Source organism: Dipteris shenzhenensis, chromosome 23, assembly GCF_047967505.1.
Source record: "Dipteris shenzhenensis isolate YYH24624 ecotype China chromosome 23, Dip_SZ_1.0, whole genome shotgun sequence".
NCBI classification, from domain to species: domain Eukaryota; kingdom Viridiplantae; phylum Streptophyta; class Polypodiopsida; order Gleicheniales; family Dipteridaceae; genus Dipteris; species Dipteris shenzhenensis.
This window is the reverse complement of record NC_141618.1, coordinates 23,172,696-23,244,784: the sequence shown is the minus strand read 5'-3', so window position 1 is coordinate 23,244,784 and position 72,089 is coordinate 23,172,696. Positions and strand designations below refer to the sequence as shown.

General features: G+C 42.7%; 1 protein-coding gene across 1 annotated transcript; it reads right to left on the bottom strand.

Moving 5' to 3' along the window:
• Positions 1 to 39,817: 39,817 nt before the first annotated feature.
• On the bottom strand, positions 39,818 to 43,261 carry LOC147887129 (pentatricopeptide repeat-containing protein At5g27110-like). Its single transcript, XM_087394230.1, has 3 exons — positions 42,307 to 43,261; positions 40,738 to 42,210; positions 39,818 to 40,650 (listed from the first exon to the last, which is right to left on the bottom strand). Exons 1-3 carry the CDS (start codon positions 43,259 to 43,261, stop codon positions 39,818 to 39,820), a joined length of 3,261 nt encoding a protein of 1,086 aa, XP_087250356.1.
• Between the last annotated feature and the right edge of the window lie 28,828 nt (positions 43,262 to 72,089).

Genomic DNA, 72,089 nt, shown 5'->3' with positions numbered 1-72,089 from the left:
GAGAAGGCATGGCTCCTCACCAATGCCAAAGCACACTCTGAAATTATCATGAACTGTGGTGATTCACAACTCCAACTCATATACTCCCTCGACATAGCTCAAGAGGTTTGGGATAAATTGACATCCTCATATGATCTTGTGGACATTTCCCCATATGTCAATGCCCATAGAAATGTTCTGTGGGCATTGACCCTTAGGTTGGAGTCATGCTCCTCCAACTTGAGGAGCATGACTTTGTCCCAGATTCCTAGAGCGACGGCAAGGTCTACTCAATGATACGGTTGAAGCAAGCCTTAAAATATCTCCACTGTTGTAGGCTACCATGCTCCTTAATACACTCCCAGCATCATGGCATCCATTTGTAACTACTCAAGGTGGCTTAGCTAAACTCACACCTCCATCTTTACTCGGCAAGATTCTGCAAGAAGACAACAAAGAGGATGGTTCTTCAACCTCATCCATTCCCACCGCCTTGTTTTTCCAGGCCAAGAATAATCATTTCAATAGAAAGCCCTGGCAATACAATAATAACATAAGCACCGTCAACAATCAATATGGATTTCTTCCTCCCCTCTTGCCCACTCCATCTTAAGGGGCCACTCAATTTAACACATGCAGAGGCTCTCGACAAACCTTCAACACCACCAATCATCCCCCATCGTGGCAACCAAGGATCTCATAGCAACATATTAATTTCATGGCAATTATACTAATTTCATCACAATAGACCCTCCTGTTTGCCTATTTTGTGTCACAACAACACCATCCCCATATGAATCAATAGACTACATGGAACGGTACCTAGACATGGGAGCCACTAAACATGTGACCGCTCAAGCAAAATGGCTTGATGATTACACACATTTTCCATCTCTAATCTCTTCGAGATATTGAACATATGATCAAGGAAATTGGCATTGGCTAAGCACAAGTATAACTTTAAATGAGCCCTATTCTAATTCTTAGCGACATCCTCATTTTCCCACAATTGAGCAAACACCTACTTTGGGTGTCAACGCTTATTGCGAAGGGCTATTCCCTTGACTTTAGAGGATCACACTATATTATAACAAATACATTCGAAGATGCACCACTCATCTACCCTATCTAGAATCGACAAGGGTTGTATCCATTTGGATGAGCCACCATGCAAATTGAGCAAGCTCAGCCCTTTTGATGCTCGATACAAAGATATGTTTTTGTGAGATCCACCTATTCCACATGAACTTCTAAGACTCAATATTTTATACACATTATTTAAAATTGTATGAAATATAATGAAGGTGATATGATAGTAAGCATACCAGACAATGCCACTGATCTTGTAGATAGTACTTCTAACATCTTCTCACTGTAATTGGGAGGATAAACTACCCAAGAAACAAAGGAGTTATAACAATGTCTCACAATCATATAAGCTACGTGAAAGCATCACAATCTTAGTTCTACTCTTCTTTCAAGCTAACATGTAGAGTACATATAAGACCTTATGCCAAACAATCATGGCCCATAGGACTTGAGGCCACTAAGCTTATTGTACTTTGTAAATGCTCCTCTCAGGCAATGCATGTGTCCCATGGGTGTCCGAAAGGATGCAATATTTGCCTTGACCCTTGCCTCCTCTACCTTGGAAAGGATCCATGGTGCCTTTGGGAGAACAACTCTAGGAGGATGCTCTTGGGTTCTTGAACCACCCTCCTGAGTTGTAGAGCCATGCTCTTGAGTTCTACACACATGCTCTTAGGGCCACAAGTAAGGCATCCTACCCATCTCATGCAGGTCTTCTCACACTCCCCTTGTGTCTTTGTCACCAACCAGGTGTTCCCAAATAGAATCCCCCACATTATCTAAGATATGCGTGGGATACAAGAGGTGATTGATTTGTAACTCGTCCAAATATGGAAGCTCGTGAAAGATAGGCAGCCGGTCCATACTAGGAGAAGGCTCCTCACTATTAGCTCTCCCGAATCTAGTCACTTGCCTTCCTATGCACCGATGGTGGATCAAGCTAACCTCCACGTGCAGGATGATAAAGTGGAAGATATTGAACATCACCTTCATAAACCATCTTCCTCATATGTTTGGAGTGTTGCACATTCAAACTAGGGCCACAAATAGGACAAGCATGCTACCCTTGTGTTTTAAGTCCTACAAATATGCATAGACACATAGGTCATTAGACAACCATAGATAACACCACAATAAAATCATAAAGGTATCAATAAGCATTTAAAAGAACGTACCTATGCACAGTTCCCCAAGTGTTGGATAGTCATGCATGGTCCACATCAAAATTCCCATGATGCACATGTCTACGGCAGCTCACCTTAGGGCTCTAGAAATATCAAAGACACGTATGCCCCTCCATAGGACCTATAGCTACATGTATGCCATGTATGCACCCGTATTTTTGGCCTTGTACTTATCCGACACAGGTTGGGCAAGCATGAGGTGTCCCTTATTTATTGTTTGCCATGGCAGGATATTGTAGTTCAGACTATGGGCCATGTTGACTAAGATGTGGAGCATAACTTAAAAGGGTTCACACTAGCCACTATTGTGAGCCCGATATGTAAATTGCATGGGTCCCTTGCAAAGTCCGAGAGTGCTCTCAACGAAAGCAAGAACGGAAGAGGGAGAGAGAGAAACAGAGAGACACACAGTGCAGAACCACCCTAATCTTCTTTTCATTCATTTATATATGTGTTTGAGTATTGTATATAATCGGGGTAAAGGCAGAGTGACCTTTAACGCCCACAACCTCTCACTTAAAGGACAATGTGCCTTTAAGGGAGAACAATCAGTGAGCATACTATCCAATGCCCATCAATAAGCTCTATGCGCTTGTCCTCAAGTACCTCCCTGATGAAATGGTACCTGACCTCAATGTGTTTGGTATTTGCATGAAAGAACGGATTCTGTGCTAGCTGAATAGCACTCATGGAATCACTATGCAATGTCGGTACACCTGTATGAATCCCCAAATCTCCCACTAGCTAATCAAGCCATATAGCCTCCTTGCAACCCTCTGTGGCTACAACATACTCAGCCTCTATGGTAGACAAAGCAATGCACTTCTGTGCGCGAGACATCCACGACACTGCACCACCTACAAAGGTGAACACATAACCAGAAGTGGATCTCCTACTATCCACATGCCCTGCATAGTCTGAATCTATGTACCCAAGTACACGCATGTCTCCTTTACCAAAGTAGATGCACATCTCCTTCGTACCCTTCATGTACCTCATGATGCACTTAACTGCCTCCCAATGCCTCTTTCCTGGATTAGCCATATATCGGCTAACAACTCCCACTGCAAATGCAATGTCTGGTCTAGTAGCTATCATAGCATACATAAGACTGCCAACCGCTGATGCATAAGGAACCTTGGCCATCATGGCCCTTTCCTCATCTGATTTGGGAATATCTGTATGACTCAGTTTCACATATGGAGGCAATGGTATACTCACTGCCTTCCCCCCCTCCATATTGAAACGCTGCAATACTTTTGTAACATACTCCTTTTGTGAAAGCCAAAGGAGTTTCCTACTCCGATCATGCGTGATGCGCATACCAAGAATATGACTTGTAAGTCCCAAATCCTTCATATCAAAGGCCTCATGAAACTTGGCCTTTAAGGCATCTAGCTCATAAGTATTCTTGCTAGCCAATAGCATATCATCCACATATGTGCCAGGATTATCAGGCTATTATCCTTAGCCCTTTTACTGTAGAGGCAGTGATCAATTTCACTCCTTCTAAGACCCTGGGACCGAATGAAAGCATCAAACTTCTGATACCATTCTCTAGGCGCTTGCTTAAGACCATAGAGACTCTTCTTCAACTTGCAAACTAAATGCTCTTTGCCCTTTTCTTCAAAGCCTTCCGGCTGCACCATGTAAATTTCCTCATGCAAATCCCCATGCAAGAAAGCTGTCTTGACATCCATCTGCATAAGCTCCATATCCTCTGATGCCACTAGTCCAAGCATGCATCTAAGTGTGGTCATCTTCACAACTGAAGAGAATATCTCATTAAAGTCCACACCCTTCTCTTGCTTGAACCCTTTAGCGACCAAACGGGCCTTGTACCTAGGCACATCATCACCTGTGACCTTCATTTTGTAGACCCATTTACATGGCAATGCTTTCTTTCCATGTGGCAAAGAAACCAAGTCCCAAGTCTTATTCTTCATAAGTGAACTCATCTCTGATTGCATAGCATACTCCCACTTGTGTTGATCCTCACACATCATAGCCTCTCTGTAGCAAGAAGGCTCCCCGCAATCAATAAGAATCACATAGTCTACCCCTGGAACAAACCTATTAGGCAGTCTAGACACTCTAGATGATCTTCTCAAGGGCATTTCAGCTTGCTGTCCCACCTGCATATCAGCCACATTTGGCTCATCATTTCCACCAACAGATGATCCATCATCTACCCTTGATTGTATACTTGTGGGAGTATGTGGTGGTACCATTTCTTGCACATTTGGTGCATGGACAGCTTGCTGTCTATCAACATATGCAGGTGGATTCACATCCTGGAAAGTGATTCTCCTCATTTCCACATCCCTCATGGATGCCTTATGCATCTTCTTCTCATTGAAGACTACATCATGGCTGCGTATGATCTTCTTTGCTTCTGGAGCCCAGAGACGATAGCCCATCTCTCCAGTTTCACCATAACCCAAAAAGATGCATTTCCAAGACTTAGGATCTAGCTTCTTTTGAAGCTCTTTCAGCACATGTGCATATGCCTCACACCTAAATATACGCAAATGAGAGTAAGAGGGCTTCTTGCCACTCCATGCCTCTTCAGGAATACCACCATCCAAACTCTTACTAGGTGATCTATTGATCACATGCACTGCAGTCTTCATTGCCTCAGCCCAAAAAACACCAGAAAGACTTGCATTGGAAAGCATGCATTGCAACCTTTCTTGAATGGTATGGTTCATCTTTTCTGCAACTGGATTTTGCTCTAGAGTATGAGGGGATGTGAGCTCCCTCTTAATCCCACGTGTATCACAGAAATGCTGAAAGTCATGAGAGAGATACTCTCCACCATTGTCAGTCCGTAGGCATTTAAGCATTCTACCTGACTGATTCTCAACCAAGGCCAGCCATTTCTGAAATACCTGGAACACATCACTCTTCCGAGCTATAGCATAAGCTCACACTTTCCTAGTTGCATCATCAATGAATGTCACATAGTATTTAGCCCCGCCTAATGACCGTGTAGGCATGGGACCACATACATCTGAATGCACCAAATCAAGCTTTTCAAACTCTTTCTTTCCCCTTCTTTTATGGGCTGATTTAGTCTGCTTCCCATAGAGACAGTGCTCACAAAATTCAAAATCAGAGAAACTCAAATGCGGTACATAACCCAAACGGCATAAGAGTTTCATCCCATTTTGGCTCATATGGCCCAACCGACAATGCCATAAAGAAGTGCTTGGCTACTCGGTTATTGCAAAAACATGATCAAATACCCCTGATGCATGTAAGGAAAGTCCCACACTTGGCACCCCTAGCCAAAAGCATAGAGCCCTTCTGAATTTCCCAACTCTGAAAGCCAAAAGTGGTGTGAAAACCAGCATCAGCTAGCTGACCCACTGAAATAAGACTCTTGGTCAACTTAGGCACATGTCTCACATGTTTCAAAATAAATGCAGACCCATTTGCAAAAGAAAACTTTATGTCACCTGCTCTGACTATATCACATGCATAGTCATTTCCAAGATGCACACAACCTGTCTTTCCACTGTCATGAGTGGAGAACCATTCCCTATGGGGAGTAACATGGAATGAAGCACTAGAATCCAAAATCCAATCCTGGAAATATGCATCATCTGAAGTGGTAAGCAACTCTGCAGATAAACTAGACATGAAGAGAATGTCATTGTCACTATCGTGTGTGACTGCATTGATCTTCTCAATCTTCACTTTTCCTTTGTCCTCCCTTGGACTCTCTTCCTTCTGATTTGCACCCCAATTTGCATTCTTTTTCTTATCCTTTTGCTCTCTTTTCAGCTTGTAGCAATCCTTTTTCATATGGCCCTTCTTGCCACAGTGGTAACACTCAATGTTCCGTGCCCTAGATTTGCTACGAGACTTCCCTCTTTCTTGGGACTTCCCCCTGAACTGTGATCTGCCCCTTTGCACATTTAAGGCTACATCCTGCTTGTTGCCATCCATAGACTTGCGTCTAATCTCCTCGGCCAACAAGATACCCACAACATCATCAAATTTCAGTACTCCACCAGGTGCAGAGTTACTGACAGCTGTACGGAAGGTATCCCATGAGGATGGCAATGAACATAAGAGAAATATTGCCTTAGTCTCCGCATCAAAATTCATCTTCTGAGCCTGAAGCTGGCTGAAAATAATATTGAATTCATTCAAGTGAGAAGCAATGGAGACCCCTTCCTTCATCTGTAGCTCAAACAACCTCTTCATGAGGTAAACTTTACTAAAGGTAGTTTCCTTTTCATAAGTGGCACACAGTTTCTTCCACAAATCTTCCGTAGTCTGCTCATTTACTACTGTGAAATAAACTAACTCTGCAAGATGAAGTCTAATAGTAGATTTTGCTAATGCATCCAACTCATTCCAATCATCCTCAGACATATTTGCAGGCTTAGCTTCAATCCCTGCCAAGGGTTTAATCTGCTTCTTTTGAATAAGCACATCCCTTATTTGTTCTTTGTACAAAGAAAAGTTTGTTCCATCAAACTTTTTAATGCTAAAAAACTCCTTTTTAGACATGGAAGAGGATGCCATGATGCAAATGAAGCAAAAATCCCAAATGCTAGTGCCTACAAGAGAGAATCACACCAAATACCAGGTGCACCCAAATGTGTATGCCACAATAGAGTGAAATATCATTAAAACTCATGTCTCAAAGCATCTGACTCATGTGCATATACTATGCATCCATATGAGAAAATCTGGCCCAAAAGAAAATGCCAACTGCAATGGCAATCCAAAATGCCAATAAGTGCCAAATGACTCAAGCATAAACACTATCCATGGGCATATGCATCAATAATATCTCATCCAAGAGAGCATAACACTATCAGTGCATCACCTGCAATGTGTGAAAGCTGTCCCTCAGCATAAAATAGCATCCATGTGCAAAGCATCTATAAAAAATAGCATCCCACAAGGCAATTTGGGCCTATCAGCGCATCCAATAAGGACCGCAATGCATCCAAATGGCCTATAAATCATCCACTGCAACCCAATGCACACCACAAATGAGCGCACACACTGCTCAAACTGTAACCAGAGTGATCTGCATAAGGTATACTCAAGAAATCATAGTCCCACAGTAATGACCGCTACTAAAAATAGAACCTGAGATGCCTCAAAACATGGGTGCCATTGCATAATCGGACTCAACAAGAAAATCTGCAAATATCTCTCTTCTGCCAGAACTCCAAAATCCCAACCGATGAGTGAGAAATGGGAGTCAACACTTATCCACTGCCATGTGGCATAAATCTAAGGTTTCAAAACCTTAGAATGAAAAATGCATAATAGAGAGACGAAATCGAATACATAGAGATCTATAACTTTGAAAATACTCCACCGAATCACGCAAGAACTGAAAGGTAGGGGTTTTTGGGCGTCTGGAATGCAATGGGACAGACGGTTTTAGAAACTGTGGTCTCAATCACTGGGTCCAACACATGGGCTGAAAAACGTTTTTGAAAATGGAGCTATTTGTAAACTCCACCGGAGTGCGAATGATGAGCAACATAGAAGTTTTAGGACCTGAGTCCAACCAGAACTGACAAATGGTTGCTCCAAACTTGAGTTCCAAGACCCGGGCAAAAAAACGTAGAAACTGACACAGTGAGTCAGAAATCCAATGAAATGATCCCAGATTCAAGAATGAAGGTGTTTCCAAGCTCCTAAAGTGAAGTGGACACCAAAAGCAAGCAATAGTTGCCTCTACAAGTCAATACAGAGTCTCTGTCATTGAACGGAACATGGAAAAGCTCAAAAAACGACTTTTTCTTTGAAAACACTTAACAGGCTCTCAAAACCACTTTGCAAAACCAAAGTGACTTTTCCAAAGGTTCCTCCAAGGTCTCTACACACTCGGATGCAAGTAAAGTCACCCACAAAGCTTCCCACAGAGCTTCTCCTTCCTCCCACAGAGCTGCTGAGCTTCTAGGCATTCACGCACGCTCAGCTAGATCACCCGAGCTCTGATACTAGTCGAGAGTGCTCTCAACGGAAGCAAGAATGAAAGAGGGAGAGAGAGAAACAGAGAGTCACACAAGTTTTGGTGGGTGCAAAACCACCCTAATCTTCTTTTCATTCATTTATATATGTGTTTGAGTATTGTACATAATCGGGGTAAAGGCACAGTGACCTTTAACCCCCATAAAGATCGGCAGCGAGACACATGTTGTCTATGTGCTTCTAAGTAGCACAATCTATTGGGATCCTCAAAGTGTCAACAGTGGACCGGTGTGTAGCATGCCACATCATCAGTTACACAATGGACTTGCATTTGAACATGTGCTGTATTCTGGGGGTGATGGGAAAATGTCTCAAGACCTTCATTGGCATCGTCTCCCCCAACAAGTCCAATCTATAACGTAGTGGTCCACACTCCGGGAAATTAACTAAATCACCATACTCATGATGAAACAAAATACAATCATTAGGGCGAGCATGGATGGTGTCCTAATCCATCCCAACCATCGTGAACATCTTCTTTTCTTCCTATTTAGAATTTGGCATGGTATTTGGGACATGCAACATCTTCTAGAGCAACCTATTACAATTTTCATATCCAAGAAACCTTGTTAATGAGATACTAATTAATTAAAAGGAACGAGATAATAAGATCAAGGCTCCAAACCTCAGCAAGGCTGAGAGTTATGTCCGACCATCCATACTTTGCTTGCGAATTCAAGATCAAGAGGCAAGATCATAATTTTGATATCATTGCACCATCATACAATAGTGTTGATGCCAAATCTCGCATCACGGTCTCATGCTCAAACATCTCACCCCCATCTCCTGTGTTGCCTCCAAAAAACAAATCCATCATGTCCGCCATACCCTCATCCTCCTCTAACACTTATTTCATTAATTTTTGACTTGTCAATGTACAAATTCATTTTTATAGATACTTTTAAACTAGTTTATGGATAAAATTTAAGGAAAAACTCTCTTCAAAACATAGATAAAAACATAAAAACACGCAATCTTTTAGAGTGTTTTGAAGGAAATAAAATCAAAATTATAAAAACGTGGCACGGATAAGTTACACCAAAAGATAAGAAATAGTAGCAAATAAAACTAAAATTATGAAAATTAACGTAACATGTTACATAGACTGGTGCACGGTCCCCATTCATTTTTATCTTTAAATTTCCATTGAAATAATCTACTTTATGAAAATATCCTTCCAAAGTCAAAAGATGACACTACCCTTTTGATATAAAAAGTTTATCTACTTACATTATCATTTTGTACTAATAATGCAAAAGAAGTATAATTCTTACATTACTATATATTGCAAAATTCTTAATATACATTTTTATTTTTAAGAATCCTCATTTAAAGGTTTTACTTTTCCTTAACTTATTAATAACTTAAATAAACAAAAATCATTTAAATCCATGGATAAACTATATATATATTGTGTGTGTGTGTGTGTATGTATGTACATACATACGTGTATATATATATATATATATATATTTAAGGTCCATGCAGGAGATCAATTTACCATGAGGGTGCTCTAAAATCTCCAAGACTTAATAACAATGTTAATAAATACCTTTCAAAGTTTCAGAACTCTAAAATCTTGAAGAGTTAATAATGGTGCCAATAAACACCTTTCAGAGTTTCAAAAAGCAAAAATGGTATAATCTCAAACAACTTTATAATGGTGTTAAAAAACACCTTGCAATAGTTACAAAGGTTTTTTAAGCACACACCTTCAAATGACGCATCTTGATGGAGGGGGAAAGAGAGGGAAAGAAGTAAAAGGGATGGCAGCAATTCGTTTACTTTCTATCTATTGAGAATTTCCACATGCAATATAGAGACTACATAAAATGATGATTTCATAATGAAAGCAACAATGAAAGAAACTCATACTCCTTTGACAAAAGAACGTGTATAGATATTCTTATTAAGCTCGACCCAATACAAAAGTAGAGAACACAACTATCAGCCTCAGGTTTGTTGGCAATACAAGACTATCTACAAGACTCTAACTATAACTATATGGAGCTACTGCAACACCTATAGGCTATTTGCCTCGACAAAAGGAAGGATTCCTTCATTGCATTTGGTTTTAACATTGCCTCCATCTTCACCGCCACGATCAGAGAGCCCACCAAGAGTCATGGCTTTTGGAGAAGTGTATAGACAAAGACAAGTTCACATGCAAAGCCTTCTCTTTTGTATTGTCCTTCAATAGATCATCCTTCGTCTTTTTGTAACAGTGTTTTTCAATGTGGCCTTCTTGTCCATAGTAATGAAAAACTCTTGAATCCTTCTTTGATGTCTTCTTCTTGTCCTTGATAGCATACGCCATCACCATAGGAGTGTAACAGATCATCACATTTTTCTTGACTTAACAAGAGCCCCACACAATCAAGATAATTTACATCATCATCAAGTCTGAGTATGCGTTTAGTTTCTCCATACCTCAATGGTAGAGTCTTTAGGAGGATAGCCTTCTTGTCTTCTACCTCTACACCAAAGCCAAGTTCATGTAGAAACTCGTACTCCTTTGACGAAAGAATGTGTATATATCTCAAGGGAGTATGAGAAAGAGAGAGTGAGAGAGAGAGAGGGGGGAGGAGAGAAGAGGGGAGGAGGAAGAGAAAGAGAGAGGAGGGGAGACGGAAGGGGAGTGGAGAGGGTGAGAGGGAGAGAGAGAGAGAGAGAGAGAGAGAGAGAGAGAGAGAGAGAGAGAGAGAGGGAGGGGGGGAAGGGGAAGGGGAAGAGAGAGGAGAGAGGACAGGGAAGGGAAAAGGGGATAGGAAAGGGGAAGAGAGAAGGGATGAGAGGTCTCTTGCACTGCTGCGGCAACAATAGTTTTTACATAAAAAAGGAGGAAGGGGGATGGGAGGGGGAAAGGGAAAGGGAGAGGGAGGGGAGAAATAATTTAAAAAAAAATTTAATTAGATAAGAGGGGAGAGGTGGTTGATGAGGAGGAGAGAAAGAGATCCCGCTACCACAATAGTGCAATATATATATATAATTGTTATTATTATTTATTATTGCCATGGCAGCGCAATCCCTTGGGCACACTATGTGGGGAAGAAAGGGATGGAGAGAGGAGAGGAGAAGGAGAAGAGAGAGAGAGAGAGAGAGAGAGAGAGAGAGAGAGAGAGAGAGGGAGAGATAGAGAGAGAGAGAGAGAGAGAGAGAGAGAGAGAGAGAGAGTGATGGGCTTTTTCTGTGCGACTGGTATCTTTAGAAATGCTATGAAAACAATGAATAATAGCATTCACATGTAGGAGGTAGTAGCACTAATAGGCGCACATGTAAATAGTAGGGATAGGATAGAAGATAGTAGCTAGAAAATATCATGACATTGGCCCTCTCTATTTTTTTGGGATGTTTTTTTGTACTGAATATATATTTTAAAAATAATCATGTGCTTGTATGAAGAACCCTAATTGCAGGAGATGATGACAAGAACTTTGCGACCGAATTGATGATGGATGACCCATGGAGCTTGGATGAGGGCCTTGGATTTTGCATTGGTAGATGGAATGGATGATGGGAGAGAGTGGACACTAAGGCACTGGAGAAGGATTAGTGCTTTCCTGAAAGACTACAGATAAGGAGTGCTTTGCATGGCCACAGATGGAAAGAGTGGGCCATAAGGAAAGAAAATTAAAGGGATGGCTCTCAATAGTGGAGATAAAAGGAGTCAATTGATGGCCAAAGTTTTGCATGAAAAAGGAAGGACATGGGTTAAGGAGGGTGGAAATTTTGTTTCATCGAAATCTCCATGCTCATCTCGTGAAGTAGAGGGCAATCGATCTTGGTTTCATGAGCATTTTTCTCAACTTAGTTATCGTGGGGGTTGCCCACATTGTTTGAAGTGTTGGTTCAAGGGTCACGAATCTGACCATCTTGTGTTCCGGTTGATTTCTGTTGTTTTGATGCAAAAGTCTACAAGAGTAACTAATTGCTCCATAGTGAGTTTATCGTTTGCCACTAGATTGTTGAATGGTTCAAAATGGTCGTGGTGATCTCAGATGATTTCTCTAATCAATTTTAATGTTGTGAGGATTTTTTTCCTACCTAAGATTGCAAAAGATTTTCTAGTTGTACAATCAATCTAAGTCCATAGCAAGTAGATGTTCTTGGTTCACTTCTTACTTGGAAAAGTCCCGCTTGGTGTTTGTTGTCTTCGTGCCAACATGGACTTAGGTAGAACATAATGTGTGTGTAGAATAGCAGCAAAGCTCTACTTATACTTGCATAAGGCTAGAAATAATCCCTCTTAGAAATCCAACTTGCATGTTCCACGTGCATGTTCTACATACGATTCCTACATGCAACTCCTACATGCGAGTTCTACATGCAAGTTCTACATACAATTCCGACATGCGACTCCTACATGCGAGTTCTACATGTGAGTTGTACATGCAACTCCTGCATGCGAGTTCTACATGCAACTTCTTCATGCAACTCCTACATGCAAGTTCTACATGCGAGTTCTACATGCAACTCCTACATGCAACTTCCACATGCCAGTTCTACATACAAGTTCTACATACGATTCCTACATGCAACTCCTACATGCAACTCCTACATGCGAGTTCTACATGCGAGTTCTACATGCAACTCCTACATGCGAGTTCTACATGCAAGTTCTACATGTAGAGAGAGAATGTCTTACAATTCCTACATGGAAAGAGAGAAGCTCTCCAACTTGTATAAATACCCCATAATGGAATGAATCCCATACTCTTTGGAGCATTGTATTGAGTTCTACTTGTATTCCAAGCAATTGTCTCAAGTGTCCATGCTTCCTTGCACTCCACGTCCAAAAGCATGTCCTAACCTTGCAACTCCTCCTCCCCTCTCCTCCAACCTTGCAACCCATCCTCTCCCTCTCCTCCTCCCTCCTCCTCCTCCCTTCTCCTCCTCCTTCTCCCTCCTCCTTTCTTCTCCTCCTCCCTCCTCCTCCTCCTCCTTCCTCCTCCTCCTGCCTCCTCCTGCTCCTTCCTCCTTCTCCCTCCTCCTCCTCCTCCTCCCTCCTCCTCCTCCTTCCTCCTTCTCCCTCCTCCTCCTCCTCTTCCCTCCTCTCTCTTCTTTCCCCCATGCTCTTACACCTTCTTCCTCTCCCACTCCTATGCTCCCCCTAAACGCTTAGTTCCTCAACCCTTAACCTCCATGATCTACAAGGGAGACGAGGTGATAGGCATACTTGTCTTTCTTATCCCATTCTGCCTGAGCTCGGGCAATGGCACGATCTGCAACTGGTGTGGAAATTGTTTGTGTAGATGTAGATCCTGATGTAGATCCCATTGCTAGTGTTGTGACAACAGATGGAGTAGAGCTACTTGTGGTTGGATCATCCAATGGTCTAGGTGTAGACCCATCGACATACTCCCATTTGTCCTGAAGTACAAGAATAGTCTCCATTCGGTATTTCCATGTACCATAATTGGAGTTGTCTAACTTAGCAGATGCCTCCAGATTGAGGTTGCTAGTCGACATGGTGCAAGAAATGTACTCAAAAGTGTCGTGAAAATCTCTGTATGAATCAACTGCAAATACACTATCTATGCCAACTAAAATCTATGTACTGTCGGTGAAGATAGAACTGCAATATATAAAATCTGATATGTATTACAAGGCTTGTGGCAATGATGACGGGAATAGCCAAGAGGCTTTACAAGGCTGAAATGATGTGCACAATGCCGTGAGATAGCCGAATAGGCTTTATAATGGTGGCATGTGTGTGAGAAATCAAATGCTATCTGCCCACTGAATGAATCTGCAATGCCTCTGAACTCTGAAGTCTGCTCACTTAACTGATGAACGTAAGGTTTCAGGTAATGTAATGATGTGAAACCGTATGTGAGCGTATGGACTGACTCCAAGTAGGTACTAGTCGGGAATTTTGAGCATGGCTTAGATTGGCAATTTGGGGAAATTCAAAGCGTCCCCTCTATGGCGATCTAGTCTACTCTGATCTAGATCTAAACCAACTATCGATCGATGAAAGAACATCAAATAATTCCTTTTCTTTTGTTCTTTTTAAGTGCTGGGTCAGATGCGTCGATGTAGAGGCAAATGTGCGTGAAGGAAGTGGTTTTGTCGATGAGGCTCAAATGTGAGTGTGACTTGTGCCAAAATGTGCGATGATATGACGAGCGCGTAGAGCACAAAAAAATGAGCGACTTTCCTTTTTGGAACACCCTCAAATTCTTCTTGGATCAAGAGATACGACTTGATCTATGTGGAACTGCAAAAGGAGTGCAAATGGTACTCAATGATGATGTGTCACTATGAGTCACATGCAATGATGATGTGGCACTATGCCTAGCAAGAGGTATGCCTATGAAGCAATGTGTTGAGGTGGCAATTGTGTGCACATGCAGTGTGTGCACAGTGTGCCTGGCAAGGGACTGTGCCTACAGGGGTTAGTGCTGATTGGACAGCTCAGGTGGCACTGCTGAGGTGGACAAATGATGATGTCAGCAAGGTCATGTGGCAATGATGACATGGCTGTGATTACATGGCTACCACCGTGGCAGATGACATGGACTACGGACGTGGCAGATAAGGTGCTGATGTGTGACACGTGTGGATAATATGATGATGTGGTAGTGGTGACGTGGACTGACACGTGGCTGTCGGTGACAGTTGGTAGATAAGATAAGATTGCCACATGGCAAAACTCTAACCACTGACCAAACCAGGTTCCAGTGACCTAAATCCGACAAGACCTATCTGCCACGTGTCAGAATGCGAGGCACCGGAATCTATTGAAGATTCTGACAAAATCTAGTGATTCTGTCGACCGCTTAGGATTTTCGTCGATGGAGCTGGTCATTGCCCATGCATGGGCTTGTTGCTTTGCAAGAGAAGTCTGTCAATGGAGGTTGGCTTTGTGAGCCGCTGGACGATGGAGAGGCTTATGGAGCCTAGTGGGTCGCGTAGGAGCCGTTGCTGGTCATCTTGCACTTGGCTCTACTATAGCCGTGTTGGAGGCATGAGGTTCCGTGAGGTCATTTCATGCGATCGCATTGCTTTGGCTAGGAGGTCGTAGAGCTTATTGAAGCTTGGAGGAGGCGCAGTACTAATGCCTTGCATTGAGGCCTTATTTTCATGGAGCTAAGGCCTTATTTTCTATAACTGAGGAAGTGGACTGAGGCCTTATTTTCTATCACTCCATGGAAGTGAATGGGACACTCAATCTCACAATCTCTCTCACACTCTCAAGAATCGCAATGCCTCAGCGGAAGGAAAGGGAGCTCTAATACCATGACAAAATATGAAGAGGGGAGAGGAGAAGAGTGGAGATGAGGAGAGAGGGCACAGCTAGAGAGCACACCACCAATGACTAACTGTACACTAGATTTAGTTGAAAAAATAGAAAATATATAAACCCTTTTAGGGTTAGGGTTAGGGGATCTAACCCTTTCCTTTATAGCACTCTATAAGGTTAGTGTTATGCACATATGATCACGTGATGGTGCTATGCACACATGATCGCATGATGTTGAGCATGAACTCTCAACATTCCAATACATCAATTACAAGCCGAGGAAGTAGACTCGTCATTTGAGTATGAAACAAAGTACCTAGTGTACTATGTAGAAGGTGCAAAGGGTCTAATACCAGTTTATGCAAAGGGTCCTTTGACATATTCATAGGCATCTACCCAAAGTGTTGACCACCAATAGCCTACGACGAGGAGGACTTTTCTTACTGTGGCTTCCCCTTGGAAGTGTCCTCCTACAATACGTTCATGGACTTCACTCAGGATTGGCATGATCTCATGACGCATTACAAATCTTCTTAAAACTTGGTCCTTGCCCATCTTGTACAGTGGTCCTGCAATGAGTTGATAAGGTGCAACTTTTAAAATTAGTTTTCTGGCATCCACTGATTTCATTTTAAGGGGTGGTGTTCGTGCCATTAAGTACCCAATGATATCTGCACACTAACCTGGAAAAGCATCTATATGTTGAAATACTGTCGCATCTGGCAAGTCATCTTTTACTGCAGTGGCTTCTTCTCCCAACTTGACACAAGACATGTGATCAGCAATGTAGTGTTGGGCACCTTTGCGGACCACTATTTTGAAGTTGAATTTTTGAAGCAAGAGGAGCCATCTGATTATTCTTCCTATTGTACATGGACGGTTCACAAGATGACACTTACTGTGGTGGTGTCGTGATTTTGGGTTGCCAGTCTATCAGTTCCCCAATTATGGAGGACTGATGCTTCACGCAACTAAGGATGTCCCAACAAGATTTGATAGGATTTTTTGGGGAGATCCAAGATTGTGAATTGAAGGGAAAAGTGGACTCCTACAACTTTTGTTGAGATGCCATTCACTATTCTCAAGAGTTTTACTCATGAATCATCGGCAAGGCATATGTTGAAATTAGCCTTTTGCATTGGTGGGAGACCCCATTTCATAGAGCTCCTTGGATAGGACATTTACACTTGACTATGGCTTGGGCTTCATCATATGCCTTATGGATCAAAGGCACACTGTTGTTGCATATGTCATCTCTCTCACCCATCCACACAGGGATATCTTCTATGTCTTCCATAGGTGGAGGGGGATTTGCAAGTTCAATCTAGCCTTTGAAACTCTCCCAAAGATTGGGACAATTTTGTAATAGTATTCCAATGGGAATTGACACATGGAAACTTAGAATGCTAGAGAGTGCGGCTCCTTCAAGTTGGTATGGTGGTACATTATGTTGCAGATTTGGTTGTTGGAACAGAGGCTTGAGTAGAGTATCAATACTCAGTGGGTCCAAGTCAGAGATTGGATCTTGTGCTTGCTTCTTAGCCTCAAATTGAGCTTGTTCCTTTTGTACCCATTGTTAAAGTGCCTGAAATCGAGCCTTCTCCACTTCTGCATTTGGGTATGGAGCTTCTTTTATTTGAGGCTCAGGAGCTAATGTGGATGAGCTTGGCTTCTCATTGCTTGGCGCAAGTAGAGGCACTTATGCTTTCTTTTGAATAATTCATCTTGATTGAATTGGAATATTAGGGTCCTTGGTGACCTCTTTTTGCTGGTGTGTAATTACATTCACAGGTTGTGATATTACACTTGGTGGCCCTAGACTTTGATGGTCCACCCCAATAATGTCAATTGGGACATCATGCTTAGCCTCATTTTGTTGTGGGACCTTATTTTTCATGGGACAATCCATATAGGCATGGCCTATTCCACAATCTCTGCAAAGTGGTTGGAAAGTTGTGGGGCTACCATGATGAGGGCACTCTTCGATTTGGTGATTCTCTCCACAGCCGTAGCACTTGATTGGTGCTTGATATGTATTGAGCCAAACTTGATTTGCATAGAGTGGTATTAAACCTTCTACTCCTTCCACATAGTACACTGGGCACTCAGATTCATACTCGAATGGCTAATCCACTTCCTCGGCTTGAAGTTGCTATATTGGAACTGCCAAAGGAGCTGAATTTGGCACTCTTGGATATGGTTGTGGATTTGGATTCCTGAGTAATTGCGGGACTTGCGCCTGAACAGGAATAGGATTCAGCCTCAAAGCTTGGGGCACTTGTGCAAGTGTCGGTTGCCTGTACATTGGGATGGGTGCCGATTGTGGTATTATTGAGTTGGAGGTGGGTTGTTGCGCATGTTGAAGATGCAACTATTTTCGTCATGGCCATCGACTACGCAGATATGGCACCATAACCTAGGCAGTGAATTTGCTTGTGCAGTGATCCTGGCTCTTAGGACCGGACATTAATTTGTTGTATGATTGGCCATACAATGTGGACACCATACATTTTCTCACCATGGATAGGTCTGAGGTGGTGGCTGAGACATCTGAAGCTTTTGTTCCATGGCCTGCATCATTTCTTCTTTTAGCTTCATGGTCATGGCCTCTAGGTGATCTTTATTAGACGTTTCGGTAGTGGACTTAGATTTTTGCTTTTTAGAGCACTTATGATGTGCACTGTCTCTTCCATCATCACTGCTAGTGTCAGAGTCGGCGGGCATCCATCCTCGATGTCAATGGCTGCCACATGAGCAGCACTAAATGTTTTATAACTGCTTTTCATGTCTTTGTGGATTTTCTTTTGTAGGCCTACAATGAACCAGGCTGTGAGGTACTTAGCATCAGGGCATGGGTCACATTTGGCAATTAATCATTTCATCTTGCCGATGACCTTGTTCGAGCTTGCTTAGTTGGAAAGCGGGATCATCTTGTAGTCTCTCCATTTGAAAGCGCCTCTTGAATTATGTTTGTAGCAAGTCCCATGTGGCTCTTTCTTCCACTAGGATGTCTAGGTACCATTCTGAGGCTTCATTAGCTAAGGCCATGGGGAACCAGGCAACCTTGGTTTCATTGGATTGATCTCCACCTGCTCAACATGCGGCATCAAAATGCTCGAGGAATCAGGCTGGATTTCCCCTACCATTGTATTTGGGAAGTTCGAGTTTGCCCAGGGGGTGCCTACCTTGATTGTTGTTATTCTTGCCAAAATTGTTGCGAGGGTTAAAGAAATTGTTCCCCTTCACTTTGAGTTCAAGATCCCCATCATCATGATGGCACCCGGCCATGTCATTGCATGGAGTCGTCAAAGGGATTTCTTGAATTTCATGGGGGGAATCGGGGTAGAGGGTTGTTGGAGGCATTGGATGAAGCATAGTTGCATGCAGATTTGGCAAGAGGTGGAATGGGTGTCTCTGTCGCAAGTGCAGGTGTTGATGTAGTTGTGTTAGGGGGGTTAGAGATGCATGTGTTGTAGGGACCCTCATGTTAATCATGTGCCTAGGATTGTCCCACATTGTAGGAAAATGTGCCGATGCAGACAGATCGTCAATTGGAGGTCACGGTGGAAATTTATGAGACAATTAGTGCAAAAAGGAGCCCACACAGGGGCACAAATTAGTGAGTGCTAGGTATGCTAAGATGGTGTGCAATAGGCTATAAAAATGCCCCATAGCATGGTGTTTCCATGTGTGAAACCTTGGTTCAAATGGGGTACAATTTCGCTACCAAATGGATGAGTTACGAGGGGTTAAAGTAGGCGTAAAATGGGGCACTTTTTTGGTTTTGGGGGTGGGGTGTCCTTCCTCCTAGTGTGAATGGAATTTAGTGGGAAGTAACTGAACTAGGGAAGTTAGGCTAACTGTCTAGTTATAGTAACTATCCTAGGTGTAGTTAGGTAAACTAACTATAGCTAGGCCACTAACTAGAGTACAGTTAGCCTAACTTAACTAGAACCTAACTACCCCAACCTAAGTTAGCCTAACCTAACTAGAGCCTAGCTCACCCAACCTAGGTTACTCTAAATTAACCCTATATAAACCTAGGTTAGTCCATGGGATAGGGTTAGGGCTAGGGTTAGATACTTTTTTGTATTTGTTTTTTAAAAAAATTACACAGAGAGGGGGATGGGCGGGCGGTAGTCGCCGCGCTAAGAGGGGAGGCGAGGGATGTGGAGGGGAGTTGGGAGGGGAGTGGAGGAGATGGAGGCCAAAAGGATGGAGGAGATGAGGGGAGGAAGGGGGTGTGGAGGGAGGAGATGGAGGGGAGTGGAGAAGATGGAGGCGATGGAGGGGAGGGAGGAGATGGAGGTGATGGAGGAGATGGAGGGGGTGGGGAGTGGAGGAGATGGAGGGGAGGGAGGAGATGGAGGAGGAGGTGGTGAGAGGTGGTGAGAGGAGGAGGAGATGGAGGGGAGGGAGGAGATGGAGGAGGAGGTGGTGAGAGGCGAGTGGCACTGAGGTGCGCATAGCATGGCTGCCCCAAGCGAGGCAGAGCAGCGAGTTGGAGCTGGCGAGGCAGGTGTTGCCCACCGTTATGTGCTTGGGGTGGTGGGCGCCACCTGTCAGGCAGCTTGGCTAGCCTCGCTGGGCCCTAAGGCCCTTAAGATGGGAGGAGGGGCATGGGGTGGTGGTTGGATGGTTGGGTGGGGGCGAGGGGGTGGAGGGAGAGGAGGGGCGCAAATGGAGGGGGGGGGTGGAGAGGGGGGAAATTGAGGTGGGGATGGAGAAGGGGGGGGATGGAGGTGGGGGTGGGGGTGGGGGTGGAGAGGAGGGGGGGGGATGGAGGGGGGGTAGGGATGGGGGAGAGGGGGCAAGGGGGGGGGGAGGGATGGAAGGGTAGAAAGGGGGGGGGGGGCGGGGGGGTCAGTGGGGATGGATGGGGAAGGGGGAGGGGGGGGGGGGGGGATGGAAGGGGGCAGGGGGAGAAAGGGGGACGGAAGGGGGTGGGGGTGGGGGGGAGGGCAGGGGTGGAAGGGGGAGGGGGGGCAGGGATGGAAGGGGGTGGGGGGGGATGGAGGGCAGGGTGGGGGGGGGGGCTTGGGGGGGAGAAGAGGGGGGTTGGTGGTCAAGAGAGGGGGGGGTGGAGAGGGGGGAAGGAGGTGGAGAGGGGGGGGGGGTGAGAGGGGGTGGTGGTGGTGGAAACGTGACGGATGGAAACCTTTGTCACAAATTCAAAGAAAGGAGGATATGGTCACCTGCAAAACTCTCCAAGTCTTTCTTGATGTAACAAGATTGTTGAGGGTGAATGGACGGTGGGTGGATGGCTAGGTTATCACTGCGAGAAGGTCTTGAAATAACTCACCGTGTGAGGATGGGAGTCAGGTGGTGGTTGATGGAGAGGGAGGAGGGTCTTGCATAGGGCTCGGAATGGGTAAGAGTTTGGAGGCTAGATGTGAAAGAAGAAGAATGAGGGGTGGAGTGGGTTGTAATAGAAATGTGTGTAGAGCTAGGGTTAATAAAACCCTAAACCCTTCCCGGGCCATAACTTTTCATGGTTAGCTTGGATCGCTCTTCTGTAAAAAGGTGAAATGTTTAAAATTCTAAGCTCTATGTATTGGTTCTATTATCTAGCCTGATTTGTTCTCAAGGGGCTTATTTTTAAGAAATAAAGAAATTTTCTTAAGGTAGTAACCCAAGGTTGATTCTTGGGGTTGATATGTTTGGCCAGAGTTGGGGACACAAATTTTACTCTCCTTTCCCTTGAGTGTTATGTTTATGAAATTTCATAGTAGTTTTTGTTTTACACATACTTGCGTATGTTTACTTGTTACTTGAGATGCTACTCTCCCCGACAATGGCACCAAATGTTGGCTCTCCCACAGCTTCCACAGGAAGAATAGGGTATTCTCAATATGCAGGGTTCCAAGGCTTTTTGTCACCTATAGATATTTCGGGGTTGTTGTTTGTAGTATAAGTGTAGCTTAGGACCTCGGGTCATATTCCGGTGAGAGACGTACGCTTAAGTGTGGTAAGAAAACATAGTGCATGCATGTGTTAAAGGAACATGCATCATCACAGTTGGGGTAATGAAGGCTTTCGCCTTCATTGAGGGTTTAAGGGTTTAGGAGGAGTTTAAGGGTTAGAGGGATGTTCAGGGTCTAGAAGGAGGTTCCAAGGTTTAGAGAGAGGTTCTAGAGTTTAGAAGAGGTTCCAGGATTCAGAAGGAGGATCCAAGGTTCAGGGTAGAGTACATGGTGGAGAACTCATCTCCCTTGTAGATCATGGAGGTTAAGGGTTGAGGGATTAAGGGTTTAGGGGGAGCATAGGAGTGGGAGAGGAAGAAGGTGTAAGAGCATGGGGGGGAAGGAGAGAGAGGAGAAGGGAGGAGGAGGTGGAGGGAGGAGGAGGAGGGAGGAGGAGGTCGAGGAGGACGGAGGAGGATGTTGAGTAGGAGGGGGGAGGAGGAGAGGGAGAGGATGGGTTGCAAGGTTGGAGGATAGGGGAGGAGGAGTTGCAAGGTTAGGACATGCTTTTGGACGTGGAGTGCAAGGAAGCATGGACACTTGGAGACAATTGCTTGGAATTCCAAAGTAGAACTCAACACAATGCCCCAAAGAGTGTGGACTTAATTCCATTATGGGGTATTTATACAAGTTGGAGAGCTTCTCTCTCTGCATGTAGGAATTGTAAGACATTCTCTCTCTACGTGTAGAACTTACATATAGAAGTTGCATGTAGGAGTGGCAAGTTGCATGTAGGAGTTGCATGTTGCATGTAGGAGTTGCATGTAGAACTCACATGTAGAACATGCATGTAGGAATCGCATGTAGGACTTGCATGTAGGAGTTTCAAGTAGAGCTTCCATGTAGAGGATTCCTAAGAGAGATTAATCCTAGCCTTTTCCAAGTACAAGGAGAGCTTTGCCACTACTCTACACACACATTCTATGCTACCTAAGTCCATGTTGGCACAGAGACAACATCTTTACATGTGTGACATCAAAACACATCACCCTTTTGTTTGCCTGACCTAGTTCCCCAATTAATCCCAAGTAAATCTTCAAGAGCATTTTCCCCATTTCATCCCAAGTCAATGTCCAATAGCATTTTTATCTACACGCTTACAAGACCACATAGCTTTTATTCCATGCATATGTATATTCTGAAACAAAGAAGAAAAAATGTGTAGAGGCATAAACCAAGATAATCTTGCCCATTTGGATCCAAATGTAAACTTTATGGACATGCCCACATCCTTTGCAATCTTGTCCTTATACGATTGCAATGTCCTTGAGTACACAATGCTGCAATCCATGTCTTGAAGTTGTGGTGGTGCAATGGTTTGCAAAAGGCCATAGCTTGATGATGTCGTTGAAGTGATGTATGTTGCATTACCTCTCCCATAGCCATCTCTAAACATATACAGTCCTTTCATAATCTCATCTTTCACTTCAACACATACACATGGTCATCACGGACCAAAGAGGTTGAGGGGTGGGTTTGACACAAGAGATTGGAAGACTGGAGTCGATGACATGCATGAGAGTGACGCCATGCCAGAGGCTCATAAATTTATATAACCATGAAATTTAAACAAAAAGAAAGTAATTTAATTAAAAGTTATAATTAATAAGTACATTATCAAAAACTCCCCATTGCCTTTCTATTTTCCTCTTCCTTGTGCTTTTCTTTATACAATCATGTATTTTACCCTAAAACCTACACGAGTGTATTCAATTTGTAAATCTCATTCGCTGAATTCTAACCGTTTGTTGGAAACCAATATTTAAAACCATGAAATTTTTAAAAAAAGAAAGTAATTAAATAAATATTTATAATTAATAAGCAGATGGTTGAAAAGAGACTAATTTTCTTTGTATTTGTTGCTTCATCTTGCTTGCAAAGGAAGCTCACAAAGGAGATGGCTACAAATTTTATTAGTGGGATGGAGGTGACCTTATGTTAAGAATGAGAAATAGTTCCATTTGCTACAATCCATGATAGTGATACAAATTCTATTTATCACTTTAAAAGACTTGGTGAAGATAAGGTGACAGTTATTATGTCAAAGATTCTTAATGGAGTATGTTGAGCTAAAGTATAAATGTGGAGATAAGGAAATACTTGGACATGTCATTCCCTATAATAATTCCAACAAATCATTTATTGCATGGCATAGAGATGAAAATTTTCCAACACATGTTATCAAGAATACAAAATGCATATCTTTGGATTTCAAAGTGGAATATATTTTAGAAATGATATCATTTACAAATAAGAATGTAGCAGAAGGCCATGTATTGAGATTTGAACAAGTGCAGTAGTGGTCATTTTTGCAGAGGAGGATTCTCAAAGTTACTAAATAATGAGGGTATGGATGACAACACTACCTCATTGGATGGTCCCTACTATATGGTAGGTAAGGATTTGAGATGGATCATGAAATTTTTGAAGAATAGAAAGAGACATCCGGTTTTCAATTATAAATACAAGGTATACTACAATATCGATGGAACTAAAGAATATGCCAATGTGCCAAGCTTTGTTTGTTCAAACATGGATGAGTTCATGGATATTGATAAAGTTGGTGTCAAACAAAGTTGTGGAGCTATGAAAATGCAAAATCTATAAAGGAGTGATGTTCTTTTGGGAGTGGATGAGTTTCAAGGCTCTCGACACTCTCATAGTACAGTTATGAAATGCATGGAAGATGCATCAATGAGTGATGTTCTCTCAAGAGTAGAGGAGTTTCAAGGCTCTTGATACTCTCATAATATATTTACTACAAATGGACCTAGGACTGTATCAAACCCTCCAAGATGTGCAGTTATGAAATCCATGGAAGGTGCATTGATAAGTGATGTTCTCTTAGGAGTAGAGGAGTTTCAAGGATATCAACACTCTCTAGAGTGCATTTACTTCAAATGGTCCAAGATGTGGAGTTATGAAATCCATGGAAGGTGCATCAATGAGTGATGTTCTCTCAGGAGTAGGGGAGTTTCAAGGCTCTCGACAGTCTATGGCCACAATTAATGCAAACTCTCATACAGTCATATTAAAGGAAAGGATGAGATCAACGAAAGACTACTCCATATTTGACTTTGATTCTCATAAGATCAAGGATGAAAAATCCCATGAAAACAAAGTGACAAAAAAAAACTGACAAGGAGAAGTGCTCGGAGACAAATAAGGATGTACTGAAGAAATGAAAATAGACATATAGATGCATGAAGAGGAAGTGAATCTAGGCAAATTCAGAAAAGAACCCAAAGAGAATATGAGTTGAACAAAGATGTTATGCTAAAAGCAATGTGACTTACATGTTGTAAGCGTAGATGTATGCGCTCCATTAACTTACATGACATCAAAGCATGTAGAGAATAGGTGTGGCAAAGGATAGGGAGCAAAAGAAATGAATACCTACTCATGAGATTCTCTTGATTTCTTTTAAATGACACTGTAACAGGTAGAGATTAAATCCTGAAATCTACCTATTAGTAGTATACAGCATCACCGAGAATACATTCAGAACTTTTGAAAGAGAATACATCAACTCAGAATTTAATGCAACATAGATAGTCGATTAAGGCAAACAACTGCATATTCCTTGTATTGCAAATGCTTTTGTCACGACATCATATATAGAATAGGTATAGAGCTGGACAAAATAGAGTCCGATCAAAAATATCATATCCACATTTCGAATACTGCATGACAGGCATATGAACTGAACAACTAACTTCCTACACATGACAGTTTCTTACTAACTTGCATACACGCCTCATCAACGGTTGCACAACTACTTCCTATCAAGGGTTTTCATATGTCCTATATCATTGCTAAAGATAAAGAGTTCATAAATGTGTTTGGGCTAATTCGCCCACATTGGCACACCCAGTGGAACAATCATTTTTGTGCGACAAAATTATTGAGACTCAAACCCACTCATTTATCTGCTATAGTAGATCTAGTACAATGGTCTAGATACTGAGACTGAACTAGTTGGAATCAATTCATGATCAACATCATGATCTTCATGCTGAATTCCCATAAATTACTCTTCAAACTGGTTTGCAACTTGATCTTTAAACTGCTCGTGTTCATTTTGCACCGGTTTGTTTGGAACAATACAAGTTACATCCTCATCTTTCTTTTGCACTATGTTGAACATATCCTCCGAATGGCGATTAAACAAAAATGCATCCTAGTTTCCTCCAGTCAAATCATGAACAACTTTAAAAGTTTGAAGTATTTCTTCTGGTTGTACCAAATCCTCTTGAACGTCTTCTTTTAGCTCCACACAACTGCTAGTTGGTTTCTTGGCCCTGTTGCCATATCTTCAGGTACCTGCATAGACAACAGCTTATAAATTTTTTTGACCGAATTCGTACCCTGAAGTGTTGCTGATGTCACCTAGGACTGTTGCTGGAACTGCAATAGTTGTTGCTATAGTTCTTGAATCTGGTTTTCGTGTTCTTGAACCTTATCTTTCAAGATAGTTGCTATATATTCCTCTGAAGCAAAAGCTTCATAAGGCCTTTGAGCTAAAATAAACAGTCTTTCTTTTAAATTATCCCAAACACCTTGAGATATTACTACCAACTCAGTTTTAAGATTGTCCACTGCATTTGTTGCCGCCATAAATACTCCCTCCACCTCTATTTCATCTGAAATGTCTTTCAACTGCAGCTCCAAATTCTTCAATGCATCGAGTCTTGCTTGTAACCATAAATTATTGGTTTGCAGCTCTATGTTGCATTTAGACACTACCTCCAAAACATTAAAAAATTTATCTTGCATTTCTTTTAACCATTTAGTAACAATAGGTAGACATGCTTGCTTCTTTTCTATCTGTTGCATCTGCTTCTGCTCACTTTCCTTCTACTCTTTATAAGCCTGAAAATTTTTCTATAACTGTGCTAAGTCTTGTTTGATCTTCTGCATCTCAGTACTTTCTTGGACCTGTTGTAGCAATTTATGAATTTCTTCTTGTAGATCAAAAATATCAATTGCAACTTAATGCTGAGCTGCCTGCATCTGACTCCCAAAACTACATTCAATTTCAAGTGCATGATTGAATTGCTCAAATGAAACATTAGACACAAAATTCTTATTGACAACCGGTGTATCCATTTCATCTACATTCTGTTTTTGAGACAAAGCCAGTCTTTTCTTTAAGTCCATAACTGCTCCCTTTCTTACCGAAATCTTTGACTTCATAACTAGCTGATCTTTATGCAACAGCTTTTCCTTGCTAACAATAGGTGTATTCCATAGAGCTGAGGATAGTGATTTACCCATCACCATCTCAACTAATTTTGCTGATAAGTGTATCTAGCATGTACCAGATCATCAAACATATCACTGATAATATCATCTGCATCTCCAAACAACTGCTTGCCCTTCTCCTTGTTGTGAGATAGAGTCCTCTCCTTTTTTGGAGTCACATGACTAAATAAGGCTATCACATAAGGAGCAATTCTTGAAAATGGATTTGGAGTGTGAACCTATTTTCTGGATAATAGCTGGATGACAGCTATCCTTATGTACTCTAGTTCGTGGCTCAGTTAGTATGCCACCTTAGTTAGCTGAGTTTGGTTTGAGACCCACATATAGGGTTCTTCTATTTCTTTGTACTAGAGTTCTTTTGGCTTTCACAACTAAGAAGAGGAAAATTGTTTTCAGCCTCCACCTTTGTGTGTATTCCCCCATTGTGTATGTGAGAAAGCTGCAAGTGAGACTTCTTCCTTCTCTCCCACTATCTTTACAGACAAAGCTTACCAAGAAGGAAGAATTGTTTACATGGGAAGAACCATAACAGTGGGCTTTCATTTTGTTAAAGGAAATTTTGGTTGTAGCACCTATCCTTAAAGCACCTAATTCAAAGTTGCCATTTCACATTTTTGTGGATGCTTCAGATGTGGCTATTGGAGCAGTATTGATGCAACAATATGTTAAAGGCTGGTTTTAGCCTATATACTATGAAAGCAGGAGAATGACAAAAGCAGAACAAAATTATAGTTGGACTCAGAGAGAAGCATGGGGAATGGTGTATGCTCTTTAGAAATTTCAACATTATTTGTTGGGAAATAAAGTGGTACTACATGTGGATCATCAGGCGCTTATTTATTTGGTGAACAAACCACAATTGTTTGGCCGACTAGCTAGATGGATATTATTGCTTCAAGAATATGATTATGACATTGTGCACACACCTAGAAAACATCATGTTGTTGCAGATTATTTAAGTAGATTGCTGAATGGTGAAGAACCTTTAGGGGTTCAAGATGATTTACCTGATGCTCATTTATTTTCTGTTAGTACGAAGGAAAAGTAGGATTGGTATGATCGAATGTTGCTGTTTTTAACAGATGGGGTGGTACCTCAGTCATTGTCTTGAGACCAAAGAAAGAAATTTATACTACAGAGTGAACCATTTCTAGTAATAGCTGGAGTATTTTACATTAGGTGATCTGGAGGTGTGTCCCAGACTATGAGAGAAAATTTGTTTTGATGGAAGCACATGTTGGAAGTTCGGGAGGTCACTATTTGGGAGACATCACGAGGAAAAAGATACTCCAGGCCGGTTTGTGGTGGCCTACAGTCTTAAAGGATGCTCATGAATTTGCCAAGACTTGTTTACCTTGTCAGCGAGATGGAAGACCAACAGATGTAGATAGAATGCCACATCAACTTGTACTACCTCTAGGTCCTTTCCAAAAATGGGGGCTTTATTTTATGGGTCCTATCAAACCTCTTGCTAGGTATACAAGAAGCAAGTATATCCTAGTGGCTACATATTACTGTACAAAGTGGGTGGAAGCAATTTCTTTGAAGGATAATACAGCTGCAAGCACAGCTAAGTTTCTATATTATAATATCATGACTAGATTTGGGTGTCCAATTTGAGATAGTATCTGATCAGGGAGTTCATTTTTTGAATAAAGTGATGAAGAAGCTGACAAGTTTACATATGATTGTGCATAAGAAATCAACTACGTATTATCTCCACAAGCTAATGTTCAAGCTAAAAATTCAAATAAGACATTCAAGAAAATCCTTAGGAGAATGGTTTCAGAGAATAGAACCGATTGGGACTAGAAGTTACATTCGGCGTTGTGGGCATTTCGGACATCATACAAGGTAACTACTAGAATGACACCGTTTTGTCTCGTATATGGGTGTGAAGCTGTAGTTCCGATGGAGTTCATTGTACCAAGTCTTCTAATAGCGGCTGAATGCAGATCATCTCTAGAAGAGTCAGTTAATCATAGGATCCAGCAGTTGTTGAACTTGGAAGAAGATCGGGTTGTTAGTTCATACATTTCGGATGTGATCCAGAGGTAGAGACAACATGGGTTAATAGGAATATCAAATTTAAGGTGTTCCGAAAGGGAGATCTGGTGTTAATGTTCAATTCAAAACCGGGTCCTCATCCCGATAAACTGAAGTTAAGATATAACGGTCCCTACAAGATTGTTGAGCTCTTGGGAGAGGAAACATTCAAATTAGCGAATCTGTATGTAAGAAAATAATACGTTTGTGCTCAACAGGTAACAGGATCTCGTATGCAAGAGAGAAAAGCAGATAGTATGGAGAATCAAAAATTTGATTACTGTAAAACTGATACACTAGATGGCGCTGCCTCCCAGCCGTGCACTCCTGTGTGAGAAGCTTCGATGGTGTGCTAGAAACAGTAGAGGAAGGAGGCTGGACGATAAGGAATCGGGGATGCTATAGCCAGTGATGAATATGGGCTTCACGGCTTGCTCTTATATAGCCACCAGTCATAGTCGGTTAGACTCAATTGGGAGATCGACCAAGTCCGGCCGACTGGAGGGTAGTCCCAAAATAGGCCACTGACCACATGGTAGAACCATGGCGCAAAATAGAGCAATTGACCTAAGGTTCACCATTCGGCCCAAAGCCATCCGAGATCATCTGGGGCTCCAAACGGGCCCCGCAACCCGAGAGTGGCTCGAGAGTGGGCTACCCTAGGAAATGCTCCATCTACTCTCAGTGCAGTCAGTCATGGGATGCCTTCCCGCACTTGCATGTAGCCTAGTTTGCAATGTGCCAACTCTATCTGAAGTCGTCCATCCATCGGGCCACACATGGCCCCCATTTGGTGTCCAAACCAGGACCTACCGGATAATCGAGCTACTCAAATGCCTTCTCCTCATATGGGGGGCTTACAAGTAGAGTTAGCTAGTTCCCGCGTAGTTATACGAGAGTGGAGCATTGATATCTAACACCCCCCCTCAATGTCCACCTGCAAGTGAACTTACTTTTTCGGCCCAATGCCAAGTCGATGAGGATGCCTCTCGAGCAAGTCTCTTCCAAGAGCCTTCGTGAAGATGTCCGCAGCATTCTCTGTAGTCGAACAGTACACCAAGTCGACCTCTCCATCCATGATGAGATCGTGTACAATGTGATATTGAATCTCAATGTGTTTTGTGCGAGCGTGGTACATAGGGTTCTTGGCAATTTCCATGCAACTCTGATTGTCACATGATAACTACGTAGGCTTGTTCTTCACTGCACCCATGTCCCCTAAAATCCTCCTCAACCACACTGCCTCACAAGAAGCAAAACATGTTGATTTGTACTCAGCCTCAGTAGAAGAAAGAGCAACTGTAGGTTGCTTCTTGTTGACCCATGACACAGCTCCAGATCCAAGTGAGAAACAGTAACTTGTCACTGATCTCCTGTTGTCCACGTCTCCTGCCCAAATTCGAGTCACAGAATCTGGTCAAGATGTTGCCCTTGGTATAGGTGATGCCATAATCAAGTGTGCCTTTGATGTATTTCAGCACCTGCATCCCTGCCCTCTAATGGTTCTCTCGGGGCTTATTGGAAAACCTACTTAGTACACCAGTCACAAAGCTGATGTCTGGCCGTGTGTTGTACAAGTAAATCAAATTGCCCACAAGCCTTCTGTACTTCGCTTCGTCCACCAGTGGTGATGAATCCTCATTTGAGAGCTTCACGTCAACCTCCATAGGGGTGACAATTATCTTGCACTTAGCCATGCCAAATGCCTTCACTATCTCTCTATTTTGGCTCTTGCCAAACTTCAATCCCCAAACAGAAATGCATCAGTCCAAGGTCTGTCATTTCAAACTCTCTTCCTAGCAACTGCTTTGCCTGTGAGATCTTTTCTTCATGGTACCCTGTTATGACAAGGTCATCCACATAGAGGACCATGATCATACACCTTCCTCCTTCTCTATAGATATACAAATTTGCATCAGATGGGCTCCTCCAATCCATCTGAAACATGGGCCAACTTTCCTATGCTGCTAAAGCCAAAACACTATGTATTGTGGTTAGTCGAGCTGTGGGAGCAAAAGTATCCTAATAATCAAAACCATGTACCTATGCAAATCCTTTTACCATGAGCCGAGCCTTGTACTTATCCAATGTGCCGTCGGACTTGTAATTGGTCTTGTACACCCATTTAGTGCCGATTACCTTGCGTTTTGGTGGTCGATCCACAATGTCCCAAGTGTTGTTCTTCATTATGGAGCCATACTCCGACTGCATAGCCTCCATCCACCTATCATCACCCTGTGCCTCTTCAAGACACTTGGGTTCTTCAGCATGGATCACCTCTGTCATCAAAGCGTAGTTGACAAAGTGTTCCTGCACCCTTCTTTGCTCCTCTAATCTCTTGGACCGGCGGTGTTCGGATGGTTCCTCCTCAATGGGTAGAGGTTCTCTACCATCCAAAAGCTGCTTTACCCACTTCAGGAGTGGTCGTTGCCATTGTGGTTCTGCAGGCTCTTCTTCCTCTTCTTTATCTTGAATCCTCCCAAGCATCGTTGGGGGAGTTCAGTCTGCTGTTGGTGGTTGTACTGGATGGATATCCTGGTCCTGGTTGTCTGGGAAGGAAGCATCCTCCTCCAATTGATGTGGCTGTTCTGAGAAGACCACATCGCGACTTACTATTACCTTCTTGGTAACAGGATTATAGACACGGTAACCCTTCGCCTCTTCATTGTAGCCCAAGAAAATACACTTTCGGCTCTTCAGTTCCCATTTGTTCCTGTTAGCATCAGGGACATGCACAAAACAGTCACATCCAAAAACTCTGAAATGTGCAGCTAAAGGTTTCTTACCAAAAAAGGCCTGTAGTGGAGTTATCCCATTCACAGCCTTCATGTAGCTACGATTCAGAATGTAAACTACCATGTTACATGCTCTTTCCCTTTCATCATAATCCTACCCATTTCATAGATGACACGCATCTTGTGCTCTGCTACTCCATTTTGCTGTGGTGTATGTGGCGGGGGTTTCTGCCTCTTGATCCCGTGACTTTTGTAGTAACTTTTGAATTCACTTGATGTGAACTCACCACCTCTGTCTGATCTCAACTTCTTCACCTTCCTCCCGATTTCTTTCTCGACCATTACATGCCATTCTTTGAACTTACTAAAAGCCTCATCTTTAGTCTTCAGGAATTATATCCATATCCTTCTACTATAGTCGTCAATTAGCGTCATGAAGTAGTAGGAACCACCCAAAGCTTCCATCTCCATCTTTCCATAGAGGTTTGTGTGAATGAGCTCTAGAGGAGCATTTGCCCTACTGGCCTCTTTAGGCAAGGGCTGCCGATGCTGCTTGCCCATCATGCAAGCTTCACATACATCGGGCAGATCTGTAATTTCTGGTAGCTCTGCAATCATTCCACTTTTATGCATCTCCTTTAAAGAACTAAGGTTTAGATGACCAAACCTCTCATGCCACAGCTTAGTGTTGCTCACATCGACTCGAGCACTAAAAGCTGAGAGTTTCTAGATGTTGTTGCACCGTGTACCTTTACCAATGACCTTCCCTTGAAGATCCAAAATCTGTGCGCCATTCTTATCGAATTGAACTTTGAGGTCCTGATCCGTGATCCCAGAAATGGACAACAAGTTCCTCTTAATATCTGGCACATAAAGAACATCGGACAACTATTTTACAACTCCATCTGACTTGAGAGCAATTGTACCTTTTCCTTTTGTTGGACATTTTGCATCATTGCCGACTGCTACCAGGATGTCATTCCCCTCGGGGGGGTCACTCATCATATGTAACCCTATCACGTGAGTTCAACAGAAGGATATTTTTTATTTCTAAAATTTACAGAAATAAATATACATAAGGGACTATTTTAAATAGTTTTGGAAAAAATTTACAGATTTGTATAGAAAAGGGGTACATTTTATTAATAAAAAAATTTACAGATAAGGGATTTTTAATATAGGCCTTGAACGCACGTGATATAGAGGGTTTATACATAGTGACCCCCCTGAGTCATTCCCTACCAGATGTAGAGAGGTATACCAATCCTTCCGACTGGTCATGTGGCGCGATGCACCACTGTCAATAATCTAAGGTTCATCTGCAGGTACTTGAACTGCCTCCGTGCAAATCTCCTCAATTGCTACGAATAGCTCTACTGGAACTGCTTGCGCATTGTTGCTGGACTCTTTCTTTACTCCGTTCTTCTCATCTGCAATCTTCTTCTGGCACTCATTCTGCTTGTGCCCTGCCTTGTTGCAATAGAAGCACTTGATCTTCTTCTTTCTCTTTTTATCATCAGAAGAAGATGGGTTACTAGAGTCCTTACCCTTACCTTTCTTTGATCCAGCCGAGAAAGCCGAATCTTCTCCAGTCCTCATCTTTTGATGCATCTCCTCCTCCAGAAGCATCGCGTTGAAATCCTCAAAGTTGAGGGGCAGATTTCTGTTCTGTGTATTCAGCGCCGTAACAAGACCATCGTACTTTGGTGGGAGAATCCATATGCACCTTCATGCTAGATTCTCACTGGTGATGGTGATGTCAATCGTAGTCATCTGATCACGCAGATTCTTCACCCTGGTGATGAACTTCTCTGTCGTTTCAGACTCAGATAGTTTATCGTTCGCGAGTTGAGTCTCTAGATTTTGAATCCGTGTCTGATTCGTTGTCTTGTATTGATTTTTCAAGACCGTCCATGCCTCCTCTGCTGTGGTGACATGTTGAATTAACGCCATGATAGAATCACTTACACTACAGAAAATAGAACACATCGCATCTGCATTTCTTCTTGTCCATGCGAGAATCTCATTCGCAATTGGTACTATCTGTTGTCCTACATTGGCTGGATTCGACTGGCTTCACGTCCAGCCTAGTAGCAGTATCCCGAAGCTCATATGTGCTTAGGATGGTCTTCATCTTGAACTTCCAAAGTGGATAGTTAGTGCCGTCCAACTTTCTGCTTTCGCCGAACGATGGGATTCGTAGTCTTGCAGCCTGGGCCATCTCTCATAATCTGCTCGCAAATAGAAATACACTACCAAATCTTCTTGCTAAAGCCCAAGCTCTGATACCATGTGAGAAAACAATCCAATGTCTGTGCTCAACAGATAATAGGATCTCATATGCAAGAGAGAAAAGCAGATAGTATGGAGAATAAAAAATTTGATTACTGTAAAACTGATACAATAGATGGCGCTGCCTCCAGCCATGCGCTCCTGTGTGAGAAGCTTCGATGGCATGCTGGAAACAGTAGAGGACAGAGGCTGGATGCTAAGGAATCAGGGTTACTCTAGCCAGTGATGAATGTGGGCTTCACGGGCTTGCTGTTATATAGCCACCAGTCGTAGTCGGTTAGACCCAATTGGGAGACTGACCCAGTTGGCCCAAAATGGCTGACTAGAGGGCGGTCCCAAAATAGGCCATCGACCACATGTTACAACTGTGGCACAGAATAGAGCAACTGCCCTACGGTCGCTGTCCAGAGCCATCCAGGATCATCTTGGGCTCCAAACGAGCCCCGCAGCCCGAGAGTGGTGGGCTGCCCCGAAAAATGCTCCATCTACCCTCATTGCGTCAGTCATGGGATGCCTTCCTGCACTTGCATGTAGCCTAGTTGGCAGTGTTCCAACTCTATCTGAAGCCGTCTAGCCATCGGACCACACATGGCCCCCATCTGGTGTCCAAACCAGCACCTACTGGATAACCGAGCTACTCAAATGCCTTCTCCTCATATGGGGGGCTTACAAGTAGAGTTAGCTGGTCCGCGCGTAGTTATACGAGACTGTATGGGATTGCAATTCCAAAACTAGTTAGTGGCTGTCGTTTTTTGTCTGCCATACTATGAGAAAGAGATTTAGCTAGACAAGTGTTTGGATGAAGTGATGATGGTAGAATTTAGGAATCCTTATTCATATAAGAACTCCTATATGATAAGCAAAGTATGATAAGCAAAGTGCATGATCCTGTGAAGAAACAACATTTAGCTTGGTTCGTAGAACGAGTTGTTTTGTTAGATTGCAATGATTATATGGCGAAGGAAAATTATGCCTATCTAGCGGCTGTAGAGCAAGGGGAGAAAGTGTCATGGGCTACATTGTTGTACATGAAGCTATTGCAGGAAATGCAAACAGCAATGTTGAATGCTACTACTGTGGTAAAATGGGTCATATGGCTAAAGATTGCTATAAAAAGCAGAATGACATCATGAATGGAAAATTGCAGCAAGGGAATTATGAATCTTCTAGTAGACAGGGTGATGACAGAAATGAGCATCTGTTTATGGTGCAACACATGACCAATTCTGTGACAAGTGTAGAAGAAAGCAATGATGTGTGGTATGTTGACTCAGGTGCATCAAACCATATGACAGGTCATGCAGAATGGATGCAAGATGCAAGGAAAATGGAAAGACCAGGATATGTGGAGACTGATGATGATACTGCACATCCTATTGTGCAGATTGGTAAAATTCCTTTGTCTATGCAGGATGGGAAAAAGAAATACCTGTCTGATGTATTTCATGTCCCGAATATCATCAAGAACCTGGTTTTTGTTCGTCAAATGGTTGAGCAGGGCTTGCAGGTCAGATTTAATCCTCATGGATGCTTTGTTGAGGATATGAAAAATAATGGTCGCTTGATAGCAAAAGGAAAGAAGAAGGGCAGGATGTTTACGTTCGATGCGGACATGCCTGAATTGAGTGCAAAAATGTTTGCACATGGGACCAGTGTAGTTGTAGATATTGATATCTGGCATAAACGCATTGGTCATGTTAATGTACAGTGACTTAAATCAATGCAAGTCCAAAATATTGTTGCAGGATTGCCTAAATTCAAGGTTACAGAAATGCATAAGGTATGTGAAGCCTGTCAATTTGGAAAATAGGCAAGGAAACCATTTCCTAGACATGTTCAAGAGAGTAAGAAGCCATTGGAATTAATCCACTCTGATGTGTGGACTACTAAAGCTGTCATTATTTTGTCACTTTTATTGATGACTACAACAGAAAAGTTTGGGTGTATTTTATGAAAAAGAAAAGTGAAGTGTTTGGGCATTTCAAAGCTTTTAAAGCGATGGTTGAAAAAGACATAGGCCTGCAAATAAAATGCCTAAGGTAAGATGGAGGGGGAGAGTACCTCTCAAATGAGTTTGCAAGGTTCCTACAGGAACATGGCATAAAGCAGCAATATTCATGCAGTCATACGCCACAGCAAAATGGACTTGCAGAAAGGAAAAACAGGCATATTGGAGAGGTATCTCGGGCCGTGCTAAATAAAAAAGACCTACCAGATTATTATTGGGCTGAAGCAGTTGCTACAGCAATTTACATAATGAACAGGACTCCCACTGCAGCAATACATGGCATGACACCAGAGGAGATGTATACTGGTAGGAAACCAGATATTTCTCATTTGAAAATTTTTGGTTGCATTGCCTATGTTCATGTGCCAAATGAGTCGAGGTCCAAGTTGGATCCAAAATCTGAGAAGTGCATCTTTATTGGTTATTCTCTACAGCAGAAAGGGTAAGATGCTATAACCCTTCTACTCGTAAGTTTACAGTGAGCAGAGATGTTATTTTTGATGAGATGAGCAACTGGTATAAACCAATAAATGTGATTGATGATGTAGATGCACAAAATGGTAATGCTGCACAAAATTCACAGCAGCAATCACAAAATATTAGTGGACCTATAGTGTCCTCTAGCAGTGGTTCACATACTTCGCCATGGACAGGCAGATTGAGATCAGGAGAATCTCCTCAAAGCAATGCAGATAGTGGTATGTAGGTATCACAAAAAGGAAAAGAGAAGTTAGATCAGCCCATGTTTGATGTGAATGCAGGTCACTCTTATGTGGATGGTGAATCCAGTAGCTCAGAACAGAGCATTGATGATGAGTTGGGTATTCCTTCTATTATTACACCTAGAGTAAGGAAGACCAGGGATGTTTTGAGAGCACCTGGAAGTAAGCCTATTTTGCGCAGGTCTACCAGAGCTAGGTATCCTGTGGATAGGCTGAAATATGATGGATTTATAGCCATTCACTATGCTTATATGGTCAAAGTGATACAAGAACCAGAACCCACTTCTTTTGAGCAAGCCATGGGAAAAGAAAAATGGGAGAAAGCCATGGATGAAGAAATGGATGCCTTGGAAGTAAATGCTACATGGGAATTGGTGCCTTTGCCTAAAGATAAGAATGCAATTGGTTGTAAGTGGGTTTATAAGGTGAAGCACAATGCAAATGGTTCTGTGAATAGATACAAGGCAAGATTAGTTGTCAAGGGGTATGCACAGACATATGGCATTGATTGTGAAGAAACATTTAGTCCGGTTGCAAGGATGGCAACCGTAAGAGTAGTCATTGCTATGGCTACATCAAAGGGATGGTCTTTACATCAGATGGATGTAAAGAATGCCTTCTTGCATGGTGATTTGCAAGAAGAGGTCTTTATGGAGCAGCCACCAGGTTATGTTCATGTTGTTCATCCTGAGTTTGTTTGCAGGTTGAAGAAATCCTTGTATGGCTTGAAGCAAGCACCTAGAGCATGGTCTGACAAGATAGGACAGTATCTTGTCACTATTGGCTTTCAGATTTCCAAGGCAGATTTCTCACTTTATGTGAGAAAAACAGAGAAAGGTATTATGCTGCTTGCCATTTATGTTGATGATTTGATCATCATAGGTGATAGTGATGAAGATATCCTTCATGTGAAAATGCTATTGAAGCAGAAGTTTGAGATGAAGGATTTGGGAGAGCTGCGTTATTTCTTGGGCATTGAGGTGATTAGATCACCATGTGGGATACGGCTCTTGCAGAGGCAGTATGGATTGGACATGTTGTCCAAATATGGGATGACAAGCTGTAAGCCTATTTCAGTTCCTTTGGAGCAGAATGTGAAGCTGAGCGCAGATGCAGGTGAGCTTCTAGAAGATCCTACTATGTACAGGCGCATAGTAGGAAGTTTGATTTATATGACTATTACCAGGCCAGATTTGAGCTATGCTGTTGGATTGGTAAGTCAATTTATGCAGGCTCCAAGGAAACCACATTTAGATGCAGCTAGATGCATACTCAGGTATGTGAAGTCCACATTGCAGTATGGACTATTTTATGAGACTGGGGTTCAGATATAGTTGTATGGATACACAGATGCTGATTGGGCTGGTAGTATTTATGATGGACGATCTACCAGTGGATATGTGCTCTCTTTTGGGAGTACTGCAGTCACTTGGAGCAGCAAGAAACAGCCTACAATTGCCTTGTCGAGCACAGAGGCTGAGTACAGGGGTACAGCGATGGCTGCATGTGAGGTAGCTTGGTTGCATAAGCTACTTTATGATATGCATCAGTCTACAGATGGGCCAGTTGTCATTTATTGTGACAACATGAGCAATATATACTTGGCAAATAACCCAGTCTATCATGCTAGAACAAAGCACATTGAGGTGCATTATCACTATGTGCAGGAGAAGGTTTTACTAGGTCTTATTGATCTAGTTTATGTCAGCACAAAGGATCAGGTAGCTGACATATTCACGAAGGCATTGGGCTCAGAGAAGCTGCGCGAGTTCAGAGACCTGCTTGGTGTGCAGGAATTGGGATTGAGCTTGAGGGGGAGTGTTGAGATATCTAGCTCCACTCGTGATATGCCAGGGTGACTGTTGTGCATTTATGTCACCGACTTGTTAGCTGCAAATGCGGTTGGTACACCGCCCTTCATAGGCCCTTTTGAACATTGAGTATTCATTAGATCGTTAAAAGCAAGCATCTTCATAGGTCGTTTTGAACATTAAGTATTCATTAGATCGTTATAAGCATCTTCATAGGTCCTTTTGGACATTGAAGTTGATTATATCATTAGAGTGGTCAAGAGTCCTTGATCGACACAAAAATTCATTGGGATAATCTTGAATTCATGCCCATATTGCTTATTGAGTTTAGGCCTGCCTCACTTGATGTTGAGAAGGTCAACTTAATGCTCATAAAAGGTAATTTTTAGACCAAAGATTAAAGAATTGACGAACTCTTGAAATTTTTTGCCTCAATTGTAAAAGTATCTTTTGCTTTGCCCTTGATCAATAGAAAACCTGTATGATTGTAGAATCTTACTAATGTTGACATGGTATCAATTGAATGTACTTTTTTGTGAAAAAGATCTTGAAATCCTGAACGTGGGCTGGTGGTGCACAATCACTTTTGTCACTATATCCAAGGCCATCCATTAGGCATGTAAAGCAGCTTAGACCAGTTCGAGTAGTGCATACATAGAATCGTGGTCTCTCAATTATAATCATCTAGTAGGAGGCTTAGTCTAGCAAACTCTTCAATATTGATGCTTTCACAAGAACACCCGACTATTGATTCATTTGGAAGCCCTGCTCTTTAAGGCGAGGGTGAGCTTCATTAATATTTTACCACTTGGCCTCAATTGTGGTCACAACACTTCAACTACCATGAAGTTTGCCAATTTGCCCACCAGCACAGAGATCATGGTTTCACATACCATTCTCCATAACGCATGCCACAAGTGCAGAGAATTGTTAGCTTGTGCTTGAAGGATATATATCAAGGTGAGGAGAATAGAAACCACCTCTTTAAGTTTGGAGTCAAGCACCACAACAGAGGGTGGACGGCTGAGTGTATCTTGATGGCCAAGGAGACCGTAACATTTCTGGGAGGGAAAATACACTGCCTAGGTGGAGGAGAACCGAACAGGCCGAAATCACATCAAGAAGCAAGAAGCCAAGTAAGGTAATGAATGGATGCTTGAAGTCACTGGTATTCACTCCATCCAACCGGTGGCAGGGGCAGTGTCACATGCGTCAATAATGCATCATATACCGTGAAAGGTATTGAGCAAGTTGCTCTTACTTATGTTTCTGGTGGTCTTGTCACTCTAGAGAATGTGCTTTATGTTCCAGGCATTTGCAAGAACCTCATTTCTATTTCAGCCATCGCTACATGTGGCTATCAAGTTCTTTTTTATGGTGTTCGGTGTGCAGTGTATGATGCTACACATGCCTTTACCATGGTCTTGACTGGCACATTGACTAGAGGTCTTTATAGACTTGATGCTTATGACACATGTTGCACCATATCATTCACCTCAATACGGCAGCAACTTGCCAATTCGTTCACACCAGTACCACGCAATGACTCTCTCATGTTTAGATCTGACCTACCTGTGTCAGCATAAATGTCTGCTAGCAATATATATGATGAAGCATTTCTTGGATCTAACTCGATGACAATGTTTGCAGCCCGTACAGCCCGCTGCATATCACTGTGAATCCGACATGATGAAAGCAAGCTCAACCATGCCGAGCCGACTTGTCCGAATGGCATTCTGGAGATCAAGTCCTCTGCCTCTTGCAATAATCCTTGTCGTCCAAGAAGATCAATTATACACAAATAATGCTCCACTGAGGGAGGTATGCCATGGTTTGCATTCATAGAGGTGAAGTATCTCCTCCCCTCAGCAACTAGCCCCGTATGACTGCATGCTGTGAGAACATGAATGAAGGTAATCTTGTCTGGCTCCAGACCTACAGCCTGCATTTTCCCAAACAGTCGTAGGGCATCCCGGCCATGCCCATTTTGGGCACACGCTGCAATCATAGCATTCCAGGAGACAACATTCTGCAGTGGCATGCCTGAAAATAGAGAGATTGAATCATTTAGGTTCCCAAACTTGCCATACATATTGACGAGGGCTGTCCCCAAAAGATCCAAATTCCACCCATTGCCAATGATAGTAGCATGGATCTCTCGACCTTCTTCAAGGGCTACTACACTGCCGCACACATCTAAAACACACATGAAGGTGATTTCATTTGCCTTGACACCTTCCCTCTGCATTTGCTCAAAAAGTTGAAGGGCCCCCTTGATGTGCCCATTCTGGGCATGGGCTGCAATCATCGCATTCCAGGAGACCACATTCTGCAATGGCATCTCTGCAAATACAGCCCTTGAATCATCCAGGCTCCTGCACTTGCCATACATAGTAATGAGGGCTGTCCCCAGAATAATATTCGACTCCCATCGCTTGCCAACAATCGTAGCATGGATCTCTTGACCCTCTTCTATGTCAACTCCACTGGCACACACATCTAAAATGCATATGAAAGTGATCATATCTGGGTTGTTGCCATCCACATGCATTTGACCGAACAGTTGCAGGGCTTCCTTGCCAAGCCTGTTCTGGGCACATGCTGCAATCAAGGCATTCCAGGAGATCACATTTTGCAGTGGCATCTCTGCAAACACAGCCCTCGAATCATTTAGGTGCCCGCACTTGCCATACATATCGATGAGGGCATTCCCCACATGTAAATCTGACTCCCATTTGTTGCCAACAATAGCAGCATGGATCTGTTGACCCTCATCCAGGGTTGATGCACTCGCACAGGCATACAAAATGCAGATGAAAGTAACATTGTTTGGCTTAATGTCTTCAGCCTGCATTTGACCAAAGAGTTGTAGGGCTTCCTTGCCTTGGCCATTTTGGGCACACGCTGAGATGATGGCATTCCAGGAGACTACATCCCGCAGTGGTATCTCCACAAACGCAACCCTGGAATCATCCATGCTTCCCCACTTGCCATACATATTGACTAGGGCATTCCCCACAACAACATCCAACTCCCATTCATTGCCAGCTATAGTACTATGGATCTCTCGTCCCTCATCAAGGGCCACCAAACTGGCACACGCATCCAAAATGCAGAGGAAGGTGACCTTGTTTGGCTTGATACCTTCAGCATGCATTTGACCAAACAATTGCATGGCTTCCTTGCTGTATCCATTTTGGGTACACGCTGTAATCAAGGCATTCCAAGATACCAGATTCCGCAGTGGCATGTCCACGAACAGAGCCCTTGAATCATCCAGGCACCCACACTTGCCATACATATTGATAAGGACAGTCCCTACAACAACATCTGACTCCCATCCATTGCCAACAATAGTAGCATGGACCTCTTGGCCTTCTTCCAGGGCTACAACAATGGCACATGCATCCAAAACACAGATGGAGGTGATCTTGTCTCGCTTAATCCCTTCTGCCTCCATTTGACCAAAAAGCTGTCGGGCCTCATTGGCATGCCTGTTCTGGGCACATGCTGCAATCATCGCATTCCAGGACACCACATCCCGCACTGGCATTTCGGCAAATACAGCCCTTGAATCATCAAGGGTCCCACACTTGCCATACATATTAGCAAGAGCATTCCCAACAACAACATCAGAATCCCACCCAATGCAAACAACTGTAGTGTGAATCTCTCGACCCTCTTCTAGGGCTATCAAAGTTGCACATGCATCCAAAACACAAATGAAGGTGATCTTGTTTGGTGTGATGCCTTTGGCTTGCATTTGCATAAACAATTGTAGGCCCTCCTTGCCCAGCCTGTTCTGGACACAAGCTGTGATCATGGCATTCCAAGACACCACATCCTGCAGCGCCATCTCTGCAAACACAGCCCTTGAATCATCCAGGCTCCTTGACTTGCCATACATGTTGAGGAGGGCATTCCCCACAACAATATCCGACTCCCATCCATTGCCAACAATAGCAGCATGGATCTCTTGACTTTCTTCTAGGGCTACCAGACTAGAACATGCATCCAAGGCGCATATGAAGATAATCTTGTTTGGCTTCATGCCTTCGACCTGCATTTGACCTAAAAGTTGCAGGGCTTCCTTGCCATGCCCATTTTGGGCACAGGCTGCAATCGTGGCACTCCAAGAGACAAGATCTCGTAGAGGCATCTCTGCAAACACAGCCCTCGAATCGAGGAAGGCCCGGCACTTGCCATACATAGTGACAAGGGTTGTCCCCACCACCACATCCGACTCCCATCCAGTGGCAGCAATAATAGCATGGATCTCTCGACCCTCTTCTAAGGCTGCCAGACGGGCACATGCATCCAAAACGGAGATGAAGGTGACCTTGTCTGGCTGGAAGCCTTCGGCCTGCATTAGACTAAAGACTTGTAAAGATTCCTTGCCATGCCCATTTTGGGCACACGCAGCTATCATGATATTCCAAGAACACAAATTCCTATAGAGTATGTTGTCAAATACAGCACGTGCATACTCCAGGCTCCCACACTTGCTGTACATTTGCACAAGGACATTACTCAGAAAACTATTGCCCGCATAGCCACCTCTGGTCATATGCTCGTGGACTTTATACAGGGACTTCACACTAGTGCAGCACCTCAAAAGCGAGGCGTAGGTAGGAGCATCTGTCTCTGGACCCAGCTGACCGAGGATCCCCTCCTCCAAGGTTTCAGGACTCTTCGCAGAGCCACTGGGATGGTGCTCAACAAATATACGTGAATGAGAGACCTTGCTGGTTCCTAGATCTCTTGGCACTCCTCTGGCAAGCTTGGCCCATCTGGGCGACAGCCCAGTGATGCAGCACCTCGAGTCGAGGACAGGGCAACAATCCCACGACCTTGCCTTTGTGCTTAGCAAAGTGTATGTTTCTATACCTGCTCCGCCTGTCGGGGCCATTTGAGCTTGTAGGGGTCCAACATACAATCATGGGTGCTTGGATTCCATCCAAGGATACCACAATAATGCAACTATACAATACAATTATACAATAAGGAAGGAGAAACAGAATCCTTAAGAAACAAGATGAATTACATTCAATAGGCATGCCAATCATGCTAGAGTGATAAAGTATATGAAATGTTGGTGTATATTATTGAATGGTCAGACCAATATGTGTAATGTGTTCCTGCCAGAAAATTAGTGTTGAATGTATTGGTCAAAATGTGATCTAATGTTGACGCATGAATTGTAGTTGGTTCATGAGTGAGTTGTTTCATGCTATATTTTTCCATGTGTGAGTGTAGTTTGTCCACGTAACTTGTTTTTGAAGTATAATCAATATTAAAATCCCCTGTAATATATGTTGGAATGTTGCTATCAAATTGTTCACGCAAGTGTTCCAATGTTTTGATTGGTACACTTGCTTTTGATGGTGGTGTTTTGTACACATTGATTACAGCGACACTGTTGTTGGAAAAGTGATTTTTGAAAATGGTTAGCAAGCATTGGGTTCCTTCATTATTCAGAAATTCTATTTGCAGCAAAGTTAAGTGACTTTTATAGTAAGTTGAAATTCTTGGTCCCATTGTTTGAGCTATATGTTTAAATGTTGGTATGTTTGTGTTATGTAATGATTTGTTGTGTGTTTCTTGCAAGCAAAATATTTCGGAACCAACAATAATTTCATTAGAAAGAATGTCTTGTTTGTGTTTTTGAAATGTTCTTGTGTTCAATGATTGCAATATAGGGAGAATATAGGCACATTAGCATGTTGCTTATTGAAGTTGATGTAAATGAATTTCCATGCACGAGTTGTTGTTAAACGTTCAATCTCTTTTAATACCGCCATGTCAACTTTAATGTGCTTCATTTCTAGAGTATTCAATATGTAGAGATTGGAAGGATCTCTAACTCTTGATAATACTGTGTAAGCAAGCCCATGTGTTTTTATTCCAGTTGGCTCGAACGCTAATGAATCCATGAAAAGGCCTTGGGAGTGATGAATTGTGTGTGCTGCTGCTGGTTGTATTGGGAATTGATGTCTGCAAACAGTGTTCAAGTAGTTTTTCCCAATTTGAAATTCACGAGTTGCTTGGAAAATTGGTGTCCATGAAGGATCAATATTTTTTCCCCATTAGCTAGGGGTGCAGGACTTGGCTCCCTCGACTTCCATGCATCATGCATGTTCCTCGCTCCATCCTATTCTTCTTTCTCAGCTCTCAGTGGGAGCTAGTTGTCTCAAGGGGAGAGGGCGTCGTGTGGCTTGTAGCAACTCATAGGGATCGCTTCAGCATTTCGTAGCAAGAGGCTCGAAATAAAATGCCCGAACTTACCTGTGTAGCCTCCATATCTTCTAAGGGTGCTGGTGGATGGATCTTTGGCATTGCTCCTGAGCTCTTATCGGGCTCAGCTGTTGTCAGAGCTTCAAGCTGACACCTCCAGGATGCACTATTCGGCTGATCTCTGGTGTATCCCCAATCCAACCGTTGGCGTTTTCTTGAGATTTGGGCTGGTGCTTTGTCCGCTAGTAGTCCACCCAAAGGACTTTGGATGCTGTATGGCTCAGAAGTCCTTCTTTTGCTTTGGCCGTCGCGCTAGTGTGTGGACTTCTGGCGGGGGGCTTGAATTACTGTTACTTCTCCCTGAGGCCATTAAGGGCTTCGACTCTGCCCTCAATGATTGTGTGTCCCAACGGCTCCTCTCGAGGCTCGAGGCTTTGTGGTCCCGAGCCACGCACCATGCCTTGTTATTAATATCTATAGCGCAGTGTGTGTGTAGTAGTATATGGGGAAGTGCTCCATATTGGAGGGACATGCCCATTACTGTGCCTAAGTGGCTAGGGTTCTCCGTAGTCTATTGTGTTCCTAGGGTGTATCGCTATTATTATAAGGTTTGTATCCCCATGGGGGGCTTCTTGCAGAATGAAAAGCAGTAAATGCATGGGAATGGGGATACATTGGATGTAAAGGGCTTTTTACATAGAAATCAAGAGTATGTAGTAGGGGAGAAGTAGATTACACTGTCTTAGTAGGTCACGTGCACGCATACACACACACACGCACGCACGCACGCACACACACACATACACACTATCTGTTCCACTTTGTGGAAGACTCCCATGAACTTATTGACATGTAGACCTTGATTATTTTAATAAGATGACTTTTTCTACTTTACTTTATGATGTGTTTTTTATGTGTATTATCTTTTAAACCTTTTGATTTACTTTAGGGTTTATGAATCCCTTATAAATCCTCCTTTCTAATATAATAGTATTTCTTTTCCTTTTTTGGTAAAATTTGAATAACCCTCTTTTTGTGTAACATAATTTGAATAGGAGGATTCCTTTGCCTTGAAATTAAAAAAACTTCTAATCTAATGCCTTATCTTACTTACATTTTTCTAATTAATTAAAGCTATTTTCGCCACCTTCTTATGTTATATATTAATTTTCCCTTGTTATGTGTGCTTACTCTATATGTATATGAATGCATACATCTTTATATATCCTTAAGTTTTAATGACACATTGTAGTTATGTATATTATTATTAACCCTTTCCCAAATATTCATATATGTTGCAATAAACCAGCTTGCATACTAAGCTAGATATTAAATTAAACAAATAGTAATGCAATTACAACTAGGTATATTAATAAATATTGAGGAATTTATAAATATATAAACTACACACACACACACACACACACACATATATTAAAAACTAGCGGCATGGTTTCTGGCATTGTAGCTTTTTCTTCTAGGCAAGTTGACGGAGTACTTTATGGGTGGTGGCCTTAAGTCCAAGAAACCGGATGAGGTAATTGGTGCATCTTGTTTCACGGTGGCCACATGCCCCACAATAATTACATATTATGACCCTCATGCATGCGGTTCACCTCCATTGGGATGGTCCAGGTTCTGGCCTCATAGATTATTTGCCATTGAAATTGGCATTTTCTCTTGGGCCAGATTTGTTCATATGGATGCATTGTATATACACATGAGTTAGATGCATTTTGATGCTTTGAGCCTTGAGTTTTGGTGACACTATCCTTCATTAAGGCAGACATATTTGGGTGCACCTGGTATTTGGCATGATTTCTCTCTTGCAGGTACTAGAACTTAGGATTTTGTTTCATTCCATTATGGCGTCCTCTTTCATGTCTGAAAAGAAGTTTTTCAACATTAAAAAGTTTGATGGGACAAACTTTTCTTTGTGGAAATAACATATAAAGGATGTGCTTATTCAAAAGAAGAAGATTAAACCCTTGGCAGGGATTGGAGCTAAGCCTGCAGATATGTCTGAGGATGATTGGAATGAGTTGGATGCATTAGCAAAGTCTACTATTAGAATCTTGCAAAGTCAATTTATTTCATAGTAGTAAATGAGCAGAGTACAGAAGATTTGTGGAAGAAATTATGTGCCACTTATGAGAAGGAAACTGCCTCTAATAAAGTTTACCTCATGAAGAGGTTGCTTGAGTTGTAGATGAAGGAAGGGTTATCCATTCCTTCTCACTTGAATACATTCAATATTATTTTCAGTCAGCTTTAGGCTCAAAAGATGAATTTTGATGCATTGACTAAGGCAATATTTCTCTTATGTTCATTGCCATCCTCATGGGATACTTTCCGTACAATTGTCTTAGCAACATGGATGATTTTTTATTGTTAATTTTGTTAAGAAGTGAAAATTTTATATTGGTGTTGAAAGTTTGTATGCCCTAATAAAAATACAGGTTTGAAACATTCGCCAGGTTTTGAAACTTTTATGTGAAAAAATTTAAAGTTTTGCCAAGATCTGTAACTTTTTCTTCAAAATTCAAAAGAAAATATATAAAGTTATAATATCTTCTATCAATATTGTGAAACCAAAAAATTAGCTCAATAAACGTTTGCCAAGAATTCATATTATGACCTGCAGGTCCTAAATCCTTCATGTCAAGGGCCTCATGAAACTTGGCCTTCAATGCATCCAACTCATAAGTATTCTTGCTAACCAACAACATATCATCCACATAAAGTGCCATGAGTATCAAGCTATCATCCTTAGCCCTTTTAGTGTAGAGGCAGTGATCAATCTCACTTCTTTTGAAACCCTAGGATCGAATGAAAGCATCAAACTTTTGATACCATTCTCTAGGCACTTGCTTAAGGCCATAAAGACTCTTTTTCAACCAAATTCTCTTTGCACTTTTCTTCAAAGCCTTCCTGTTGTACCATGTAAATTTCCTTGTGCAAATCCCCATGCAAGAAAGCTATCTTTACATCCATCTGCATAAGCTCCTGATCCTCTACTACCACAAGTCCAAGTAAACATCTAAGTGTGGTCATCTTCACAACCAGAGAGAAGATCTCATCAAAGTCCACACCCTTGTCTTGCTTGAACCCTTTAGCAACCAAACGGACCTTGTACTTAGGCATATCCTCGGGGGGTTCACCTCTACCACGTCCATTCAAAGGGAGGGGTATCTTAATTTAACTTTTTGGAAAATTTGAACATGACAATAATAGGAGGGGTGTTTTAATTCAACTTTAGAAAAAAATCACTTAGTGCATAAGTAATGAGGGGTGTTTTTATTAGGGGGAAATTTCATTTGAGGGGTTTTTTTAATACCCTTTGAACGCACATGATACATAGGGTTTTTAAGTAGTGCACCCTTCGAGGGCACATCATCACTTCATATTCTAGACCCATTTACATGGCAATGCTTTCTTTCCATGTGGCTAAGAAACCGAAACCCAAGTCTTATTTTTCATGAGTGAATTCATCTCTTATTTCATAGAATACTCCCAATTGAGTTGATCCTCGCACATCATAGTCTCTCTATAATAAGAAGGCTCCCTGCAATCAATAAGCATCACATAGTCTGTCCCAGGAACAAATCTCTCTGTTGTCTAGACACTCTAGATGACCTTCTCAAGGGCATTTTGGCTTGTTGTTGCCTGAATATCAGCCACATTTGGCTCATCATTTCCACCAATAGATGGTCCATCATTTGCTCTTGATTGTGTACCTGTGGAAGTACCTGGGGGCACAATTTCCTACACATTCGGTGCATGGACAGCTTGTTGTCTATCAGCTTGTGTGAGTGGAGTCACATCCTAGAAAGTGATTCTCCTCATTTCTGCATCCCTCATGGGTGTCTTATAATTGAAGACCACATTATGGCTTCGTATGATCTTCTTTGCTTCTAGATCTTAGAGACAATATCCCATCTCTCAACTTTCACCATAACCTAGAAAGATCCATTTCCTAGATTTACAATCTAGCTTCTTCCAAAGCTCTTTTGGCACATTTACATATGCCTCACACCCAAATATACACAAATGAGAGTAAGAGGGCTTCTTGCCACTCCATGTCTCTTCAGGAATACCACCATCCAGACTCTTACTAGGTGATCTATTGATCACATGCACTATAGTCTTCATTGCCTCAACCCAAAAACCACCAAAAGGACTTGCATTACAAGCATACATTGCAACCTTTCCTGATGTAAGAAAATAATACAACGTCTGTGCTATACAGATAACAGGATCTTGTACGCAAGAGAGAAAACAAGATAGTATGGAGAATCAAAAATTTGATTACTGTAGAACTAATACAATAGATGGCGCTGCCTCCCAACCGTGCGCTCCTATGAAAGAAGCTTCGATGGCATGCTGGAAATAGTAGAAGATGGAGGCTGGATGCTAAGGAATCAGGGTTGCTGTAGCTAGTGATTAAATGGGCTTCACGGGCTTGCTCTTATATAGCCACCAGTCGTAGTCGGTTAGGCTCAATTGGGTGACCGACCCAGTCTGCCCAAAACGGTCAACTCGAGGTCGGCGAAATAGGACACCAACCATACGATAGAACCTGTGTGCAAAACAGAGCAACTAATCTATGGTTATCGTTCGGCCCAGAGCCATCCGAGATCATCTAAGGCTCCAAACGGGCCTCGCAACCCGAGGCCCTAGGAAATGCTCCATCCTACCCTCAGTGTGGTCAGTCAAGGGATGCCTTCCTGCACTTGCATGTAGCATAGTTGGCGGTGTGCCAACTCTATCTGAAGCCATCCAACCATCAGGCCACACATGGCTCCCATCTGGTGTCCAAACCAGGACCTACCGGATAACCGAGCTACTCAAATGCCTTCTCCTCATATGGGGGGCTTACAAGTAGAGTTAGTTGGTTCCCGCGTAGTTACATGAGAGTGGAGCATTGATATCTAACACCCCCCCTCAATGTCCACCCGCCGCAAGTGAACTTACTTTTTCGGCCCAATGCCAAGTCGATGAAGATCCCTCTCTAGCAAGTCTCTTCTAAGAGCCTTTGTGAAGATGTCCGCAACATTCTCTGTAGTCGAACAGTACACCAAGTCAACCTCTCCATCCATGATGAGCTCACGTACAAAGTGATATTGAATCTCAATGTGTTTTTGCAAGCGTGGAACACTGGGTTCTTTGCAATCGCCATGCAACTCTGATTGTCACATGATAACTGTGTAGGCTTATTCTGCATTGCACCCATGTCCCCCAAAATCCTCCTCAACCACACTGCCTTGCAAGAAGCAAAGCATGCGGATTTGTACTTGGCCTCGGTAGAAGAAAGAGCAACTGTGGGTTGCTTCTTGCTGACCCATGACACAACTCCAGATCCAAGTGAGAAACAGTACCCTGTCACTGATCTCTTGCTGTCCATGTCTCCTGCCCAATCCGAGTCATAGAATCTGGTGAAGATGTTGCCCTTGGTATAGGTGATGCCATAATCAAGTGTGCCTTTGATGTATTTCAGCACCTGCATCCCTGCCCTCCAATGGTTCTCCTGGGGCTTATTGGAAAACCTGCTTAGTACACCAGTCGCAAAACTGATGTCTGACCGTGTGTTGCACAGGTAAATCAAGCTGCCCACAAGCCTTCTGTACTTCGATTCGTCCACTAGTGGTGATGAATCCTCGTTTGAGAGCTTCGCATCAACTTCCATAGGGGTACCAACTGTCTTGCACTCAGCCATGCCAAATGCCTTCAGTATCTCTCCAGCATACTTTAGCTGTGAAATGAAGATCTGTTTCGGTTCCTGCCACAATCCCCAAACAAAAATGCATCAGCCCGAGGTCTGTCATTTCAAACTCTCTTCCTAGCAAATGCTTCGTCTTCGAGATCTTCTCTTCATGGTTCCCTGTTATGACAAGGTCATCCACATAAAGGACCACGATCATACACCTACCTCCTTCTCTGAAGATATACAAATTTGCATCAAATAGGCTCCTCCTGAACCCGTTTTGCAGAAAGTAGGCATCAATTCGTTGGTACCATGCTCGTGGGGCCTGTTTAAGCTTGTGAAGTGCCTTCTTCAGTTTGCAGACTTTACCTTCTAAACCGAGGATCTCAAAACCTGGTGGTTGTTCCACGTATACCTCCTCCTTGAGATCTGCATTCAGAAAGGCGGATTTCACATCCATCTGAAACACGGGCCAATTTCCCTGGGCAGCTAAAGTCAAAACACTGCGAATTGTGGTTAGTCGAGCTGTGGGAGAAAAAGTATCTTGATAATCAAAACCATGTACCTGTACAAATCCTTTTGCCACGAGCTGAGCCTTGTACTTATCCAACATGCCGTCGGACTTGTACTTGGTCTTGTACACCCACTTGGTGCCGATTACCTTGCGTTTTGGTGGTCGATCCACAAGGTCCCAAGTGTTGTTCTTCATTATGGAGCCATACTCGCACTGCATAGCCTCCATCCACCTATCATTGCCCTGTGCCTCTTCAAGACACTTGAGTTCATCAGCACGGATCACTTCTATCATCAAAGCATAGTTGACCAAGTGTTCGTGTGCCCTTCTTTGCTCCTCTAATCTCTTGGACCGGCGGTGTTTGGATGGTTCCTCCTCAATGGTTAGAGGTTCTCTGTCATCCAAAAGCTGCTTTACCCACTTTAGGAATGGCGGTTGCCGTTGTGGTTCAGCAGGCTCTTCTTCATCTTCTTTGTCTTGAATTCTCCCAAGCACCGTTGGGGGACTTCGGTCTGCTATTGGTGGAACTACTGGATGGATATCCTGGTCCTGGTTGTCTGGGAAGGAATTTGCCTCTTCACTATAGCCTAAGAAAATACACTTATGGCTCTTCGGTTCCCATTTGGTCCTGGTAGCATCAGGGACATGCACAAAATAGTCACATCCAAAAACTTTGAAATGTGCAGCTGAAGGTTTCTTACCAGAAAAGGCTTGCAATGTAGTCATCCTATAGCTACGATTCAGGATGTAAACTGTAGTGTTACATGCTTCAGCCCAGAAAGTCTTTGGCAAATCTTTCCCTTTCATCATACTCCGGCCCATTTTGCAGATGACGCGCATCTTGCATTCTGCTACTCCATTTTGCTGTGATGTATGTGGCGGGGGTTTCTGCCTCTTGATTCCGTGACTTTTGCAGTAACTTTTGAATTCAGTTGATGTGAACTCTCCACCTCTGTCTGATCTCAACTTCTTCACCTTCCTCCCCATTTCTTTCTCGACCATTACATGCCATTCCTTGAACCTACTAAAAGCCTCGTCTTTAGTCTTTAGGAAGTATGTCCATATCCTTCTACTGTAGTCGTCAATCAGCATCATGAAGTAGTAGGAACCACCCAAAGCTTCCGTCTCCATCTTTCGGCAGAGGTCCGTGTGAACGAGCTCTAGAGAAGCCTTTGCCCTGCTGGCCTCTTTAGGAAAGGGCTGCTGATGCTACTTGCCCATCATGCAAGCTTCACATACATCAGGCACATCTGAAATTTCTAGTAGGTCTGCAATCATTCCACTTTTATGCATCTCATTCAAAGAACTAAGGTTTAGATGACCAAACCTCTCATGCCACAGCTTGGTGTTCTTCACATCCGCTCGAGCACTGAAAGCTGAGAATTCGCAAATGTTGTTGCGCCGTGTACCTTTACCAACGACCTTTCCTTGAACATCCAGAATCTGTGCACCATTCTTATCGAATTGAACTTTGAGGTCCCGATCTGTGATCGCGGAAACGGACAAGAAGTTCCTCTTGATATCTGGCACATAAAGAACATCAGACAATTGTTTTACAACTCCATCTGACTTGAGAGCAATCGTACCTTTTCCTTTTGCTGGACATTTTACATCATTGCCGACTGCTACCAGGATGTCATTCCCTACCAGCTGTAGAGAGGTATACCAATCCTTTTGACTGGTCATGTGGTGCGATGCACCACTGTCAATGATCCACGGTTCATCTTTAGGTACATGAACTGCCTCTGTGCAAATCTCCTCAATTGCGACAAACAGCTCTACTGGTACTGCCTGTGCGCTGTTGCTCGACTCTTTCTTTACTCCGTTCTTCTCATCTGCAATCTTCTTTTGGCACTCATTTTGCTTGTGCCCTGCCTTGTTGCAATAGAAGCACTTGATCTTCTTCTTTCTCTTTTTATCATCAAAAGAATATGGGTTACCAGAGTCCTTACCCTTACCTTTCTTTGATCCGGTCCAGAAAGTCGAATCTTCTCCAATCCTTGTCTTTTGACGCATCTCCTCCTCCACAAGCATCGCACTGAAATCCTCAAAGTTGAGGGGCGGATCTCTATTCTACGTATTCAGTGCCGTAACAAGACCATCATTATTTGGTTGGAGAATCCATATGCACCTTCGTGCTAGATTCTCGCTGGTGATGGTGATGCCAATCGCAGTCATCTGATCGCGCAGATTCTTAACCCTAGTGATGAACTTCTCTGTCGCTTCAGACTCAGACAACTTCTTGTTTGCGAGTTGAGTCTCCAGATTCTAAATCCGCGTCTGATTCGTGGTCTCGTACTGATTTTTCAAGACCGTCCATGCCTCCTCCGCTGTGGTGACATGTTGAATTAACGCCATGACGGAATCACTAACACTGCAGACAATAGAACACAGCACATCTGCATTTCTTCTTGTCCACGCGAGAATCTCATCGGTAGTTGGTACTATCTGTTGTCCTGCATTGGCTGGATCCAGTCTCGCAACCGTCCACCCCAGTAGCAGTGTCCCAAAGGTCATATGCACTTAGAATGGTCTTCATCTTGAACTTCCAGAGTGGATAGTTAGAGCCATCCAACTTTCCGCTTTCACCGAACGGTGGGATTCGCAGTCTTGCGGGCTGGGCCATCTCTCACAATCTGCTCGCAAACAGAAAACACACTACCAAATCTTCTTGCTAGAGTCCAGGCTCTGATACCATGTAAGAAAATAATACAACGTCTGTGCTCAATAGATAACATGATCTCGTATGCAAGAGAGACAACAAGATAGTATGGAGAATCAAAAATTTGATTACTATAGAACTGATACAATAGATGGCGCTGCCTCCCAACCGTGTGCTCTTGTGAAAGAAGATTCGATGGCATGATGGAAATAGTAGAAGACGGAGGCGGGATGCTGAGGAATCAGGGTTGCTGTAGCCAGTGATGAAATGGGCTTCACGGGCTTGCTCTTATATAGCCACTAGTCGTAGTCGGTTAGGCTCGATTGGGTGACCAACCCAGTCCACCCAAAATGGTCGATTGGGGGTCGGTCCCGAAATAGGCCACCGACCATATGATAGAACCGGTGTGCAAAACAGAGCAACTGACCTATGGTCACCATTCGGCCTAGAGCCATCCGAGATCATCTGAGGCTCCAAATGGGCCCTGCAACCCAAGAGTGTGCTGCCTTGGGAAATGCTCCATCTACCCTCAGTGCAGTCAGTCAAGGGATGCCTTCCCGCACTTGCATGTAGCCTAATTGGTGGTGTGCCAACTCTATCTGAAGCCTTCCAGCCATCAGGCCACACATGGCCCCCATCTGGTGTCCAAACCAGGACCTACCAAATAACTGAGCTACTCAAATGCCTTCTTCTCATATGGGGGGCTTACAAGTAGAGTTAGCTGGTTCCCGCATAGTTACACGAGAGTGGAGCATTGATATCTTGTTGGGATATCTCAAGGTGTATGCCTCAGGCACACCTTATGTTTCTATGTGTGAGTGCTAGAGGCACAGTTAGGTGGTGGAAAAGCCACATAGGATGATTGAGTGAATCTAGGAGCAGATTGAGGAGATGATTGTGGAGCTTTGAGGTCATCAGTGATGTCAGTGACCTTGTATGAGGTGCCTACTTAAGGACCTCTTTCTTCTTCATTCTATAAGCAAGTATTCTGAGTTTGTGTCCACTCTACTCTTTCTTTTCAGTATTCCAACATGGTATCAGAGCCCTTTGATCCCCCTTGAGCCCATTTCTGCCACATCATCATCTTCTTCTTCATCTTCTTCTTCTCCATTTTCCTCTTTCTTCCCAAAATCTTTGAGAGCTTGGTTCTCCATCTACAAACAGCCATTGCCCAAACCCTTTGAGCTGGAAACTCCTCTAGTATGGGCGAACTTCCACCTGCAAGCAATTGAAGAAAAAACGTCTGTGGTGGCTGCCATTCTCCAAAAAGTGAATTTCTTCTGTTGCTCAATACTCCCTGCATACTCTGCCATTGCCTGAGCCCTCTTAGGAGTAGATGGGCGACCTCAAGACGAAGATTTTGAGCCATTTTTCAAGTCATTTGGTTCAGTAACGAGGGAGAAATCGTCAAAACTCAGTTTCAGCCTGTAGCAACTCTCCCGGGCAAAAGTGCGCACCATTTCGTCCAACCTCTGTGCTGGACCTTCTCTGGTATATGAGCTTTCTTTTGCTTCAGAAAGCCCTCTTTTCCTTGCTTTGAAGAGTGAGCTACAAGCCCTCCAAGTTCAGCTTTTCAGTTTTGACAGTTTTGGACAAGTTTTTGAAGATGATGCTACATAAAATGCTACTCTAGCATTTCTGGTTTTTTGAAGCTTTCAATAACTTCAGTACAAGTGTGGATTCAGTTTTGTTTTGACTTGCTAGACCTGGTTTTGATTGGAAAATGTTTATTTCATCCACTTCTATGAAGCATGTAAGAAGAAGCATCATTGTTTGAAAACTAGTCACTACTATTTGCTACAACAAGTGGCTATACTTTGGAAGTATTTCAGTTCTTTTTGCCTTGTAAGAGAGAAGACACTACCCAATACTTGGGTTAGAGCCTCTCATGGCTTGCTTATGCCAAATATGTGAAAAGCCAAAACATAAAGCAATGTCTTGTTATGCTACAAAGGATGAAAATGCCAACCTGACTTCCTTATTGAAGATTGCCAAAACAATGGTTGCCAAAAAGGAAGCAAATACAGAGATCTACACTCTCATGGCATTTTTATTTGACTCCAAGTACAAGAAAAAGATGAAGGTCAGACACCTAAGATATGCTTCTCTACACAACTATGGAGATGACAAGATAATTGTTCTCATGAAGGATATGACTTTCAGATCCACTTGTTCTATCATAGTACCATCTTATAAGGCACTAGACACTGCCCATGTGGTAAGACCTTGCCTTGACATGGATATTTTGCCTCCACAAGATGAGGCATCCCATGAAGATTATGCATTTTAAACTCATCTCTATGTATGCTCCAGATCACTCTTTTTATGTCAAGGTACTCAGCCTGGATAGTCCTCCAAAATGAATGAAAATAAACTATTGTGTGTTGTGTGTTTTGTAAACACCTCTGGTCACCTTATGATGTAGGCCATGTGTATGTTTTGTTCCATGGTACCTCTTGCAGACATTGTGTGCATGTACATGCAAGGGAGATAACCATTGGAAGGTCTGTTTGTATCCCTTTCTGTTTACCTTACACCCAAGGGAACCCTTGCTAGCATGAGAACCTAGCCATAGATTTATCCTTGACCACCATGAGATGGCATGAGAAACTATGAGACTAGATGTATCCTTGACATAGCCAGAGGCATTTCCTTGAGGGGGGGTTTGTTGGGATATCTCAAGGTGTATGCCTCAGGCACACCTTATGTTTCTATGTGTGAGTGCTAGAGGCACAGTTAGGTGGTGGAAAAGCCACATAGGATGATTGAGTGAATCTAGGAGCAGATTGAGGAGATGATTGTGGAGCTTTGAGGTCATCAGTGATGTCAGTGACCTTGTATGAGGTGCCTACTTAAGGACCTCTTTCTTCTTCATTCTATAAGCAAGTATTCTGAGTTTGTGTCCACTCTACTCTTTCTTTTCAGTATTCCAACATATCTAACACCTGAATGGTGCAGTTCATCTATTCTGCAACAACTAGATTTTGCTCTGGAGCACGAGGGGATGTGAGCTCCCTCTTTTGATCCCACATGTATCACAAAAATGTTGAAAGTCATGAGAGAGATACTCTCCACCATTGTCAGTCGATAGGCATTTAAGTGTTCTAACTAACTGATTTTCAGCCAAACCTAGCCATTTTTGAAATACTTGGAACACATCGTTCTTTCGAGCTATAGCATAAGCTCACACTTTCCTAGTTGCATTATCAATGAATGTCATATAGTATTCAGTCCCACCTAATGACCGTATAGGCATGGGACCACATACATCTAAATGCACCAGATCAAGTTATTTAAGCTCTTTCTTTCCCCTTCTTTTATGGGCTGATTTAGTCTACTTCCTATAAAGAAAATGCTCACAAAATAAAAACTCAAATGCGGTACATAACCCAAATGGCATACCATTCTAGCTCATGTGCCCCAACCTGTAATGCCATAAGGAAGTACTTGGTTTCTCGGTTATTGCAACAACATGATCAGACACCCTTGATATATGTAAGGGATACAAGGTTCCACACTTGTCACCCCTTGCCAAAACCATAGACCCTTTTGAAGTTTCCAGCTCTGAAAGCCAAAAGTGGTTTGAAAACCAGTGTCATGTAGCTGACCCACTAAAATAAGTCTCTTGGTTAGCTTAGGCACATGTCTCACATTTTTCAAAACAAATGCAGACCCATTTGCAAATGAAAATTTTATGTCACCTTCTCCCACTATGTCACATTCATAGTTATTTCCAAGATGCATACAACCTATCCTTCCACTTTCATAAGTGGAGAACCATTCCCTATGGGAAGTAACATGGAATGAAGGACTAGAATCCAAAATCCAATCTTTGGAATATGCATCACCTGAAGTGGTAAGCAAGTCTGCAAGTAGACTAGACATGAAGAGAAGCCATCATCACTATTATTAGTGATGACTGCATTAATCTCCTCCATCTTCATTTTTCCTTTGTCCTCTCTGGGACTCTCTTCCTTCTTATTTGCACCACAATTTTCATTATCTTTCTTATCCTTTTTCTCTCTTTTTAGCTTGTAGCAATCATTTATCATGTGGCCCTTCTTACCAGTGGGTAACACTCAATTTTCTGTGCCCTGGATTTGCTATGAGACTTTCCTCTTTCTTGGGACTTCCCCCTGAAGTGTGATCTTCCCCTTTGCTCATTTAAGGATGCATCCTACTTGTTACCATTCACAAACTTTTGTCTATTCTCCTTGTCCAACAAGCTACCCACAACATCATCAAACTTTAGTACTCCATCAGGTGCAGAGTTACTGAGCAGGGATGTTTTTATCGAAGCTATTTTTATATAAATGGAAACTCCTTTGGCTTTCACACAAGGAGTATCTTACAAAAGTGATGCGATGTTTCAATATGGAGGGGGGGAAGGTAGTAAGTACTCCATTGTCTCCATATGTGAAACTGAGTCAGGTAGATAGTCCCAAATGAGATGCGGAGAGGGCCATGATGGCCAAGGTTCCTTATGCATCAGCAGTTGGGGATGCGTCAATTTTACGAGAAAAAACCTATGAGTAGGTTTATTTGAGCGTGTTTTTCAAGAGATTTAAAAAATTGTATTGTTTAGGAAACATGGTTTTTACACTTTTTATTTCACTAGAACTAGATCCCTTTATCATAAAATATATAGACTAGTCAGTCATTCATTTTTATATAACATAAATTTTCTCATTCACAGATATCCCTTTGTACCCCTGTTATTACCTTAAAAAGTTGTTGAAAATTATTTCCTTTAAGAAACATCCCTCATAATTACTCTCAATGTAATAATATTATACATATATAATTAATTATTAAACACATTTATATCAATATGATAAGAGCTTTCTAGTGTTTTTATAGCATAAATAACAAGATATTTATGGATATGTTTCTAAAGAAGTTTGAATAACTATAAATAAGTATTAACTTGGGCATATATATCACTCTCATTAAATACACGAAATATTTAATACTATATTTGCAAGATTTTGTAGAATATAGCCCCATAGATGTGCTCAAATGGAGTTTTCCATTCAATTTGAGTGGCTGAATGACTATATTTGGACATTGGATGTGAAAGTTATGTCCCTTTTAAAAGTGTTGTCCAAGGTATCCTTTCATGAAGATAGGTTGAGAGAGGGTTTTCAATGTCATCCCCTATTAAGTAAAAGTTGTAAGAAGCATCATAAGGGAATTTTCATAGAGAAGTCTACTTTACATGTGGGTTTCTTCAAAATCCATCCCATTAGGTTACTCACCATTTCCAAAGATTCATGTAAAGATTTGTGTATAGAATAGGCATTGCTATAATACTTGCATATTTCTAAGTGAAACTATGTTGCCTTCCGATCCATTTTTGCCATTATTTTTACATAGTTGGAAGCATTTTTTTTCCTTCGCTCGGATGCTCGGAATATTTTTCTTGGAAAATGGTAGTCCCCAGTGGTCGGGAGTCTTATGTATGCTATGATAGCTACTAGACTAGACATTGCATTTGCAGTGGGAGTTGTTAGTCGGTATATGGTTAATCCAATACAACGTTTGTGCTCAACAGATAACAGGATCTCATACGCAAGAGAGAAAACAGATAGTATGGAGAATCAAAAATTTGATTACTGTAGAACTGATACAATAGATGGCGCTGCTTCCCAGCCGTGCGCTCCTATGAGAGAAGCTTCGATGGCATGCCAGAAATAGTAGAGGATGGAGGCTGGATGCTAAGGAATCAGGGTTGCTGTAGCCATTGATAAAATGGGCTTCATGGGCTTGCTCTTATATAGCCACTAGTCGTAGTTGATTGGGCTCAATTGGGTGACCGACCCAGTCCGCCAAAAATGGTTGACTGGGGGTCGGTCCCGAAATAGGCCACCGACCACACGATAGAACCGGTGCCCAAAATAGAGCAACTAACCTACTGTCTCTGTTCGGCCCACAGCCATCCGGGATCATCTGGGACTCCAAACGGGCCCCGCAACTTGAGAGTGGGCTGCCCTAGGAAATGCTCCATCGACCCTCAATGCGGTCAGTCATGGGATGCCTTCCCGCACTTGCATGTAGCCTAGTTGGTAGTGTGCCAACTTTGTCCAGCCATCAGGCCACACATGGCCCCCATCTAGTGTCCAAACCAGGACCTACCCGATAACCAAGCTACTCAAATGCCTTCTCCTCATATGGGGGGCTTATAAGTAGAGTTAGCTGGTTCATGCGTAGTTACCTCAAAGTGGAGCATTGATATCTAACACCCCCCCTCAATGTCCACCCACAAGTGAACTTGCTTTTTCGGTCCAATGCCAAGTCGATGAAGATGCCTCTCCAGCAAGTCTCTTCCAAGAGCCTTTGTGAAGATGTCCGTAGCATTCTCTGTAGTCGAACAGTACACCAAGTCGACCTCTCCATCCATGATGAGCTCGCGTACAAAGTGATATTGAATCCCAATGTGTTTTGTGCGAGCATGGAACACAGGGTTCTTTGCAATCGCCATGCAACTCTAATTGTCACATGATAACTGTGTAGGCTTGTTCTGCACTGCACCCATGTCCCTCAGAATCCTCCTCAACCACACTGCCTTGCAAGAAGCAAAGCATGCTGATTTGTACTCAGCCTTGGTAGAAGAAAGAGCAACTATGGGTTGCTTCTTGCTGACCCATGACACAGCTCCAAATCCAAGTGAGAAACAGTAACCTGTCACTGATCCATGACACAGCTCCAAATCCAAGTGAGAAACATAAAGTTCATTCTTTAGTTTACAGACTTTACCTTCTAAACCGGGGATCACAAGACCTGGTGGTTGTTCCACGTATACCTCCTCCTTGAGATCCCCATTCAGAAAGGAGGATTTTACATCCATCTGAAACACGGGCCAACTTCCCTAGGTAGCTAAAGCCAAAACATTGCGAATTGTGATTAGTCGAGCTATGGGAGCAAAAGTATCCTGATAATCAAAACCATGTACCTGTGCAAATCCTTTTGCCAAGAGACGAGCCTTATACTTATCCACGTGCCGTCGAACTTGTACTTGGTCTTGTACACCCACTTGGTGCAGATTACCTTGCGTTTTGGTGGACTATCCAAAAGGTCTCAAGTGTTGTTCTTCATTATGGAGCCATACTCTGATTGCATAGCCTCCATCCACCTATCATCTCCCTGTGCCTCTTCAAGACACTTGAATTCATCAGCATGGATCACCTCTATCATCAAAGCATAGTTGACCGAGTGTTCATGCGCCCTTCTTTGCTCCTCTAATCTCTTGGACCACCGGCGGTGTTTGAATGGTTCCGAGTCCTCAATCGCTGTGAGGTTCTCTGCCATCCAAAAGCTGCTTTACCCACATCAGGAATGGCTTTTTCCGTTGTGGTTTTGCAAGCTCTTCTTCATATTCTTTATCTTAAATCCTCCCAAGCACCCTTGGGGGAGTTCGGTCTGCTATTGGTGGTGGTACTGGATGGATATCCTGGTCCTGGTTGTCTGGGAAGGAAGCATCCTCCTCCAATTGATGCGGCTGTTCTGAGAAGACCACATCACAACTTACTATTACCTTCTTGGTAATAGGGTTATAGAGATGGTAACCCTTCACCTCTTCACTGTAGCCGAAGAAAATACACTTCCGGCTCTTCGATTCCCATTTGGTCCTGTTAGCACCAGGGACATGCACAAAACAGTCACATCCAAAAACTCTAAAATGTGCAGCTGAAGGTTTCTTACCAGAAAAAGCCTACAGTGGAGTCATCCCGTTCATAGCTTTCGTGTAGCTACGATGCAGAATGTAAACTCCAGTGTTACATGCTTCAGCCCAGAAAGCCTTTGGCAAATCTTTCCCTTTCATCATACTCCTGCCCATTTCACAGATGACGTGCATCTTGCGTTCTGCTACTCCATTTTGCTGTGATGTATGTGGCGGGGGTTTCTGCCTCTTGATCCCGTGACTTTTGGAGTAACTCTCGAATTCAGTTGATGTGAACTCTCCACCTCTGTTTGATCTCAATTTCTTCACCTTCTTCCTTGTTTCTTTCTTGACCATTACATGCCATTCCTTGAACTTACTAAAAGCCTCGTCTTTAGTCTTCAGAAAATAGATCCATATCCTTCTACTGTAGTCGTCGATAAGTGTCATGAAGTAGTAGGAACCACCCAAAGCTTCCATCTCCATCTTTCTGTAGAGGTCCGTGTGAACGAGCTCTAGAGGAGCCTTTGCCTTGCTGGCCTCTTTCGGAAAGGGCTGCCGATGCTGCTTGCCCATCATGCAAGCTTCACATACATCGGGCAGATCTAAAATTTCTGGTAGGTCTGCAATCATTCCACTTTTATGCATTGAAAGCTGAGAGTTCGTAGATGTTGTTGCGCCGTGTACCTTTACCAATGACCTTTCTTTGAAGATCCAGGATTGGTGCGCCATTCTTATCGAATTGGACTTTGAGGTCCCGATCCATGATCGCAGAAACAAACAACAAGTTCCTCTTGATATCTGGCGCATAAAGAACATCAGACAACTGTTTTACAACTCCATCTCACTTGAGAGAAATCGTACCTTTTCCTTTTGCTGGAAATTTTGCATCATTGCCGACTGCTACCAGGATGTCATTCCCTATCGGCTGTAGAGAGGTATACCAATCCTTCCGACTGGTCATGTGGCGCGATGCACCACTGTCGATGATCCAAGGTTCATCCACAGGTACATGAACTGCCTCCGTGCAAATCTCCTCAATTGCTATGAATAGCTCTACTGGTGCTGCCTGCACATTGTTGCTGAACTCTTTCTTTACTCCGTTCTTCTCATCTGCAATCTTCTTTCAGCACTCATTTTGCTTGTGCCCTGCCTTGTTGCAATAGAAGCACTTGATCTTCTTCTTTCTCTTTTTATCATCAGAAGAAGATGGGTTACCAGAGTCCTTACCCTTACCTTTCTTTGATCCAGTGTAGAAAGTCGAATCTTCTCTAGTCCTCATTTTTTTATGCATCTCCTCCTCCAGAAGCATCGTGCTGAAATCCTCAAAGTTGAGGGGCAGATTTTTGTTCTGCGTATTTAGCATCGTAACAAGACCATTATACTTTGGTGGGAGAATCCGTATACACCTTCATGCTAGATTCTCGCTATGATACCTACACAATAGAAGAAGTAGAAGAGGAATGAAGAGGGCGGAATCTCTTCTCAGTTAGAGATGCCCAGTTCTAATAAGTTTGTTCATAAGGCACTGCATCTCGAAAAGGCAGTTTTGGGAATGACTCAACTAGAGTTTATAGCTTAAGAGGATTTCTATTAATTGTCCCTTGGATTTGTGCAGGTCACCAAGGAGACTCTCTGTTCGTTTTGTGCCTGGTTAGCAATCCAAAATCAAAACTATAATTGAAATAAAGGTATGATAGCTTTTCTTTCTCTACTCAATAACCCATCCATTGGTAAATGTTCGATAAGTTGATAGGCTTTTTTTGGGGGGGATTTCTTCTTCACATATGTTCGATGTAGTGTCGTCTTTTCATATAGTATGTTAATGCCATAACTTTTTTATTCTTGATATTACATGACTATTAGATATCGACGTAGTGTCATATTTGGCCTTTCGACATAATACGTCGATCGTCTGATTTGTAATGTAATATTTGAGTCAATTACTTGGGCCATGCATTTGCATGGTGCTTATCTTTCCGCATTGGATCGTATTACTCGATTATATGTGTGGTTAAGTAAGTCTGCATTTCGACATTTGGTTGTAATATTCAACCTTTGATGTCGTTACAAGGACTCCTTCTCATTGTTTTGAAACTAGCTTGACACTTGGTCGTATCATTTGACTGTATGTGTCATCTCTCAACCTTAGAAGAGTAATAGGATTCAACACTTTGTTGTTTATTCAACTTTTGGTGTTGTTTTTAGATATATAATTTATAAAATAAGTAGGCTTCGACACTAGGTCGTTTATTCGGCTTTCAGTGTTATCGTAGCTTATTTCATAAAACAAATGTTTAAACTTCAACACATGGTCATTTATTTGGCTTTTAGTGTCATTGTAGGTTATCAGTGTTGTATGATAGTTTTGGCTTCAACACTTGGTCGTTTATTCGACTTTTGATGTTGTTGTACTTAACATTATTAAATGTAATTGTCCAAGCTTTGACACTTAGTCATTTGATTTGATGTTTGTGTCATTGTAGCTTGCATATGAAATGGTTGTTTGTGTTGTTTAGTTTAAAATACTTGTGATCTAGTATAATTAATAGACTAATGGGAAACCCATGCGTTGTTGTAATTGGTAAAATAATAGCTTAGTTAGACTTTTCAGCTATCACCGCCTTGGTTATAAGTAGCATTGAGATTTGGATTTGCATGTTGATATTCTTTAACCAAGTTCCCATCCTCAATAAAGACCTTACATTAATTGTGAAGGCCCAAATTGTGAGCAAATTGTAAGGATTCTTATCACTAGCAAGCAATCATAACTCAAAGGTATACAGTTTCTTCCACATGAAAAATAACACCTTGCTTTGCACTCTTTAGGGGCATTGTCAACAACTTTATACCCCTTTCATGCTGGTGCCACCATGCATTCCTTCTTTCTAGAGGGTTTCATCTCCCTTGATTCATTACTTGCCTTGCTTCCATTTCACTCTTCGCTATTCCTCTTTTACCTGTACCCGCATTGTCCTCTTTGGAAATATTTTGTGTAGAATGTAGGGCTCATCAATAGACAATGAACCAGCCAGATATAGAAGCTATCTCGAAGCTATCCTCATTTCTTCTTCTAATTCTTCCCTCTATTTTCTTTCCTCTATTTTTCTCTTTCCCTCTTTCTCTCTTTCTCTCCACTCTCTTCTTCTTCCACTCTCTTCTTCATTTTCATCTTTTTGCATTTTTGCATTTTTGCATTTTTGCTTTTTCGTATTTTTGTGTTTTCATATTTCCTCTTCTTACTCCCTTTCTCTTTTCCTCTCTTTCTTTCTCTTTTCTCATTTTTTACATTCTTGGTTTGTAATGTGTTTTATAAACCCTACTTGCTTGTTGTTTTCCACCAGATTAATGGACCACCCAAATCCTTGGCAGTCTTTCCTAAACCCAAACCCTCTCCCTCATGTTGCTATCCCATGTTACAGAGACCATTAAGCACAATGAAGAATGGGTGAAGTTTAATGTGGAAGTGCATGTGCATGGGTGGGGTCAAGATAGATCTACAAGGGAGGAGAATTTCTTGTGGGTTACAAGATCCAACATGGCTGGGACCCTCCGCAAGCTTTGGAGAAACCAGTTTTGAGCTTGAAATTAATAAATTGGAGAACGTGAAGGAGATAATGGATTGTGCTGAGATCTTCTTGGACCGTGGGTACATCGTCCAAGAAGAGTACCAATATATAGAACAAGATGTGCAAGATCAGTTCTAGCCATGAGCAGGATTATATGATTGCTAGTAATGCAAAGCAATAGTATTTTTTTTCTTTGACATATACATGAGAGTGTCTCTTTTGGAGACCAATTTTGTTTACAAATCTAGATATATGATAATGTCTTTTATGGAGACCAATTTTTTTAATCAATACAAATTTTGTTTAATGCTAATAGTTTCTACTTTTATCTTTATTTTCTATTATTGAGCTAGATGGCATGTATAATATAAGATAGTTGTAGGCAACATATTTTGTTATACATGATGGGAGAGTTTTAGTAAATTGAACTAGAGTTTTAAGTAGTAAATTGTCTTTGCATTTATCCATCCTTAGATATGATGGTGGTCTCTTTTCAAAATGTAGTAAAGTAAAATGTAAGTATTTAATTTTTCTTCTGCTTCTTATTCGATTTTGTGTTTGTTTCATTGTTTGTGTTTGTCCAATCCCATTTAATTAGACATGTTGTCACGTTGCACGTCTAGAGAGCGGACTCCCAATGATCATGGGACTCTTTGAGGGAGGAGAGCTCATGGGCTCTACTCTCTAGACAACTTTGTTTCCACTTAGTCAACTCCTGAGGGGACTACTCCTCGTGGGACTAACCAAGGGCAAACTTCTCAGGGGAATTCCCCTTGTGGGACTCCTTCGGGGCCAACTCCTTAGGGGACTAACCCTCGGGGGACTCCTTTGCTAGCAACCCATGGCTTTGTCAGGCGTCTTGATGAGTTTGTCGCAGCATGAGCGACATGGAGGCGGAGAGATCCTTTTATCTTCTATCCTAGAGGACCTCCACTGTTCCCTCTCTTGCACCCCTTGTGGTTGAATCCAAGACATAGAAAACTTTCCTACTCTCGACATCCACCCATCTTTCCCCTTCTGAGGGATCATCACCTAGGCATCACCATCATAGGTCTAGAAAGAGCAGTAAGTGTTGAGGCTGCTGTGGTGGCATGGGAGATGTAGAGGAGTCTGCACACTCCCAGTGCTCCAAGTCTCCCCCTATTTATGAGACACAATTCTAGTCTGGTCCCTTTCCCTCCACTCTCACAGGGTGCAACACTCTAGGACCACTCGCTCCACTACTCCTTGCTCCTTAAATGCTCGCTCCACCCCTTGATCTAACTCCACTACTTCCACTCCACACTGTAAAGAAAGAGGGAGAGAGATAGGAGACTCAAGTTCAGCTTTCTTCACAACACACAAAAGAGAGAGGACACAAGGTTGGAGGGTGAAGCCTTTCTTCACTTTTGCACACAACAACCATACAATAGAAGAGGGAAATACCCTATATGTCAAAACCTAGAATACGTGGTTCATATGTGAACCCAAACCAAAAACATACGTGGTAGTCTAACTACACCACGAGTACAACTAACATAGGCGGTGACATAAATGATAGTCATCCAGGAGATATGTCGGGGATAGAGCTTGATATTTCAACACTCCCCCTCAAGCTCAAATCCATCTCACGTACACCAAGCAAGCTCCTAAATCTGCGAAGCTTCTCGGTACCCAATGCCTTCGTAAAGATATCATCCACCTGCTCCTCAGTGCTGACATAGACAAGATCAATCTCACCAGCTAGAACCTTCTCTCTCACAAAGTGATAGTGCACCTCAATGTGCTTCGTTCTAGCATGATAAACTGGGTTATTAGCAAGCATGATGCTGCTAATGTTGTCACAATGAATGACAACTGCTGCATGAACTGACTGTCCCATATCTGCAAGTAGCTTCCGTAACCAAGCTACCTCACATGCAGCCATTGCTGCACCCCTGTACTCAGCCTCTGTGCTCGACATGGCAACTGTTGGCTGCTTCTTGCTGCTCCAACTGATGGCACCACTCCCAAGGGAAAACATAAAACCACTAGTAGATCTCCTGTCTGAGACACTACCAGCCCAGTCAGCATCTGTGTATCCATGTACCTGTAATGCACACCCAGCTTCATAAAACAGTCCATAATGCAATGTGGACTTCACATACTGCAGTATGCGCCTAGCCGCATCCAAATGTGGCTTCCTTGGTGCCTGCATAAACTGACTCACCAGCCCCACAGCATAGCTCAAATCTGGTCTGGTTATAGTCATGTAAATCAAGCTACCTACTATGCGTCTGTACATAGTAATATCTTCAAGAAGCTCACCTGACTCTGCATTGAGCTTCACATTCTGCTCCAATGGAACAGAGATAGGCTTACAGCCTGTCATCCCATATTTGGACAACATGTCCAAACCGTATTGCCTTTGCAACAGCCATATCCCACTCGGGGATCTAATAACCTCAATGCCCAAGAAGTAACGCAGCTCTCCCAAATCCTTCATCTCAAATTTCTGCTTCAACAGCAGCTTCACTTCATTAATGTCTGCATCACTATCACCTGTAATAATCAAGTCATCAACATAGATGACTATAAGCACAATCCCTCTGTTTGTCCTTTTCACATAAAGTGAAAAATCTGAATTGAAAATCTGAAATCCAATAGTGACAAGATATTGCCCTATCTTGTCTGACCATGCCCTCGGCGCCTGTTTTAAGCCATACAAGGCTTTGCGCAACCTGCATACAAAATCGGGGTGTGCTTTATCCTCATAACCTTCTGGCTGCATCATATAAACCTCTTCCTGCAAGTCACCATGCAAGAAGGCATTTTTCACATCCATCTGATGCAAAGACCATCCCTTTGCAGCAGCCATAGCAATTACTGCTCTCACGGTTGCCATCCTTGCAACTGGGCTGAAAGTTTCCTCATAGTCAATTCCATATGTCTGTGCAAAACCTTTGGCAACCAATCTTGCCTTGTACCTGCTAACAGACCCATCAGCATTGTGCTTTACTTTGTAAACCCACTTGCAGCCAATAGCCTTCTTATCATGAGGCAAAGGCATCAAATCCCAAGTGTGGTTTGCATCCAAGGCAGCCATCTCTTCATCCATAGCTGCTTCCCAATTTTTATGCCCTGCTGCATCCTCAAAACATGTGGGCTCTGGCTCCTCTAGAACCTTGACCATATAAGCATAGTGATGTGCTGTATACCCATCATATCTCAGCCTGTCAACTGGATACTTAATACGAGTGGACCTCCTACAACTGGATCAGTTGCAGGAGTCTTTAAATCATGCCTGCTTTTCCTTGCACCAGGTGTAACAACAGAAGGAATCCCAAGTTCCTCATCAAGGCTCATTTTAGAGCCACTTGACTCTCCATCAACATGAGAGCTACCAGCAGACACATCAAATACTGGAGCATGGTCCACTTTTTCTTTTTCCTTATGTGATACCTGCACAACACTATCAGGACTGCCATGTGACGATTCACTAGATCTCAATCTCCCTGTCCATGCATTAGATCCACTAGTAGAGGACTCTCTGGGTCCACTCAAGGCTTGAGATTGCTGCTCTGCATTTATTGCAGCATTCCCATTTCCTGCATCTACATCTCCTACCATAACAGTTGGTGTATACCAGCTGCTCATTTCATCAAAAACAACATCTCTGTTCACTTGCATTTTGCGGGTGGAAGGGTTATAACAGCGATACCCTTTCTGGTGCTGAGCATATCCAATAAAGATGCATTTTTCTGCCTTTGGATCCAGCTTGGTTCTCTTCTCATCAGGAACATGAACATACGCTATGCAACCAAATACCTTCAAGTGAGAAATATCTGGTTTTTGGCCTGTATACATTTCTTCAGGCGTCATGCCATGGACAGCTGCAGTGGGGGTTCTGTTCATAATATAAACAGCAGTTGCTACTGCTTCAGCCCAAAAATAATCAGGCATGTTTTTCTCATTTAGGATCGCCCGTCCTACTTCTGCAATATGCCTGTTCTTCCTTTCTGCAACCCCATTCTGCTGAGGGGTAGACCTGCATGAGTACTTCCTTTGAATTCCCTGTTCTTTCAGATATTCACAAAATTCTTCTGAAAAGTACTCTCCCCCTCCATCAGATCTTAGCACTTTAATATGCACACCTTTCTCTTTTTCAACCATGGCCTTAAAAGCCTTGAAATGGCTGAACACTTCACTTTTGTGCTTCATAAAATAAATCCACACCTTCCTAGTGTAGTCATCAATAAACGTCACATAATAATGGCATCCACCAATAGAAGCAGCTTTGGTTGTCCAAACATCTGAATGGATCACTTCCAAAGGTCTTCTGCTCACCTTAGCATTTTTGGGAAATGCATGTCTGGCCTGCTTACCCATTTGGCATGCTTCACATACCTTTTGCATTCCCTCAACTCTGAATTTAGGCAAACCTGCAACAATGTTTTTCATTTGCATAGATTTCAGCCTTTGTATATTCACGTGCCCAATGCGCTTGTGCCATATCTCAATATCTGCAATGACACCTCTCCCATGCGCAAACATAGCAGCTTTCACCTCAGGCATATCAACATCCAAGGTGAACATTCTTCCATTTTTGTTGCCTTTCGCAACCAAGCGGCATTTATTTTTCAAGTCCTCAACAAAGCATCCATCAGGATTAAATCTAACCTGCAGACCTTGCTCAACCATCTGGCCAACTGAAACCAGGTTCTTAATGATTTTTGGAACATGAAGTACATCTGCCAAGTACTTCGTTTTGCCATCCTGCATAGCCAATGGCACTTTACCAACCTGCGTAATTGGGTGCGCAGTATCATCACCTGTTTCAACATAACCTGGCTTATCCAAATTTCTGACATCATGAAACCACTCACCATGACTGGTCATGTGGTTAGAGGCACCTGAATCAACATACCAAACATCATTGCAAGCTGCAGCATCTCCTGACATGGAGTTAACCATATGCTGCATCACAAAAAGGTGCTCATTTCTGTCGTCACCATGCCCACTTGATGATGCATAGTTGCTTTGCTGCAACTTTCCACTTTTGATGTCATTCTGCTTTTTATAGCATGTATTCTCCTTGTGTCCAGGCTTTCCACAATAATAGCATTCTATGCTGCTATTTACTTGCTGGTTCCTTTGCCATGAACCACGGCCTCTTTGGCTCCCCCTGCCTCTAGAACTACCACGTCCTCCTCCATAGGACTGGTTTTCCTGTTGTTGCTGTTGGTTCTGATTTCCTGCACGGCCACCAGAACGGCCTCTTCCTCTACCTCTGCCTCTACCTGTATTCGAGTAGAAAGCAGTCTCTTGAGAAGTTGAGGTGGCTGAACCACCATTCCTTTGCTCTTCACTCAGCAAGAGAGCAATAAGTTCCTGAAAATCAGGAAATGTTTCACGGACTCCAATGGATGTCCGAAATTGTGCATAATCTTTCCCAAGACCATTCAAGGTCACGGACACTAAGTCCTCATCATCAACAGGTGCTCCAATGGAGGCAAGAGAATCTGCAAGGCCTTTCACCTTCAAGGAATACTCATTTATATTCAGATTTTTCCTTTGCACATTGTGCAACTCCTGCTTTAGCTGCATCTTTCGTGCTTTGGTATTTGCGCTATACAGCTTCACCAATGTATCCCATGCCTCCTTAGGCGTCTCTAGATCCTGTATATGCACAATCATAGAATCTGAAATGCTAACGGACAGCCAATACAGGCATTTTCTGGCCTTTTCATGCCATTCTTTAAAGGCCTTCAATTCAGCAGGAGTGGGAGCAGCACCCAAAACTGGTTCTGCAGTTTCACCACTGATGTAATCCCAAACTCCCTTTCCCATAAAGAAGTTTGTCATCCTGAACTTCCATGCTTGGAAGTTGTTCTTGTCAAGCTTCTCACTGACAATGGTAGACAGATTCTCAGACATTTTACAAATCACGAATTGCAACAGCAACCTGTAAACACAGCAAATGCCTCAGAAGGGCAAATAGCAAAACTTCTGCAAAGAGCCTCACAGGGGCAGATCTGCAACACTGACAAAAGTGGTATTTCACCACACAGTCACTTCCTCGTGACGATTTTGCATCAACAGGCAACAGGCATGAATCTGCAACTCCCAATATCTCTGCACATAGGCATACGATGCAATTTCTATGGCACCTTTCCACCGACTAGCCGCGCGGTGGTCGCACAGCAAAAACAGGGCCTTTTTCTGAGTGCCTGCGAAGAACTTCCGCCTTCAAAACGAGCCCCGAAACGCTCTCGCCGCACTGCGAAGGGCCTCTCAATCTGAAGCAGTGCACTCCTGCACTTCTGGCTGTGCTACCTGCAGAGATTTGCTCCCAAACTCGAAATAGGAAAGCTACACTGGTCCTCTTACCAGGACACCACAAACTTGGCTAGCTTCCTTGAGCTCCTTACCACGAACAAGGCTCTGATACCATGTAAAGAAAGAGGGAGAGAGATAGGAGACTCAAGTTCAGCTTTCTTCACAACACACAAAAGAGAGAGGACACAAGGTTGGAGGGTGAAGCCTTTCTTCACTTTTGCACACAACAACCATACAATAGAAGAGGGAAATACCCTATATGTCAAAACCTAGAATACGTGGTTCATATGTGAACCCAAACCAAAAACATACGTGGTAGTCTAACTACACCACGAGTACAACTAACATAGGCGGTGACATAAATGATAGTCATCCAGGAGATATGTCGGGGATAGAGCTTGATATTTCAACACACACTCTAGCTCCGCTACTCCACCCATCACTCATCCTTTGGACTATGTTTTTCCTGAGGACCTCTCCTACCTCATGAACAACTTTGGGGAAGTTGTAGAGAACAAGGATGAGATGCAGGTCATAAGCTACATGAGGAGGTTGATGAGCATGCACTTCCCCAAGGATATATTAAAACCTTGGAATCAGCAGGACAATAGATCCAAGGATGCCATCATAGATGCCATAAATAAAAAAATTGCCAACCATCTTGGGTATGAGTTTGAGCAAAATTCCATGCTTACATGCATGGGAAAGATCCTAAGGTCTTATAGATATGACTTAAGGGCTATTGTTAAGAAAGGTAATCCCAAGCTAGGGTGGGCGGACTCGAAAGATTGGAAGAAAGTGAAGAAGGACTTCAAGGAGAATCCAAATGCACTCGTGACTTAGTGGGGACGATGAAGAGACGCTTGGAGATTGTAGGTCCTTCATACCTCGGGAGCGGTGGCAGACTAGGGAATGAGGCTTGGGTGGTAATTTTATATTTATCTTCTATTGTATATCTAATATTTTCAATAATTCAAAGGTTTTTTCATTCATATCTAACTCCTTGAAGTTGGATCCATAGGAATCCATGATTTGGTAGGCCTCCAAATGACGAGGAGTACAAAAGGGCCTTCAAGATTGGAGCCTACCCTTTATTT

Bases quoted from the DNA above. Each gene is read 5' to 3' on its own strand.
- LOC147887129 (XM_087394230.1), bottom strand. From the start codon at position 43,261: ATGGCCCCGACAGGCGGAGCAGGTATAGAAACATACACTTTGCTAAGC. The intron at 42,211-42,306 runs GCAATGGATGGG...CTGTGTTTGCAG, and splicing joins GATCCATGCTGCTATTGTTG to AGATGGCGCTGCAGGATGTG. The intron at 40,651-40,737 runs GCAAGTGCAGGA...CGATGATTGCAG, and splicing joins AGCCCTCATTACTATGTATG to CCCATGCCCAGAATGGGCAC.